The sequence below is a fragment of the Telopea speciosissima genome, chromosome 2 (assembly GCF_018873765.1).
Source record: "Telopea speciosissima isolate NSW1024214 ecotype Mountain lineage chromosome 2, Tspe_v1, whole genome shotgun sequence".
NCBI lineage: Eukaryota > Viridiplantae > Streptophyta > Magnoliopsida > Proteales > Proteaceae > Telopea > Telopea speciosissima.
The window spans coordinates 8,910,667-8,982,755 of NC_057917.1; the positions used below are offsets into that span (position 1 = coordinate 8,910,667).

A 72,089-nucleotide genomic window follows, 5' to 3' on the forward strand; every position below is an offset into this window, starting at 1 on the left:
CCTCACTCGAACTCGTCTTGTAGGTTAATTTGTTGATCGGGCTAAGTAACAAAGGAGAAAGTTCATCGATCTGCCGCTATAGTGATCTAAGATCACCAGAACAAGCAAGAAATAAAAGAAGCTTTATTTGAGAAAAGTGGTCAATCGGAGAACACTCTCTCTTTCTCTCTCCCTCTCCCTCTTCCATCCATCCGAAAGTCATGGTCAAGGGATTTACCTTCACCGTGGCTTAAATGAATTTTCAAATTTATAAGGGAAATTTACAAAACACCCCCTAAAAATGGATCAAAACTTAGATCACCCCCTGAAATTTGAAAATACTCAGATCACCCCCTAGAATAAAGCCCAATACTCAAATTCCACCCTACCGTTAGTGCTCCACCGTTAAACGATGAAGTCAGCCACTTAAATAATTTTTAAAACCCTAAACTACCCTTGTGCAACATAAAGTTACAATATTACCCTTGCAGAGAAAAACCCCCCAAATTCTAATGTTTTCTTCTTCGTTCTTCATTCTCTTCCTAAATGACCTGCAACTCCAAAACTGAAGTTCACCAGACTGAAGAAAGACAACGAATTTCCTCTTCTTCCTATTTGCTTTTCTTCTTCTTCTTCTGCCAGCACCACCATCATCGCCACCACTGCAGCCGTCGATCCTCTTCCACCGCCATGGCGGCCACCAATCAAACCCTCTTCACAGCAGCAACATAAGAGCTTTTTTTGATTTGCCATCCAACCCCTCACCCCAGCTACTGTACATCACCACAGTCCCACCATCATCCACCTCAATCACCCACCACCAAACATCTCACCGCTGTACACCACCGCAACAAGCCCAGCTTTATCCCGTCCCTGTGCATCCCATGTACATTGTAAATCTGTGGCGAAGCAAAAATGAAATCCCTCAAACCCATCTGAAATTGAAACCTAATTACCACTAGTTTCTCTGATAAATGTAAAAATAACCCACAAAACCATTTTCAAAATTGGTGGAAACCATACGATGAGATGCATACAGAGTTTGCAATAGGAACAAGAGCCATGAATTTAATCGCTTGTCAAAGAATCCAAAAGTGAAAAAACAATTGAACCAACAAAACACATTCCAGATTACTAATAATATGGAATCTTGAAGAACAAAAACGAAAGTAGAAAAATCAGGCTTTATTGTTCATCTTTCCAAGCACAAGTGCATGTTGGTGTTTGATTTGTTCAATAAAAAAGAACGAAGAAATGAACTCCAAAATCAAACGGGTTCTGCCAAAATTCCAGGGACGATGCAGGTTGAAGGGCTTGATGATTGTGATGATGCAGCGAAGGAGGCCACTGTGCTTGCACTTGCAGACCAACGTTAGGGCTCATCCCAGGTTCTTAGTGACGTCGGAGAAGATGCAGTGGACAGGGCGCTCGTACAAGGAAGAGGTGGGTCATGGGTGAGTGCTTATTTGTCTCTCTCCCTCCTCTGCTCTCTCTGTCACCCAAATTCCTGACAAAATCTAACCAAGCGACTTGGGGTGGAGATGAACAGTGACTCTCCTACCCTGTTCCTTTCCTGTCTTTTAGACCTAGAAGAAGAAGAAACGTAGAGAGGAAGAAGAGGACATCTGTGTTGAAAGAAAAAAAAAATTACAACAGCAGAAGAAGAAGAAAAAGTATGAGGTTAGCCAATTAAAACCCTAAGTCACGGGGTTATTGAAACCCTAAGTAAAGAGAAGCAGCGGCAGCGCGGAGGCGGCGGTGCTGCCAGCGGAGTTGCAGGGAAGGGGTGGGGTATCTTAGGTTGAAGATGAAGGAAAGTGCAGTATTGTAAATTTAATTCTAATGATTTAGTACAAGGGTAAAATAGTCTTTTTACACCAATAACTAATAGCAGACTAACACCGTTAGTGTAGAGGAGGTGATCTGAGTATTTTCAAATTTCAGGGGGTGATCTGAGTTTCGACCCATTTTCAGGGGGTGTTTCGTAAATTTCCCAATTTATAAAAAAAAAGTTTTAAAATACCTCTTTTGAATTTTTTTGATTTTGTCTCTCACAAAGTTTGAACCATTGATCTCCCCCATGTTGTTTGTCGTAAAGCAAAGTAGTGAGAAATGTTTAGTCCCACAAGGCCCTCTATGCTCTCTCGTATCCGGGGGTTACGGGTTTGTTTTCACATGAGCCAAACCGGGTTATGGCGAGACGAGGTCTTCGTGTGTGTGAAGTTTCTTTTTTTGCTTCAGACCGGACTTGTATCTGGTTTTTCTTATTTAACGTTGATGGTTTGTTGTTGGATGGCGGCCAAGATGTGTTTAAAGTCAGGGTTTATCAAGAACCGAACCGATATATGTACGCCACATTATGTTAGACGTTGAATGCGGTATTTCCAGTATCGGATTATTGTCGTCCGATGCATTGTTGGCGTCGGTGATCTTTCATTGCGTGCCATCCGAAATGCTTTGAACACCAGTGACGACTAATTTTCTTTGTCTTCTCTTTTAGAGATACATCATTTGGTAATCTTTGGACAGGTATTTTCAAGGGGCAACTCTCCTTTATAAATAGAGGACATCTCTCTCTCTTCTCTCTCTGTGTTTTTTTTTCCCACAATTTTGAGAATTCTCCTTGCTCTATTCCATTGGCAATTGAGAACAACCAAAGAGTGTTTTTACTTGGCCCTAAACGAGTACAACAACTCTTGAATGGCCTAAGAGGTTGTTTCATCTTGGGAATTGATTCATAAGAACCCTCTTGCACCATTGAGTATGAGTACAATCTTAAGGATAGTAACCGACGGCATGATTCCGCCCCACCATCACTTTGATATCATTTGGAGCGTATCGCATTGTGAAGTTGTTATCCAAGTTCGAGTGCATTACAAAAGGAGCCTTCTCTACTTTCATCTCCTTGGTGAGTGTTCTAACTATTTAAGATTAGTCCTTGATTGATCTACTCTCTCAAACCATCTTTTTCTTGGTATACATTACTGCATGATCCGACATGATTATATAAATTACTAAAATTTCTTACCATATTTAGTACTAATATTTTTAAAATGTAATTTTATTTAAAGTAAAATTTAAATATAGAATGATTTGAAGTTAGTGATATAATCACATGAGGATAATGATTATAAAAGTTTCTTTTATAGATTTGAAAACTTTTCACTTCGTTTGCAAACAAATGTGGCCAAACATTTGAGGCTTCTTAGTTTTATATTACTAAAGTGGTGGAGCATAAAGATCTAGAACTGACTTCAACTCCATCCACATTTTATGATCCATGAAAATTTCCCACCCACAGGTTCATTTGTTGATGGGGCTAAGTAGCAAAGAAGAAAAGTGACGTATGATCACCAAAGCAAGCAAGCAGTAGAGGAAGCTCTATTTTAGTCAGCTGATCGAAGAGCACTCTCTCTTGATGGTCGAGCTGATGACACTAACCGTTCCCTTGGTTGCAAGGGACTTAACCGTCATCTAACATGATTGTATCACTAATTCAAATCATTCTAAAATTGGTTTTTTAAAATTTTACTCTGCTTTGCATCCAAATCCTTTGAATTTATAAAGTAAATAAAAATTACTTAAGAAAAATTGAATTACTAAATATGATAAAAAAATTTAAATAGATTATATAATCTTAGTAGGTTATGATAACAAAATTATCCTTTGAAATGACACATTGTTTGTTATATATCCCAAATCCAAATGTAAAGTATCATAAACAGTTGATATCTCCTCTAAAATTTGTGAAATTTCAACTCTAATCGAACAGATCACAAGTTCTATATGGTGGTTCGAAGCCAAACTGTTTGGTAAGAAAAATTAATTTATTAAGCATTTTCCATTTTCCTTTTTAACATATAAAGTTAAGAGTCATTAAGTACTATACATCTCAACTGAAAAAACATACCAAACTTCAAAAAAAAAAATATCTTTCTAAGAATTAATTTGGTCTAAAGCCATTTTAGTATGAACAATGTATTTTCTAACTTTAATTATTAACATGTTGACCCCTGAATTGACTTACAAGTAGTCACTAAAAGTAGTCAATTGTACAATGACCAACTAAGAATTTTAATGTAGTTTGGCAACATACAAATCCTTCTCAACCAAGCCAAAGCCAAAGATATCAAAATATAAGGAACAATTAAGAAAAAAAATATTCAGAAATTAAGCTTATTGATAATCTATTTCCTATTAAAAATAATTGTTTTGATGTCTACCCAGAAATTAAATATGGTCAGAAGCTTCTAATTTCACAAGTCTTTGTTTAAAGGGAGAAGAACGTTGCTTGGTCCCGTGACTACTGTGCTCAAGCAGGGCCATCGATCAGGGGGAATTTTTCATTTTGTAGAGGGCAAGACAATCATTTCAGGGAGTTATGTCTGAGCACAGCTTGCATGCGATCAAACACAAAAGCACGTGAAATTAATGCCCCACCCCAATGAAATAAAAAAATCTCATCCATGTTAATGCCCTTATACGCGGTGCAGGGGCCACACGACCATACAACAATCTCCTGCCCAAGAAATAAATATTGTTGAAGAATCGAACTCTCAATACTCTTGACCTTTGTTTTCATACAGAGTAAATGTTTTCAATAAAATTAAGGGTAAATTACTTTTTCAAACCTCACAAGGTATTAATTCTGTCATGTGGACAAATGACTGTCCATTTTTCTGGATATTAGATAGAAAATAATGTCCAGATTAGCCACATTCCTTAGCAAAAGTGGAAAAATGTGTGCTACCATGTGTGCCGATACTCCCCTCCCCTTTCTTTCCTAATTAAATATGTGGATTTCCCATCTCTTAGATATATCATTATTTTGTATATATCCCACAATTGTGAAGAGTAAATCTGATCAATACAATCAAGTTTGACATGTACGCATCTTTACCCCTGCTATCACAGAGCGTAGACCTTGCGGCCAGACACACAGAGGCACAAAAAAACCAACCCACCTCTCCTGAAAGTCAGAAATCCCACCCCTATTGATTCTTTTGTACATGTTCTCATTGGCCCCATTGGTCCCCCGCTGGCATAGGGCCACACTGCCTCACAGGAACCCTCCCCCATACATTTTTTTATTTTATGAAAACATATTAAAGATCTGTAATGTATGACAGGTGTCTAATGCTGCTGTTAATTAAGGAAATACTTAGAATTTTTAAGAAAATTAATGAAGCATTTTTTGGAAGCTCAGTACTTATGTTTTCATCATTTGGCCAGAACAAGAATATAGAGTCAAGACCAGAGCAAGTGCTAGATTGGCTAGGCCCATGTGCTAACTCTTCTTATTTGAGCCATGCCCAACTATTAGCCAATACAAAACGAGAGGTATTTGATTATGACCAGAATGGACACATCATTTGTGCATAAGGCACGTTTGGAACACATACACTTGTGACAATAATAATTCACCTTTTTTGTGTTATAAAACAAAATAATCTGTTCCATTATGGGTTTAATTGTCATTTCTAAACCATTTAAAAACAACAAATCATTAAACCGAATATGATCAGAATAAAATCACGTACACCCGATTAAATTGATTAAGCTGAATAAACCAATTTGGAACTAACAAAAATCAACAAACCAAATCCGTAATAAACTGTATAATTGGATACGATACAAATCAATTAGTCATTGGTTTCGATTTAGGAATTTGAAACCGATTGCTGTCGATTATAGTAGAAACCAAATCGAATCAAACCAATTTAAACCGGAAACAAATGGATTAACAACCTTACTGAGACACCAATGGATGTCAGCAAACATTGAGGTACTCTATCAAATCACCCACTAGAGGTAGACCATAGTTTGATTTGTAATCTAACCTATGAGGTTTTATCACCAATGACAGACGAAGTCCACATGTACTTATCAAATCACCCAACAGAGGTAGACCATAGTTTGATTTGTAATCTAAGCTATGAGGTTCTATCACCAATGACAGATGAAGTCCACATGTACCACCTGTTGTGAACGAATTATCATCAGCAAGGCATCACCAATCCATACTCTTGTTTCAATGTGCAGAAGGCACTCTTCCATTCTCACCCGATGTACAACATTCTACTGTGAGGAATAAAGGCCCACAGGCAAGTAGTTTAAAGTCTGTCACTTGAAGCTTCTTTTCTAAAGTTCACCCTCCCTATCAACAATGCTTTAATTTACTCTGAGGCACAAAGAACTGCGGCCGGAAAATTGATAAAAACACAACAGGTGATGAAAACCATCCAGAGATCATGACATCTTCCCCTCTCTCAATCATCAGATGGTCATATTTACAGAAACTGGTCAAGTTTTATATTTAGCCATGTGGAGTTATCAATGCCCCAAAGTTGTGGGTAAATGGAAATGGGGCTCATTGCTGGAAACCAACCATTCCATGCATCTCCTGCAAAATTGCTTTCTAAGTCCCTGCACTTTGTATTTAAATCACATATTCATACTTTGACTTTCAATGTTCTTCTTCTTGCATTTACAAGGAGAACTAGCAGCACAAGGAGTAAGAGAACTAATGATAAAACCTTCCAAAAATGGATCGCATATGAACTGCTTAGAGTGATCAATTGCCTCTCCTGCAATATTGTTATTTCATACGAATTAAATTACAATGTAGGAAGTATGGCAGATGTAGGATATACTACCTGGAGAAGAATATAGTCTATGAGCAACTGTGTTTGAAGTGAGGATAATAATCCCATCCTAATTATTTAAAATATATATATACATATATAGATACACACATGTAACTCTATTAATGCATGCCAACTTGTAGGTAGAAATTATTCAAAACATGGATGAGATGATAAGCAAATGGGCACTGATACCCCTCACCTATGAGATAATCAAGAGGAACAATCGCCAAAAATAATGCAATAAATACCAACTGACTAACGGGATAACTAATCAGGATCCTGTTAGAACTGGCAGTGCATTCTGAGAATGATATGAAGGCCTAGACTACATCCGGACAGCAAATAGAACTTTATTGTTTGGGAATTTGTACACAATCTTTGTATTTGAGGAACTTCTACTTGCTTTGCTTCAATAATGGAGGAGTTCAGAAGACACATTTAAGATGAAGTTCCATGGAGTATGTTTTTGCTGATGATTTAACTCATGGTTCGAGAACTCGGTTTCAGTACTGGTTTCACCCAGCCAAAAGACCAAGTTGGACCGAGATCTCGGCAAGTTGGTGCATTTTTTCTTTTTTAACTCGGTTGATGGTTTCGGTGGGTTTTTGACCTAGCTTGGTCATGAAAATTGGTATATAGCCTATTTTGGGCCATTTAAACACAACGACACTATCAGAGCTTGAAAAATCAAAGTTCAAATATGAGTTTGACTTAGTGGGAAACTAGGACAGACACTTATTTATGCCAGAAACCAGGGCAGACACTTATTTATGCCTAATATCATTTAAGTTAAGATATTATTCATTAATAAGCAAATATCCCCTATTTGAATCCAATAAAAATAATTAAAAAATCGAATTCCAAAAGGATAAACAGTCAACCCCCCCAGGTCAAGAACAAAAATTGAATTTTCGCGGTAGGTGCAATTTTCAACTTTTAAATGCTGGGTTTTTCTTAAATCTATAAATTCCATAAATCTTAATATGTTAAAGCATTGCTAAAAACCAAAAGTGCGGTAAGATATTCATTTGTTTTGATTTCTAAAAAAATATTTTCATTTAGGACGATTTTGACAGCATTCGTGTACACCAAATAAGGTTTGACCAAAACATAACTCCTTCAATTTAAATCAGATTTAAGCAATGATTTATTGAAACTAAGCTTTCAAACAAATTCAAGATTGGTGGCATAAATAAGTGTATATTTTGCCATAAATAAGTGTTTGTATACCAAGGTTTGCATAAATAAGTGTCTATATACCAAGGTTTCCCACCGAGATCTCACCCGAGACAATGTATTTCTCCATTTCGCCTTCAATCTCGTCTGGTTTTTTGAAAAAACCAAGATATTACCAAGATCTCGGCGAGATCTCGACGAGTTCTTGATCTATGATTTAACTTTGGTTGCCAAAACAAAAGAAAGAACAAATGCCAAGTTAGAATCATGGAGAAACGCTTTGAAAACAAAAGGTTTTAAGATAAGTTGGAGTAAAATGGAAGTTATGGACTGTAACTTCAGTAAAAATAGGAGTCAAAATTGACATGTGAGCATTGATAACAAGGAGATAACAAAAGGAGGAGAAATTAAAGAAGTTGTACAACAAATTAGATAAGGGTGGATGAAGTGTAGAGGTAGCTTTAGATTGTTGTGTGATCGATAGATTAGGATGTTGAGATGAATGAATGAGAAAATCAGAAAAGAAAAAATAAGAACTGAACACATTCAACATAATTTAGGAGTGATTCTGATAGGTGACAAGTCGGTGGAAAGTTGTTTGAGGTGGTTTGGGCATGTAAACAAAGACCATTAAGTATAACAGTAAAGATAAAAGACATGATACAGATTAAAGGAGCCATGAACAAGGGGTAGACCCAAAATGGCTTGGGGAGTAGTAAGAAAAGATACATATGGCTTTGGGTTAACAAACAACATGACTTTAAATAAAGCTGAGTGGGGAAACTAGATCTGCACAGCCAATCCTGTTTAGCTGGGATAAAGTTCAGTTGAATAGATTCACTGGCTGCTACAATAACAAAAGGTATTTCAAAAGGATAAGGAGAGGTCCCTTCTTTCTAAAACTAAGTTCACATCTTACAAGAACAATGCTCTTCCTTGGGAACCTTTACCATAACTAAAACTACAAATCATAGAACTAAATAATACAAGAAAGAAGATGGGAGGCCAAGTAACAACTTCGATAAAATATATTCCTAGAATATAAAATGTGGACTAACCGCTTCTACCAACTTCGACATCAGACGCTTCCTTTGTTGTGCAAATATTCCTTGCGCATAATTGTATAGCTCCACATCAAGATTGTTAAGTGACATTATCTGCTGGAGGACCACTTCAGGAACCTGAAGGCGTGCCTATGAGTTTCAAAAAGGGTAAATGCATCAATAAGTCCTGTTCTGCAGAGAGTTCCCAAAATTTGAACAAAAGTGCATCACATGTCAATCAAGATGCATTTGCAATGCAAAAGGATAATTTATGCAGATAAATCAGAGAAAATGAATTTATTTTAGTAGAAATAAGCCTTAGTTTGTGCTAAAATATGGGTAGGAGGTAGGAATACGAGATTTACTAGTTAGTTGAATTATGGGGTTTGTTTAGGGTTCTATTTCCATTATTACAATTCTAATTGTGGGGCTGATTTGGTTATTATAAATCCAGTCTATTTCAGACTCTTCTCTTTATTATTTTACAGAATCCTCTAATCAGTTAAGATCACCACCAAAGCAAGCTACTGGCCGGAGGAGTTTTAGGCTTTGTTTGAGTTCTATTTTGAAATTTTATTTGAATATATGTAAGAGCTATGCCCTACCAACGAAATTCAGATATAGAAGAAGCTTTTTTTTTTTAGTCAGTGGATTCACGCTTGCATCTGTGGGATTCAGGTGTGTTGACTCTTGTTGATTCGAGAGTGTTTACATGCTGAGAGGTTCAATAGTGAACCATGGTGGGCGTCCAGGTTGGGGTACTGGTGGGATTCTGCCCCCTACAGATCATGTGGGTTCCTGATGATATTTTCCTTTCTCTTTCTGCTTTTCTTCTCCATCAGTTATACAGGTCAGATCTCCCCTGTGCATGCTTATTTCTTTAAATTCTCTAAATTCGGTTTGCTATCATTAAATACTATTCTGATAGCTGTTATACTGCCCTATGCTTCTTCAGTTTCTGAATTATAGTCCTAGGTTCTGGCTTCAAGTTCTGTTTTCAAAATTCCTTCTAGTCGAATTTCAGCTTTCCTACTTGAAGTAAACGTCTTCAAAAACTCTGTTTTATGATCTAGTTTCTCAAATCTGAGTTCAGAATACTGTTCTGGTTCTATTACTGAATAGTTGTTTTTATTTCTGTTTTGAATCATTAAGTTCCAGCCGTCGATTTAAGAAATCCTACTTTAAGTCTGATTTCTAAAAATCTCAGTTTCTGAATCTGATTTGCTATTTTGTTTTCTGATATTGGTTTATTCAACCTTTTAAGCTCTTAACTGAATTCTGATTACAACCCTAATTCATCCTGCAATTCTGCAGCACTTGAGTCTTACTAGGATTCTCTCATAACATGAGATCTGTCTATTGGATCTAGATCATATTTTACAGATCTGTTCTCCCTATTAAACTAAGCTTTCAACCTGAGTTTCAGATCTACCTGAATAGTTGTATTCGACTTTTTTGAATTTCTTCTAATCTGGTGGTGTTCCTTTTCTTGCAATCTTGTCGCAAGCTAATCTCGCACTGGATTTCCTTGGTTCAGGATTAGCACAGCATTAGTTTTCCATTTCTCCAGGAAGGGGGTTGAAGTGGGTTGGTTGGGGGGGGGGGGGGGGGGCGGGAAGGCAAATGGATGATTGTGAATAGAGCAGATAAACAAAACCCGCTGTTTATTAATCAGTATTCGGCAAGGTAGTTTCTTTTGGACAGTTGACCAGTGCATTTCATTGTTCATCATAATTTGAGAGCTGAGACAATTGTTTGACAGGGAACAAGTCAGATTTTGGTCAAGGCATTAGTATGATTTTTGATGAATCTGATAACAGATGGGTGTTCATATGAGCTACTAAAGAATTCTTCCTCTAATCTGAGAATAGAAGTCAGTCGAGATATCCTTGTTCCCCTCTTTTTGGATAAATACTTGACTGAGATGCTTTAGTAGTGGACGCTACAGAATTAGTGAATATAATCTGGGTGCAGATGCACCATGAGAATTTTAATAACAACAATTTTTGTCTTTGATTAGTCTTCCTGAGTTGCACTTGCACTCTGCTTCCGTTTCCAATGATTCAAGAGAATGGTTTCAAATTTTAGAAAGAAAAGAGTTTCATCTATTTCTTAAGGTAGTTTGGGAATATAAAGGCCTCTTCTAAAGTTCCTAAGATGTTGGGATTCCAAAATTGGAGGTGGACTCATTATCAAATAGTTGGATAAGCTGGACTAAAACAGACTAGATGGTGTCAAGTTTTATTACAAAAAGAATTAGAATGAGGGAGTATTTAAAATGGATGACCAAGATAAGCCCAAAGCACTGATTTTGTTATACTGGTCAACCATAAAGATGGAGAAAATGAAGAGATGTTGATGTAGATTATTCACCTAAAGGACTTTTTTTTATTTGAAATAAGCATTGGGTTGGGTTATATACATGTTGGGCCTTCGATTCCATGGGTTTTCTATGTAATAGGCCATTTTTATGGGCCTAAAATATGAGTAATTAGGTTGCATACGGGATTGGTTGTTTTAGTTCCATAGTTTGTTTTATTTTGGTGTTTTTGTTCATAAATTGAACCGGTACAACCAGTGGTTCAATTTAAGTGATTTTAGTAGTTTTTCTTTTGAGTGTTTAGTTGGGCTGGATAAAGACTCTGTTTTGAGTCTATTTCAATTTCCTAATCAGTTTAGGTTACCTAATAGGTTAAGGATTGGGTTAGGCCTTTCCTTTTTAGTGTAGGAGTCTATTTTGGAGTCTTATATATAAGGTTATAAGGGGGGGCAAAGCATTGGACACGAAGTTTAATATTAATGAAAAGCTTTTGCTGTTCTTCTTCTTCATTAAAGATTTTTGTTTTGTGTTTGATCAAGGCTGGTGGGATCGGTGTTTGATCCGATCGTCACCTTGCGGTGGGAAGCCCGGGTGGTTTGTTGGTGGGATTGGTGTTTGATCCAATCGACACCTTGCAGTGGAAAGCCCAGATGGTTCTTCGAAGATCTACTCCATGATCTGTTTCAAGACTTAATTTTTAATCAAGTTTCAACTTCAAAAAAGCTGCTGCCAAGGAAATTCTGCAACAGTGAATTGATTCATCCCTACCCTAACCTTTCTTCTTCTAATCCTCTAAACCATCATAAACCCAAAAAATCCTTTTTTCCCCCTCTATTTAAAAACCCAAAACCCTAACCTGCACCTTGCTGCCGCTTTATTCCAGCACACTTCCCTCCATTAAAACTTAACGTAACCTTCATTGGAAGACTTCCCTACATCAACTTAGAATAACCCTACCATCAAACCCTAGGTCCCATCAAACCATGACCCTAATTTGACCAAAATCACCTATTTGACCTAGCCGAATTAGGATCTGTTCATAGCAGATCCTGGTTATTGGCTTCTAGTTGGTCTCCTACCAATCTAGCAGCATTAAAGTGGAGAGGATGAAGTGCAGCAGTGCTTCATTTGTCCTGTGTACCATGCCCATACCATTAAAAAATTGAAAGAAAAATTTCATTAAGATGGAAATAATATCATCCCTGCTTTACAATGTAGAGTGTTGAGCAACAAAGAAGTGACACAGAATTCAATTGATGAGGGAAAATCATCTAAGACGATTCAGCAATGTTCAACAGAGAACAATAACTGCACCAATGAGGAGAGAAATGGTGCAATTTTATTGCGTTAAAAAGGGAAAGGGAAGCCGGGGAAAGGAGGGGGGGTGCTTGTAGGCATCCCACAGAGATCGTCATTGTCTCATTATTTTCTTATCCAAGTCACTAGAAGGAAAACAAAAAAAAGAGTAAAAAAGAAACACTATAAGAATAATCTAGGTCTTAGACACATGCCAAGAGGCATTATCCTCAATGGATGTGTCCCACCTGGGATTGATTTCTTCCGACTCTCTTGTTCATCAGGCTAATCTATACTCTTACCCGAAAAGGATGTGATAGATTAGTTGGAGGCTAGAATATCATTTCATGGGTCACACACTGTGCATGTTTCCACTATTTAACATACAGCATGTAGGTGTGGTTAAATTATCATTCAAGTTGGGCTGGATTAGGACTCTATAAGTCTAGCCATGTTTTGAATCTATTTTCTTTGTTATTTCAGTTTCCTAATCAGTTTAAGTTGCCTAATAGGTTAAGGATTGGATTAGGCCTTTCCTTTCAGTGTAGGAGTCTATTTTTGAGTCTTTTATATAAGGTTGTAAGGTGGGCAAGTATTGAACATAATTTTGATATTCATGAAAAGCTTTAGCTGCTTTTCTTCTCCAGTGAAGATTTTTGTCTTGTGTTTGATCAAAGCTGGTGGGATTGGTGTTTGATCCAATCAACAACACCTTGCGATATGAAGCTCAGGTGGTTCGTTGGTGGGATTGGTGTTTGATCCAATCGACACCTTGCGGTGTGAAACCCGGGTGGTTCTTTTGAAGCTCTCCTTCGAGTTCTTTGAATATCTCCTTCAAGTTGTAGATAAAGATTCAATTTTTATTCAAGTTTCTCAATCAAACAAGCTACTGCCAAGGAAATTCTGCAATAACAGTGAGTTTGATTCATCCCAACCCTAATCTTTCTTCTTCTAATCCTCTAAACCGCCAAACCCTAACATTCCCCCCTTTTTGTTTTCACTTTTCCCAATACCTAAATTCTGCCCAGACCAAATCAGCCAGCAAAATCCCTCCTTTTTTGGATCGAACTCTCCTCTCACTATTAGGAAAACTCGATCCAAGTTGCTCCCTCATCTGACCATCATAAACCCTAAAAATGTATCTTTTTTCCTCTTTTCAAAAACCCGAAACCCTAACCCTAACCTTGCTGCCCATTCAAGTTTACATACCTAACTCCATCAAAACATCTCAGGACCTTCACTGATAGACTCCCCTACCTCAACTTGACATAACCCACACATCAAACCCTAACCCTAATTTCACCAAAATCCTATTTTTGACCTAGCTGATTCACCTGTTCATAACAAATCCTGGTTGATTGGCTCCTGGTTACTCTCCTACCAATCTAGGACTACATTATGCCACAAGCCACTTTCTTTCTATCCTGAAAACTTCAACAATTTTTTCATGGTAGGTTTCACATTGGGGTTCAATGATTCCCCCATTTAGGTTTATATTTCATTGTTTCGGTTTAGTTTTCACGAGTTAAGATTTTTAGTTCATGGTTTAATAATTTATGAGTTTGTGGTGTTTCCTGATTAGGTTGTTTGGCAATTCTGTCAGAGAAGGAGAAGATGGTATTTTCAAATCTGCAAAACGGATGGATTAGATGAGAATAGTCCTGGAAATGGACAGCCCAAATCCACTTGTGATAACCTTGAGAGAAAAATGGTTTTGGCACTAATAAGGACTGAAAATAAATATTCATCCTGTAACTTGTGGCGATGGGTTGTGAATCCTTGGTATCCCAACCAATGTATGCACTGAAATGGACACACAGGTCCAAAAGTGTGGAATGATTAAAACAACAGGTATTATAAGAAACTAGCAGATAACTACATTAGAAGACAAGATATATCTTCAACAACTACCTCTTAGAAAAGCTTTTATTTGATGCGAATCTCACCTCCTTTGTGAAGTTTGCTGGGTAAATGTTTTTCAAAGAAAAGGTCCGTCGATGAGATTGGGCCTTCCGTAAAGTAGAAATGCACTTTTCATAAGCTTCCATCAGTTTTCCCACCGCCATCTGATATTGCCAATGGTGGTCCCACAACAGCCACAGAATAATTAGAGGAAAAAAAAACATGTTTCTCCAACTAAGAAGAGACAGGATAAGTCTCAGTTTGTGAAAGATAAGAATTAATTTTTCAATATATTGGAAGTGATCTTACATTTTCATTTGATGTTCCCACATTTTCAGTCACAGAAATGTCCGTTGCCTTCTGGTCATTGGTGCTATTCTAACATTCAGAAAAAATCTAATGGTAATGATGGTACCATAATTCAACATTTCAAGCATTTAATTTTGAATTTTCGAACATTTCATCATCTTCTCTTGAAACAATCATCACTCACCAGAAGGTAGTTACTGTCAGGCTGGTAATTTTGAAATGATGAGTTCATGTCTGCAGCAAAAGTAGCAAGATTTATGAGTACTCATAGGTTTCTCACTACCGAAACCATCCATCTACTAAGGCGGCAAACATGACCACTACCTCTCCAGTTGATCCATCATTTGTAAGCATCTGTTGTTTCTAATGAAGAATTCACTGAAGCTTATAAAAGTCTATTCAAAAGTGCAACTAAAAATTGTCCGAAATCATCATTATTGCCTTCCCCACTACAACCATAACCTTTACCGAACAAGTTAGGCAATTTATCTAGCTTTACCGTTTCTTACATTTTCCTTGCCCCTTGTCCCCTTTTGCCAAAACACACCCTTCCCAAAATGAGATTTCCTCTGCACTTTGTTCTTTTTCTTTTTTTTTTTTAATTTGTGAGAGATAGAGATAAGATAATTAGCAAATGTTAAGGATTAATATTAGAATTAAGACCTTGAGACTAGTACAATGACTTGCATCTTAACCATTTTACTTTAAAATCAATGTTTAGGCTCCATTTGTTCGTATGTAGAAGTTTGTCGGTATAATCAGTGTTGTACTGCACCCTAATAGTCCTTATCACTTCAATGATAGGATCTGAAAAACAGACATATTATATAAGTCTACCATTACAGACTAATCCCGTAGTTTTAGAAAAGTGAAATAATCCATCCAGTTGTCACTAACAAAATAGACCAATTATTGGTTGATGAATGTTTACCCTGCCTGTTTCTAGTGCGGGTAGATATTAAATGCTTTTGATTGCTGCACACTTGGATTTTAAAAACTTACTGAGTCAGTTATCCTTGAAAAAAGACAAAAAGAAGTGTTTTGGAATTGCAAAAATGAAATGGATATTGAAAAGAAGAAATCCCTTAATCATAAGCTAGTGAGACCCGTGATGGAAATGGAAACCAGTTAAAAAGCACAAAAACCTGATACTTATTTTTAAAAAAATGGTTCATGAACAACTCTGCGGCACAGTAAAAATTCGCAGACAGGCTGGAGTATACTTCAAAGGCAAACACAACAATTGCAAGAGTGAGACTGATATAATCAAGGGCCCTTCAGTTAGTTCATTATGAATGCCTGTTTAACATTGGATTTCAGTTTCCAAAAGCAAGATTAAGTTCTTCCTCTCCATGCTGCTTTGATTAATCAGAACTATTTGCACAATCAAGTAATCAACAATTGCAAGAGTGAGATTAATATAATCTACTGCTTTCTTTTGATCTCAAAACCCCAAGTTTGGAAGCTATGGGTAGAACAACTTGCTGGCTTGATGTACGAAACGGAAACCAGGGTTCTGAATGAGACCAAGAATGTTTTCTCATTAATGAAAGAAATAGATGCTACAGTTGCTAGGGTAGTGAGCTTTCGCATTACTGGAAGATATGAGCTACTGTGATTCAAGGATGATGGTTAAAATAAGTTCAAGAGGTTCTCCAAATGAGAACAGATTTAAGGCAATTGTGAAGGCAATTTCATGGTCTTGCTCTTTGGTTGAGCTTGAGAACAGCTTGCTGGCTTGGCGTATGAAACAGAACCAGAGTTCCGAATGTTCTGAATGAGACCAAAAACAATGAATGAAACTGATACCTGTCTTGTCAGGGTACTGGATTTTGCTAATCTTCACATTACTGGAAATATGATCAACTGTGATTCAAAGATGATGGGTTAAAATAAGTTCTAACGGAACAGATTTAAGGCCATTGAGAGGGCAACTTAGGGTAGTGGGTTTTACTTCTCTTCACAATACTGAAATACGACTTACTGTAGCTGAAAGATGATGGGTTAAAATAAGTTTGAGCAGTTCTCCGAGTGAGAACAGATTTAAGGCCATTGGGAAGGCAATTTCCTAGACTTGCTCTTTCGTTGAGCAAGCTCAATCAGACTATCAAGGAAATGGAAAGCATTGATGAATTCAGTACTGCATAAGCATTATCAGAACATGACCTGAGCCAGAGACGATGATGACTCCCTCAAATAGCAGTTACCACTTACCACTAGCTTCTCTAATCTGATTTGTTTGCTCCCTCAAATAGCAGTTACCACTATGCTTGGAATAAATTGTTAAAGCAGTCACACTTTGCAAGTGGTGCACATGTCAAGAAATTGATGGTTTGCAAACTCTAACCCTTTTATAGGCATATAGAGCTAGCAATCCTCTTTTCAGTGTTTCTCTTACAACAGTCTGCACCTGTCCATTTGACTATTCTTTGAACTTAGTGCAGAAGGGACAGTTTGAGTGATGGTGGTGATGGTGATGACATGAGAAATGACAATGAAAGCGGGACCAGCAGCATTACCTGATGTGTTCTTATCTGCTTGCTCCATACTAGAGCTCAATGCTTGCAATTGGGAAATCACCTGAAGCCCAACCACATTTGCAAACATTGTGGCAGATTCTCTGTGATCCTCGGTAAGTCCAACATACAACATATTATCCAACCTCTTCTGCAATATTTACGAGAGCTTACCATTATTCTCTTTCCAAAGCAGAAATTTTCAGAAGAACCAACTCATGGCACAATATTATGTATTGTTTAAACTCCCATTCGACAATACCTTAGCAACTTCAAGCACATATTCGCCAAGAGCCTGATACTTCCTTACACAGTGCCGCACTTCATGTGATTCCGAAAAATAAGAATTATTTGTAAGTCCTGCAACCTGTTAACAATTTTGATTTGGCCAATAAAAAATCTGACACAGCCTCAAACTACCAACAGAATCTGAAGAAGAAGAAAAGAGAGAGAGAACAATAGAAGAGAATCCAACCTGCCACAATAGGATTCAGTATGACCTATGGTGGCTTAGCCTACTAAGATTCCAACATCTAATTACAATATGAAAATAAACAATAAACAACTAAGATTAATCGCTAACAAGCTAACAACTAATCTCAGATCACAATAGGGACGCTCCCCCTATCATAATCAACACATAACACATAACTAAGACTGAGAAATTCTCCCACGGTACACATCTTAACACTCCCCCTAAAGCTAGAGTATATAGATCAAAGGCTCCAGCTTGGAACATCAAGAATAAGTATTAAAAGCAGCACCAGTCTTGAACATAAATCATAGTTGTAAATGCCAGTGAGAACAAAAAACATCACTCTAGTAGCAAATCAACTCAAGCACATCAATCATCGGCAACAATAGTAGAAAAAAAAATCATATCGAACAAATCCAGCCAGCAACGAACATAATATGGTAGAGAACATCAATCCATAATCCAAAATATCATATCAGCAACAGCAACATCATAAGCCCTTCTCAAGGAAGGCAGGTAGTAAGTAGTAATTTCAATAAAGAAGACAGATAAAAGTGCAAATAACAATGCACTTATGAGCCAAATGGAGGTCACAGAGAAAATTGCAGCATAGTCACTGCAAACACTAGTAGAAGTGCAGTATAGGTTACTGTGGACCAAGTAGCAACATCAGGTTGCTGAGAACTAGGCAACATAAGGTTGTTGTTAACCAGACAGCATAAGGTTAATGTGGATTACTGATAAATTGCATTGTTGCTGAATACCACAAATAACTATCTTCATAGATAAAATTATTAAGAAGAAACGAGCAAATGAAACGAACAAAATAATAATAATCTTCATCTGATGAGTTGAGTAGATAATAATAATCTTCAATCTCTCCTCACATGTAGCATTATGCATGGACAAATAATGCAGCGGACACAATAAAGAATATTCTACCATCATATGACAGTAATAACCAGCATCACAAAGGATGAGCATCACATAAACCCCATACTCAAAAGCAGCCGCAAATAAGATCCTAATAAAATAATCTCCAATCTCCCCCTCACGGTAGCAAATAGGCACAAAATAAGGTACAAAACAAGTATACGGGTAATAAGGAGGGGCAATAATGGAAAACCAACTTAAAAATAGATAAAGAGCACGATTTAAGGAAAACAATCCACAATTTAGGTTGTCTTCTACCTTGCAAACGATAGCCAGTGATGGTAACAAGAATCCAGAACAAGGACGTCAACAGCAGAGGCGAGAGGAAGGAGGTGATGGGCTCGAATCAATTGCCGATCCCTTCTTTTAGCACCCCAAGAGAATGGAAAGGGACAACCCCATCTCTCTTGGGCAATCAGCTGTGGGAGTTGAAGCAGGATATCAGCGACCTCAAACTCGTCATGAATGATTTTGAGAGGAAGATAAACATTCCACTTTGTGGGAGGAGTTTGCGGAGCTTGAGTTCGAACTTCAATCCAAAATATCTTGCTAGCGGAAAGGAACACGGGTGTAGTTGCAGGGTTTAATCTCACCACAGGGAAGTTTTGGGTTTGCTGTTCCAGGGATTGAATCGCTCTAGGGTGATGATCCTAAGCCCAATATCGACAGTCCAGAGTCAAGGGTTCTTTGACCAGCAGAAACAAGGGTTTTCTCCCTTCGATTACAGTCCAGCGCCAAGGGTTCTTCGACCAAAGGGAACAGCAACAAACGATAGCAGGTAACATCGCCAGCACATACCACAGTACCACAGAACATAGCACTTCAAACTCCCCCATCGATAGGGGTTCAACTCGTAGAGTTCAGAAAGAGATCAAGGGCACAAACGATACCACAATATAACAGCAACAAACGATAGCAGGTAAGCATCGGAACACACGGGCAAACCCTAATTATTTTTTTTAAATATAGCTAGGGTTCATAACCTTTTTTCTTCTTCTTCTTCATGGCTCTGATACCATGTGACAGAACCTCAAACCACCAACAGAATCTGAAGAAGAGAACCAAGAGAAAGAACAATAGAAGAGCAACCAACCTGCCACGATAGGATTCAGTATGACCTATTGTGGCTTCCTCCTTTATTTATAAATCAGGCAAAGTAGAGTCTTAGTAGGCAACCTACAAAGACTCCAACACCTAATTACAATAGGAAAATAAACAATACACAACTAAGAATAATCGCTAACAACTAAACTCAGATCACGATAGGGACCCCCCCCCCCCCCATCATGATCAACACATAACACAACTATGACTGAGAAATTCTCCCATAGTACACATCTTAACAAATAGCATTGACAATTCAACCCACTATTGGGTATATACATTAGAATGTCATTCAAGTTTTCCCCCCTTTTATGCTAGATCAATCAAGTTTGGTTTTTTTAATTTTTTTTTTCTTTTTCTAAACACAATATCAAGAAATAAGTGCTAGAGGCTAGACACAGGCAACAAAATGGATATTAAATAAATTCTCAACCTGTTTTCATGAACCACCGCATTTATGTACAATTAAGAGTCACACATCAAAGACCAACTACAAATAACTGCCTTGTGAACAACGTGGAATAGGAAGAGTGATTCAACCTGGGGTTCCAAAACCCTAATTAGGTCGTGTAGAACCCAAAATAATAATATTTCCAAACACACAGAAGAGGAGAAAATCTGTAATTTCAGAATTATAAAACAAACTCTGGGCCAAGAGCTAATCCGCGTTGAATAGGACTTTTCTGGATAGAACTTGAACAAGAGGAAGCTATTTAAAAATTCAAAAAATATAAAACCATAAGTTTATCAGAAAATTTTCAAAAAATATAATAAGTTTATCAGAAGATGCACAATAGGTGTACTTCGTGGGAAATATTTCTGGAATCGCAGAAACAAAACCCTGCGTCAAACAAATTGATTGAACTCTCTTCAAGCAGCCAAATCTGTAATAACCTGGATTTTTGGGGGTATTTTTCGGAAGGGAAGAAAAATATTATTTTATTTACCTTGAGTTTTTTTTTTTTTTTGGGTTGCACTGATTAAGATGTCATTTAATTTCAAAAGCCTCAAATAACGCATAAGTTCCATATTTGTTTTAATGTGATAATTAAAAATTAAGATGTTTATATTATTTATCTTACTAATGGTACTGTGGTTGTAACAATTACCTATTATATAAATAGATATGTATAGATAACTCTTGGACCAGCCCTGAACCGACTAGATCAGACCGCCAGTACAGGTCTGGGTTGGCTTATATTATTTTTAATAGAGGGGAACCATGGATTTCGTTGGGAATAGGATAAGTTTTATATAGGATTCGGTTTAACAGCTCGCGCATGCTTAAAAGCCGTTAGCTGAAGTGGCATTTTGTGATAGTGGAGCAGGGAATGGGAATCAAAATACAGTGAACGTGAAAGTTGTTAGAAGATATTTTGGTTTAAGCATGAGAGGAAAGGTTGCTGGTTTAAGGGATTGGTTACAAAAGGCAGTGAGAGGCAGAAGGTTGGCCTTTACCCCATTAGGAATAGAGTTGAGAGGGGGAGCCGAGGGTCATAGAGAGGTAGTTCTGGTGGGCAGAGAGATAGAGAGAATGGGAGCTGCAGGTTGACACACTCGCCGCTGCTGCTACTTCCTCGCTGTAGAAGAAGGCATCGAACCTGAGCTCCACTGCTAGTCCCTGCAAGAAAGAAGTAAGAAGATATTATTTTCAACGGGAGGAGAAGGAAGGAGAGCTGCTCTCAGTTGCAGCCATCACACCTGGTCGCGTATCATCATCGATGCAACTCTCCGGAACTGAGGAAGAGGCTGCTGCAACTATCGATCTCCAGGATCGAGCAAAGGAGTTAATACTCTTCTCAAACAAAAGAGAAAGAGTAGTTGTCGCGGTGTCGCCTAGCACAGCTGCTGCAATGAAAGTCTCTACAGTCCGGATCACCTTCGCCGGAGAAGACGAACGATTGGTTAACATTTAGTCACCATGCCACCGCATGATAACCCAACCTAAGCCGTTTGCCACCTACACAGGCCGAACCAACCCAATCTGACCTTATCCTCTTTGACCAATTGAAAACCATAGTTCATGAGTCATCATAACTGACTTACAGCCCTCATATGTACTATCTAATATTATTATTGAAGTTATTATATATTTAATTAGATTTATATCATAAAGGGTAAAATGGTAATTTTCTTTTTAGCACTTGTTAGGATTTTACCCAGATCTACCGAATAGACATATTAGGGTATTCTAGAGCGTATTAGGACATAATAGGAGTTGTTAATCACCGTTAGAATCATACTAAACACTGTACACATACCTGTATTGTGGTGCCTTGTTATGCATGATAGATGTCGCACATGATGTTGGTATGAAATTCTTATTTTACGAATCCTGTAGTATCTATTTCTCGATTACATTCATGTCTTTGAATGAACATATGTATGACCAGTAAGTTATTTTAATTTTCCTGCAACTGCCTTTCTTCTTCTCATCTTCCAACCTAAGCCTACATTCTCACATTCGATACCCATAACCCTAACTCCATCTAAACCCTGTCCAGTCCAGTTCCCTCCATCAATCACCACTAAACTTCACCCACAGCAGCCTTACCATCTCCTTGACACTCGACAGCAACCACTCCTCCATCCCTCCATTAAACCCTAGAATCCCCCAACATATACTAAACCCAAAACCCTAGAATTTCCAGATCTAAGACTTCTACCCATCCATTCAACCCCAAATTCTGATCGAGTGTCCTTCCCCATCATTGGGAAACTTAACCAGAACCCTAGCCCTAAACTCCCATTAAAAACCCTAAAGCCACCTCACTTCCCTTATCCAAAAACCCAAACCTGAAACCCTAATTTCATAAAATTCAAATCTCCATCCAGATCTTACAAAACCTATACCTATAAACTCCTACAGCCCTGCCTACCTTTACCAAATAAAATTCCATTCACTTTACCTAAGCCCAACCTAATTCTGTCCAGAATTTCCAACCCTGCCCCAATCGGCCAGCAGGCTTTGAAGATTCTGATTCATCTGGCTCCTAGTAGACCTTTGTCTATCTAGGACTACATTAAATTGGTATCAGAGCCATGGATCATCATGGCAATCCAACACTACCACCCCCACCCGATCCCATGACTGCTATAATGGAACTGCTGCAGAAGCTATCTGCAGACCAGCAAGCTATGCAAGCTAAACAGGACCTCATTACTGATAAAATGACACGGTTAGAAGAACAGAGGAATACTCCTCCTTGGGACCATAGTACTAAATCTCGCGAAATCTCGGTCGAGATCTCAAATATTTCAAGTATCTCGACCTGACCGAAACGAAACAGCAGCTCGAATAAAAAAAATGCAAAAATTCGGTCGACCATCTCGCGATATCTCGAGGCAAAATCAAAATCTCGCGAGATATCGAGATTCTTTTTTCAAAAGTAGCTTTATAAATACAAAAACTCGTTAGTCTCGGTCGAAATTTCGACCGAGACTTAACAAGCTCTGGTTTTTTGGGTTTTTTTCTCCTTGTTCTTCATCCTATCGCTCCTCCTTGTTCTTCATCCTTTCACTTCTCCCATACTATGACGTGGCATTCATTTGTCCTACAGTCGGAGAACAATGCACGTCAGCTCCATCGGACTATGAGTGGGGGTCGATCCTAGACGTCGGAGCAATTATTATTAGAATATTTGTAAACATTTGAGTCACTAGATGACTACTTGACTTGTATTGGACTATTGGGATATTGTCATATTGATATCATCTTCTTAACTTGTTATTTACTCATTGTACTTAATATTATGACTTAAGTTATGACTTATGAGTCATTCACTTTATGTTTCCAACTTCCAAGTCAATTTACTTGTTTAAATTGCTCATTAATCATCAATTTATTATGTCCTCTAGTACTTAAAGTCTTAAACAATGTGTATGTGTAATTAACTAAGTTATACATTAGGATTCGACCATACATTGCCAATCAATGGTGCAAATCCAAAACACCACTTTGGGTGACTACTTTTGCAATTTGAACATTTAAATGTGTTTATATAGCCTAAAATCTAAAATAGGGTTTCCATGAAGTTTCAAGCCTTAACTTGGTCTAAAACCCACTGAAATGACCTACCGAAACATAACAGAAAAATGCAAAATTTCGACCGAAATATCTGAAATTTTGTATATCTCGGATATTTCGGTCAGCCCGAAACACCGAAACGAAACGAGTTTTCGAACTATGCTTAGGACAGCAATGATCCCCTTACCGAAGCACATGGAACACTGGGAAGAGACAGGAATCACAGAGATGGATCCAGAGATTATAGGGATCGATCCAGAGAATCAGAGATCACAGCGAGAGACACAGAGATCATAGGGATAGACGCAGGTATCACAGGAATGACAGAGTTGAGCATAGAGAAGACAGGTACAGAATTAGAGAAGAGCGTAGGAGGCCTAATTTTGAAGAGTACATGAGATCCTATTTTACTGTAGATGAAGCTCCTAATCGAAGATATGACTCCCAGAAAGTGAAACTCGAGTTGAAAGAGTTCGATGGGAATCATGATCCTCAGGTATTCTATGACTAGCTTGCTGCTCTTGATGATTATTTTGATTGGTATGATTTGCCTGAAGATAGAAAGATGAGATTGGCACGTACCAAGCTGGTTGGTCCTACCCAAGAATGGTGGAGAACTGCAAAAAGGGACATGGAACTTGATGGCCATGCACCCACTACATGGGAAGATATGAGATATGATTTAAGGGAGAAATACTTGCCCAAGCATTACAGAGCACAGATACAGGATCAATTCAACTCCCTACGCCAAGGGACTATGACTGTGTCTGAGTACATGCAGAAGTTTGATGCCCTTTCTTCTTGTACTGGCACTAGAGAGGGTACCACTCAGATGCTATCTCGGTTTCGACTGGGATTGAGGGCTGATATTAATCATAGCTATTGGAGTAGCTGATGTTAGAGATGTCAGGGATTGTTTTGAGAAGGCACTAAAGGCTGAAGAGTTATTGACTAGAAATAGGAGGTTTCGTTCCCCAGCTGTCGACACCAAAAAATCTTTTCCAGCTTCCAAACCTACTACCCCTGGCTACACACGACTAGCAACTCTATTGCTGGTCCTACACGATCAGGCTTCTCTACTAGCAGTACTTCTCAGCCTACAGCTCCTCCACGTGTAGACAACAAGGGCAAAGTTCCTATGGTCAGTAATGACTCCTGCAGGTGTTATCATTGCAATGAGTTAGGCCACCATGCCAAGGATTGTCCACAAAAGCATAAGCATAGGCAGGTTACTGTGGCTGAAAGAGAAAACGAAAACCTTGATGATGATGCTGAACAGGGTTTATTTGCTCTACCCCCAGATGACTGTGATGATGGGGCTGGATATTATAAAGACCTAGGTCATGATTATGAAGATACCCGAGGTGTTCATGTTGTGGCACGCATATTGATGGCTGAAACTAAAGGTGAAGATTGGCGACGTAATCGCATCTTCTATACTCGTATGCGAGCTGGAGAACACACTGTCCAAATTATTGTTGATAGTGGCAGCTATGTTAATGTGGTTTCTGAAGGTTAAGTGAAATGGGCAAATCTGAAATTTGAGAAGCACCCACTACCCTACAAGGTCGCTCTGCTGAATGGTAACAAGTTAGAGGTAAACAAGAGATGTTATGTTCCTTAATAACTCCAGCACTATTCAGAAGAGGTTTGGTGCGATATCATCCCAATGAAGATGACTGATGTTTTATTAGGAAGGCCCTGGCTATACGACAATGATGTTGCAATTTATGGAAGAAAAAATCAATGTGTGTTCCAACACAAGGGACAGCAGATTATACTTCAACCTCTTAATCTACCCTTCGAGATGTGCGAACGCCAGACCATGCGCACAACAAATCAGAAGGGGACAAATTGTGAGAGTAAAGTATTAGCTGTTCCACAAAAGGAATTTGAGCAGACCAGCCATGATACGGGTCTGATCCTAGCCGTGGTGACACAAGAAGTTGCTGCCCAGCCGGAAGTCAAGTTAGCTCCACCCATTAAGGAGTTATTGAGTGATTTTGCTGATGTAGTGCCAGAGGAGCTGCCTAATGAATTACCCCCATTGAGGGACATTCAGCATGCCATTGATTTGGTGCCAGGTTCAATTCTGCCCAATCTGCCAGCCTACTAAATGAGCCCCCTACTGAGCATGATGAGCTCAAGAAGCAAGTTGGAGAGCTGCTCTAAAAAGGGTTCATCCAAGAGAGCCTAAGTCCTTGTGCTGTTCCAGCTTTATTGACTCCAAAGAAGGATGGTTCGTGGCGAATGTGTGTGGACAGCAGTGCTATGAATAAAATCACCATCAAGTCTAGGTTCCCTATTCCCAGACTTGATGATATGTTGGACATGCTGTCCGGCTCTATGATATTCTCCAAAATTGATCTTCGAAGTGGCTATCATCAGATTCGTATCCGCCCTGGTGACGAATGGAAGACAGCTTTCAAGACCAAGGATGGTTTGTTCGAGTGGAAGGTTATGCCCTTTGGTTTAACAAATTTTCATGAGAGTCACGGCACAGGTACTTCGTCCTTTCATTGGCAAATTTCTGGTTGTTTACTTTGACGATATTTTGGTGTAAAGTAAGCATCCAGGGGAACATATTGACCACTTGAATCAAGAACTAAGGGTACTTAGACAGGAGAAACTCTACATCAACCTGAAGAAGTGTTCTTTTATGCTGCCCAAGGTTATCTTCCTTGGATTTATTGCGTCTTCAAAGGGTGTCAAAGCAGATCCGGAGAAGATCAGAAGCATTGTTGAATGGCCTATTTAGAAGACTTTCACAGAAGTCAGAAGTTTTCCTGGGCTGGAATCATTCTACAGGAGGTTTGTTTGCAATTTCAGTGCCATTATGGCACCTATTACTACGTGCACCAAGCAAGGCAAAGGAAAGTTTGAATGGACACCAGCCGTCGACAAAGCTTTCCAAGTAATCAAGAAGAAGATGACTGAAGCTTGAATGCTACGCCTACCAAATTTTGACCACATATTTGAAGTTGTTACAGATGCTTCTCATATTAGTCTAGGAGGAGTTTTGATGCAAGGTAGGCACCCTATTGCTTTCTACAATAAAAAGCTCAATGATGCCAAACGAATGTACTCCACTTATGACATTGAACTTTATGCTGTTGTTCAAGTGTTGCGCCGTTGGAGACATTATCTCATTGGGAAGGAGTTTGTTCTATTCACTAATCATGAGGTACTAATGCAGTCCTAGAATAGGAAATAATCCTACTAGGAGCCAAGTAAAAGCAAGGTCTGGTCAAGCCTGTTGTTTGGGGCTGATTAGGGCAAAATTATGGTTTAGAATGGGAATTTGGGAATGGGGTTTATATGATTTTATTCTGCAGGTTTAGGGGGTCATTATGATATAAAAATATCTGGATTTGAAATAGTTTTGAATTCCTGCAGAAATTAGGGTTAGGGTTTCGGGTTTTAGAATTAGGAAAAACAACAAAAACTAGGGTTTAAAGTAGGATTCAGGGGCTGGGGTTGAGGCCGAGTGTTAGAGGGATTAAGGGGAAGGTTCGGCTGCAATATGGGGAATTTCTGATGGCTGAATATGCCTAAACAGAAATTAAGGTTTCTTAGGTTTATGGTGATTAATGGGGAATTAGGGTTTAGGGTGATGGGAAGGGGCAGCAGCTTAGATCGAGTATAGGCAGGGGTGTGAGGGGGCTGTGGACTGAATCTGGTTGGATTCTGATGAGGGATGAGTATCTAAAATAACCTAGATGATCTAGGGTTTCAGAAATTCAACTAGAAAACAAGAGGGATCAAATGGGCGGAAAGAGGAATGGAACAGAAATTTAAATTTAGACTTACAGCAGATATCCACGGCAGCAAATCTAACACTGAAGGATAGAACCACCTTCACAAGGAAAGCCTCCCAGCCGTCACGGCGTAAAGAGTCGCAGGATTCCACCCACCCTTCCACCTTGATGTACCCACAAGGATGCAAACACTCTTGAAGAGCAAGGAGCAGCAGCAGCAATCGGCCAGCAGCAGAAAACAGTGTTTTAATTCAAATATCAATAAGTGGGGTAGCCTCCCACGATCCCTTTACTTATAACAAAGGCCTAAGGCCAAATCCTATTACAACTTAAAGGCCTCTCCTTCACAAAATCGTGGAAGGGAGAGGTTTAAATCTAATTGGACTAATTTAAAACTTAAAATGTCCTAACTACCCCTAGTAACTTAAAATAAAAGAATATAACTTAAAAACAACTAATTTAAAGAAGATTCCATAGCAGCCAATAGACTATAAGAACCTATTAACCAATAGGAACACTTCACTTAAATTAGACCCATTGAACCAATTGGATGCAACCAATTCTAACCCGGTTCAATCGAAAAACAAGAAAATAAACTAAGTATGGAAAATATAAATCCTAACCTATGGCTCCCTAGTCAAACCCTAGGTTCAGGGTTTCTTCTTCTTCTTCTTCTTCCTTCTTGGAGCTGGATCAGGTACTCAAGCACCTCCACTCTCAGAAGTCCATTAGCACCAAGCATGCGAAGTGGGTTGCTTATCTGCAGGAGTTCAACTTTGCCTTAAAATACAAGTCAGGAAAGGAGAACACAGTGGCTGATGCACTGAGCAAAAAAGTACTGACTTTGAACACTTTCTCAGCCCATGCACTTAGCATCAAGCAGATACGTGATGAGTATGCTAATGACAAGGACTTCAGTGTCCTATATGCTGATCTGAAGCAGGGTAGACAGCACCTTAAGTATGTTATACACAATGGTTACCTATTCCTTGGTACACAGCTGTGTATACCAGATTCTTCCCTACTCCATCACATCATACAGGAGTTACATGGAGGAGGCTTAGGAGGACATTTTGGGAAAGACAAAACCATCCTACAGGTGACTAATCGGTACTATTGGCCTCACTTGGCCAAGGATGTGGAACATGTACTCAGGAGATGCCGAGTTTGCCAGTTAGCTAAGGGTAACAAGCAGAACACGGGTCTCTATTCACCATTGCCGATTCCTCATCAGCCCTGGGTTGATCTTAGCATGGATTTCGTACTTGGGTTGCCCCCTACTCATGAGAGATATGACTCCATCATGGTCGTTGTTGACAGGTTCACCAAGATGGCTCACTTTATTCCTTGTAGAAAAACACTTGATGCTTCTCAGATTGCCAACTTGTTTTTCAAGGAAGTAGTTCACATCCATGGGCTGCCTAGCACGATAGTTTCTAACAGGGATGTGAAGTTCATGAGTTACTTCTGGAAGACCTTATGGATGAAGACAAACACCAAGCTATTGTTCTCTACTGCCTTCCATCCATAGACAGACAGGCAAACAGAGGTGGTAAACAGAAGCCTAGGTAATCTATTGAGGTATTTGGTCAGAGATTATGAGAAGACATGGCCCTCCATACTTGACATTGCTGAATTTGCCTACAACAGCTCTGTGAATAGGACCACAAGGCGTACCCCTTTTGAGATCTTGCTTGGGATTCAACCCAAATGACCCATTGATCTTGTCCCTCTACCCCCTTAAGCTAGGGTAAGCATTGAAGCAGATGAGTCTAAGCCATATCACTGAGATGCATGCAGATATTAGAAGAAAAATAGCACTCAGCACTGATCACTACAAAGCTACAGCTGATAAGCACCAAAGATTTGTTGAGTTCAAGACTAGAGACATGGTCATGGTCAGAGTTAACCCAGAGACACCAGCCAGGTGTCAACAGAAAACTCCACCCGAAGAAGATGGGTCCATACAAGGTGCTGAAACGTATTGGACCCAATGCTTATGTTCTCAAGTTGTCTGCTAATATGGGCATAAGCAATGTGTTTAATGTGGCTGATCTTTACTGTACATGGGACATCACTCAGATAATGGTGATTTGGAACATATGCTGAGGCTGCCCCAACTCAAGCCACCTACTGAAGATGTGATCGAGGAGGTTCTCGATGACATGCACAAGACCACTCAACATGGCACTAGTTACCATTCCTTCCTTATCAAATGGAAAGGTGGCCCACGCCAGGAAAGTACTTGGATCCATGTAGATGACTTCAAGAAGCTTGACCCCGAGTTATATGAACGTTGCATGGCCTTCACCCATTCATCGGAGATGAATGTTTCCAAGCCGGGGAGAGCTGATGCAGGTCCAAGTACCCGCAAGAAGAAGAAGCAGCAGCCCTAGAAATAGGGCTGAATATTAATTTGTTGGAGCCTTAGTTTAATTTACAGTTTTCAAGTTTCTATACTTAGTTTTTTTCTGAGTACTTAAATTGAACCATTGGTCTGACCGGTTGAATTTAAGTGACTCTTTCCTATTGGCTAGATTTCTTTTATTTCTATACTTAGTTTTTTTTCTGAGTACTTAAATTGAACCATTGGTCTAGCCGATTCAATTTAAGTGACTCTTTCCTATTGGCTAGATTTCTTTTATTTCTATTGGTCCTTAGAGGATCTTTTATTTAATTATTTTTCTTAGCTAATTAGTCCCCTCCACGATTTCTAAAGAGGGCTGACTTAGAGTTGTAATAGAAATTCAGGCTCTAGGACTTCTATTCCTGAGCTGATTAAGTGCAAGGCCTTTGGCCATGAATAATAAATAGTACAATCATGGGAGGCTCCCCCACAGTTTAATTTTGCAAATCCGATTTCCAGTCTTAGCTGCCATTGCTGCTGCTGCTCTGCTCCTCTGTGAGTTGCCTTGTGGATCTCAAGGTGAAGGGATTGGTGGACTCCAATCGACTCCTTGCATCTGTTCAGAACGGGAGGTTGTTCTCTGCTACAAGTTGTTTCAAGCTGCTGCTACCAGATTCCTACAACACCAGTATTTAATTTTCCTGCAACTACCTTTCTTCTTCTCATCCTCCAACCTAAGCCTACAATCTCACATTTGATCCCCATAACCCTAACTCCATCTAAACCCTGTCCGGTCCAGTTCCCTCCATCAATCACCACCAAATTTCACCCACAGCAGCCTTACCATCTCCTTGACACTCGACAGCAACCACTCCCCCATCCCTCCATTAAACCCTAGAATCCCCCAACATATACTAAACCCATAACCCTAGAATTTCCAGATCTAAGACTTCTACCCATCCATTCAACCCCAAATTCTGTTCGAGTGTCCTTCCCCATCATTGGGAAACTCGACCAGAACCCTAGCCCTAAACTCCCATTAAAAACCCTAAAACCACCTCACTTCCCTTACCCAAAAACCCAAACCTGAAACCCTAATTTCATAAAATTCAAATTTCCATCCAGATCCTACAAAACCTATACCTATAAACTCCTACAGCCCTGCCTACCTTTACCAAATAAAATTCCATTCACTTTACCTAAGCCCAATCCTAATTCTGTCCAGAATTTCCAACCCTGCCCCAATCGGCCAGCAGGCTTTGAAGATTCTGATTCATCTGGCTCCTAGTAGACCTTTGTCTATCTAGGACTACATTACAGGGGGTAAGGCTGCGGACATTTGCGCTCTTTTTTTCTTTCATAGTTGTCAAGGCGTCGCCAGGCGACGAGGCGTCCAGGCGTCTTGGTCAACTTGGGCGCCTAGGTGGATGGCTTGGCCGCCTTGTTGGTGCCGCCATGTTTTGGGACCCTCTCCATCACCTTAGGTCACCTAGACGCCGTGACAACTATGTTTGCCCCTCCCAGACCCTGCAGTAGTGGGAGCCTTGTGCTCTGGGTTGCTCTTTTTTGATAAATAGACTTGACAAAATTAAAGAAAAAAGAAACATTCCTAAAGCTGTTAATCGCTTAACCAAGTAACTGTATTGCGTAAAACTAAACACATGACCTGACTTCCTAACCAACAGTACCATAAGACCCAAATTAAATAAAACCCGATTGAGATAAATTATCCTAAATCCCCCAAGCGGTCTATCACAAAGATGCAAGTGCAACCCCAAATTCAAAACAAATGTATAATCAAAGCAAATCAAAGAGAGGCTCCAGGATATCTAATAGAAAATAGAAGGTTAATAGGAAGGATCATAGATTTTGGAAGTGAAATCGTACTGTCGGTTGAAGTTGCCTTATATTCACATTTATCTGGACTTCCGACTTCCATGCTAGGATCGATGAATCAGAATCAGGGATCGGATTTATATTTACTGACCCCAATGCAGACAAATAGTAGACGCAATGATCTTGTTTGATCCATCTGACCTTTGCCAGAGTTAACTGGGATTTGCCCAAACCCAATCCGGATCAACAATCAAGACAAGGGTCAACCAATCCTTAAAATCTTGCTTCCATGGGGATAGCAGAAATTAAAATTCACTCAAATCATAACATTAATGATAAGGAAAATATCTCAAGAATTCAAAAGAGGGTTCACACAACTCAATACTTATGGTACTTTGGCCCACTAAACATGAGATCAAAACTCTTAATACATGGGGTCGCAATCTTCTCACTTATCTTCGGACCAGTGTCATTAGAGGTCATAAAAAAATCTAAGTAGATAGGTATGGAAGAAGCTCAGGAATATTTTGTTTAGACAGGAGTAGAGCAAACCACAGCTAAATTTTAAGATAGGTATGAATCCATGTCAAGAATTCTTTTTTCTTTCTCTTTTTTTTTTGGGCGGGTGGGGGAGGGATAATAATCCTTCATCCTCCATTTTAGATTAAGTTTATAGATGAGGAAGAATATATTTGGGCAGTTCTATTGAGTCTTAATTTCTATATTCAACTTCAATTAGAAACATGATGGACACTCCCAAAACTATCCACGTGTTTTGTACACTACTGTGAAATTTTTGTTTAAGTATTTACATGGTGGGGTGTAATTCCCCAGACTGCAATTCTGTTTTAAGCTACATGAAGGTATGACTCCAACTAGATCAAATTGTGGTACAACATACAATCATAGTTGTCACAACGTCTAGGCAACCCAAAGCGTTGGAAGGGCTTGGACACAAGGCCAAACCAAAAAGGCTCCCAGGCGACCAAGGTGCCTGGACACCTAAGTGACGCCTTGACAACTATACAAACAATTGCATTGGTTTCTTTCAGAAGGCTGCATGACTCAACTGACCCTATTCCTAATAATTCCTTCACAATCGATCTGAAAACTGGACGGTAATTGTCCGCTACGATTTAGAAAGCTGATCCCCATACTCAGTCTTGTTTCATTGTTTCTTTCTTCCTTTATACAGACCAAATAGCTTCCTCATACCAAATTGTTGGGACATGTTCGCTTTCGCCAAGGTATGTGAACCTTGTAGACTTCAGGAGTTGCCATGTGGCTAGAAATGGTGGACATCGGTGGGGCCATGTTATAGAGGATCCTGTATCCATAACAACAAGAGTACCCAGTGCACCAGGCACCCGCCACTGCGGGGTCTGGAGGATCATAATGTATGCAGCCTTACCCCTGTTTTCGCAAAGAGACTGTTTCCAGACTCAAACCCGTGACTACTTGGTCACAATGGAGCAACCTTTACAGGATCCATCTCATTAGTAAATTTTCATCTCAATAGAAGTATGTAATTTGGGTTAAATGATGCTTCAAAGTTATGAAAATTTACAAAAATGCCATAAAAAAGAAGCTGTAACAATGGAGGTTAGTGGCATGTTTGTACTTAGTAATTTTCTTTTTCTACAAGTTTGGAGACACTTTTAACCCATATAGCATGATCATTTTCTGATTGAAATTTGACCGTTGAGATGGATGAAATGTCGATCAATAGCTTGCCAAGTGACAAGTTGCCAACCCTTGTTAACGTTATCAACTCCCTTTTGATGTTCAAACAATATCATAAACCATTACACACCCATAAATCCCTAAAAAATGGTTTGAGTTCACCAATTAAAACCTAAAATTTCTAGCAAGGATTTTAATACCTAAAAATCTTTATGTTAAGACACCAGAACATACATTCAACATTTATAAATCGACCTTAAGTAGAATAATGACTATATAGGGGTCATCCATAAAAGGATATAAAATTCAATCACTGACTAGGAATCTCACGCCCATACCAGATAAGAATAATAATAAAATAATTATATCACTCTATGGCATCCATTGTCGAGGTTGGCCTTTCTAGGTATCCAACCCCTGTAGCAGGGGCATGAAGGCAGTAACAAAAATAAAAGGGCCATTTTCTCAATGCCACCCCCATGATAACTGATCTAAACTCTTGATTTCATATCCCTTTTACTAGGAAGAATGTGTCGTCATGCATTCAATTTTACATGGGCATACTCCTGCATCTTTCAGTGTCTAAACTGAAGGTCAGAACAAATTTCTTACAATAAGAAATGAGTAGAAAGGAAATAAAGGAAACATCTGCAATAAAATCAGTACTATGTGCATAATCATTCCATTAGAGGGCCATTAGCAATAAGCAACTTAACCTCTATCATGGCCGTGAGATACTAGCACAAAATAAGAAAATTTGAGGCACCATCACGAATGACTGAAAATCAAAAGAAAAACTCATGCTAATGTAATGTGGTTTCATAGTTGTCATGAGTGTAGAAGCTAAGAATACCTGCAAAGTGGCTCCATTGTGAATGATGTCGCGAGCTACAGGATCATTGATGAATTCACGTAGAGGCATAACAACATCTTCCATGTCATATGAATCATTGCTTTCTCTAATAGAATTAAAATCACCACGTTTTCGAGCATCTCTCTGTCCATTGGATGAAATGATAAATACTATAAGAGGCATCATTTGTCAGGGGAATTCCTCATTAAAGCGCAAATTTAAGACAAAAATTAGTACAGAGCAATCTATTAGAAAGATAGGATGTACTTACTAATCAGCCCGGAGAAAAGAATAGTACACAACCCCCACCCTGTGTCCCCCACAAAGAAAAGGAACGCAAAGCTATCCCCCAGGAATTGGGATTGCAAGTTAAGTCAAGGACGCCCCAACTATCTTTGTAACATCATTTTTTAAATTTTACTCATTATCCAGAAATACAAAATTATACTTGACATCTCTCCATCCCCTAAATATCAGAAATAATAACTACAATTGAGATGTGAAGAAACTGCACAAGGGAAAACCCTTCCTGTTTGGAAGTTAACTACCCCATAGAGCTGTTACCAAGGTTTTAGAACTCGGTTTCGACCCTGGTTTCGCCTGCCACGAAACCGAGTTCTGCCGAGATCTCAGTGAGATGGTGCATTTTTTCCCGTTTCAACTCGGTGGTGGGTTTCAGTGGTCATATGGCCAAGATAGGTCCTGAAACTTGGCATCCACTCTATTTTAGACCTTCTAAACACAATGGAAACATTAGTTTTTACAATTTCAAACCCAAAATGGTACTTTGACTTTGGACCCTAGGTTGGTAGTCTATGGCGTACGTGAGGTCTACCCTAGGCTATTCCACACAATATTTAGAACTCATATAATTAAAGTAGAGGCCTAGTACTAAAACTCGTTTCGTATCGGTCGAGATTTCGAGAATTTCAAGTATCTCGGTTGAGTCGAAACGAAATGCAACATCGAATTGAAAAATGCAATATTTTGAATATTTCGGAAATTTCGGTCATCTCGTTTCAGAAATTTCGGAAATCTCGGTAATTTCGGTCATTTCGTTTCAGAAATTTCGGAAATCTCAATAATTTCGGTCATCTTGTTTCGGAAATTTCAGAAATCTCGGTCATTTATTGCATTTTACACCCACAGAAAAATACCATATTTCGACGGTATCTCTGAAATTTCGGTCAGACCGAAACACCAAAACGAAACGAGATTTAGTACCATGAGTAGAGGTGTAAAACAACTTAAATAAGCATGAGGAGCTAAAATACATCAAACCATAAACCATTTAAGTATTGGGCATCATATTCATATTTTATAATCATACATTGTGACAATTCAACGGTTTGTTAATAATTGTTAGAAACTTGGAAAGAGATAGATTAAACAAATACAAGTGTAACCGTGTAACAAGTCTTACCATTTGAGAGTAGCTAGTACTGAAACAAGTGTCGGATCGGATCAACATAACGACCAAGTTGGACATTGTATCACATATAATAAGTACATAATCAACAAACAAGTAGTGATCATGTTTCTATGAAAAAATTTGTTTTTGAGATGAATAGTTACCTAATAGTGTTCTTGAGAAGCAAACCAACTCCCTCGCTTGATGTTGAAGCTTGAATGTTGAATCTTCCGGCTTTAATCTTCACTTAGAGGTGACATTTGCCAAAAAAAAATCCACCAAAGTTGGGTTTTCCTTCACAATAGACCGAAACTGGCGAGAGGAGGCGAGATTTCGACTTTGGGGTCGAAATATCGCCGAGAGGGGGAATTTTATAACACTTAAGTTGGTCTGGTTGGACTCATAGGTCGAGATCTCGGCGAGATACTGAGATATAGGTTGAGATCTCGGCGAGATACCGAGATCTCAGCCGAGATATTTTATATTTTTTATATAGACTATGGTCTCATCTCGAGAGCTGCCGAAACTGAGAAAATAGCGAGATCTCGGCAAGATCTTGTACCATGGTTGTTACATGGTTTTTAGATCAGGAGCCACAGTGATCCCAAATGATACAAATCAGATTGAGACTATCTGGAATCAGGACTGTATCACCCAATCCATTTATAGATCACAAAAATACTGTGGATTGGTCCAATCTAGCCGAACGATCATATATGTCACTGTATATATTATTTTAGATCAGACCAGTCGAGCGTGAGTTTCTGGCAAGGATTGCAATTGTCTGATCCTTGAAATGAATAGTGGCTGACCGATTGAATACAAATTCCATCGATCAACACCATCCTTTTTAGCAACATGCAATCAATTGAAAAACTCAAAATCCATGCGTAGTATACAGATGTATCTCCATCAGTCATCGAATCATCCCAGATGCAACCAAAGACAAGCAGGGTGGATGTACAAATTCTGACTCAAGGGTATCTTGTCTTTCTCTTATGCTTGCCTTACCCAACATGGCCTCCATGTGGTGTGATAGTCAAAGGCTATGTCACCTTCTCTAATCTCTACACAACGATATGTTTGGGAAAACACCAGATATCTCCACTTACAATGGCAGTTCTAATATTGCTTACTCAATTTTCTTAGGGGGTTAATTAACCGACTTATTTGATAGAAAAGAGGGGAATGAAGAAGGAAACGAGCCAAGCACACCCAAAACAAGAAAAAGAAACATAAAAATTTATAAATGGCATCTTTACAGAGGCAAACTTTCATCAGTACATAATCTAGGACAAGCAACTCCTTGTTTTGCAAAATCATCATTAATATAATTTGCTGTCTCAGCTTCCACTGGAATTGATATTCACTAGGGAGTGAATGTTGCTTAGTTTGTTACTTCATCTGGGAAATCAAAGACTACTTAGTTTGAACATCTGGGAAATCCTCCGCAGCCCTCTGTTGCCCCTCTCCACCCCTTTCGTGTCTACAGCTGGCTTGACCTAAGCTCCCCTCCTTATCCCAAGAAACGGGCCCTCCAGGGCTATTCTTTGCCCATTGTCAAGAAGCTTTTGCCTCTAAGAATATTCGCAATCATGACCAACTAGCTATGATTACATGGGATGTCCCGCTTTTTCAGGGATTCTTTATTTCTTGGCTCCTGCATTTACTTTGAAGATGGACCTGCTTGACGCGTTGTCATTGGCTTTTGTTTGCTTTGGTCAGGAGAGATTGCTCTAGCCTCCTCCATTTTTGTTTGTTTGTTGTGGTTTCTTGGGGTTCTCCCCCCTTTTCTTCTTCAGGCCCTTGCTTGTGGTTCGTCTGTTCTCTCCCCCCCCCCTTTTCTTTTCCTTTGTTAATGAATTTTTTATTCATTAAAAAAAAACATTATAGATTCTCTTTATCCCAATCATTTCCCTGTGTTTTCCGTTGAGAGTAGTGTTTATAAACTTACAAACCTTCTTTCTCTTTCATTTCTGTTCCCTAGACATAAACCTTTTACAGTGCGACTCCATCTCCATCCCCAAGGCCTGCACCCACTTCTTCATCTGGAATGACCTTCAAACTGCATTTCCTAGGCAGTTAATCAAAGCAAACCCCCTGAATAGTACCTTCATAAATTGCAAATCAAGTTTCATTCATTGATTGTCAATGCTTAAGCAGCTAAAAGTAGGACACCCTAGCTCTGTGAGACATCAGTTTAGTATTGGAGCAAAAAATACACACAAAGCCAAAGATTGGGTGTATTATGGAAAGTCAAATGAACTTTGGTATTGGCAAATGGCAATAGCAATGGAACATAAAAGTAAGTCCTCCCACGGCACATAACAATCAAAGTGATCTAACGATGACCAATATCCAAAACTAACTGGAAGAATTCAATTCTAAGTAAGCTGCATACTCAATTCAAGAAGCATAAGATTGGATATATTTACTTCACCCTAAACAGACCGAGAACTATTAAACCCTTAAAACTTCCCCTTAAAAATGAAAATCTTGTTAACAGATCAGAATTAGAGTTTGAATGTTTGGATAGTCTAAGACAGACCCCAAGCTATGTATTTATAATAAAGAGTCAAAAATACATGGACAGTAGTGCCCCTAACATAGCCGAGATGGCTGTACACAAAATAGAAATAGTAAAAAGTCCAGAATACTCCCACAGTATTCTGGCCCATACAATCCAACACTCCCCCTCAAGTTGATGCATATATGTTATGCATGCCCAACTTGACTAAAATAGGATGAAACACTTTGCCACTTAGCCCCTTAGTGAACACATCGGCTAACTGATCAGCAGACTTCACAAAGGGAACACAGATGAGTCCGGCTTCAAGCTTCTCCTTAATGAAATGTAGATCAACCTCCACATGCTTAGTACGATCATGCTGGACAGGGTTATGAGCAATGCTAATGGCCGCTTTATTATCACAATATAGTATCATGGGAAGATGGACACCAACATCAATATCCAGCAACAATCCTCCAAGCCATAAAAGTTCACAGATTCCTTGTGCCATCGCACAGAACTCTGCTTCAGCACTGGATCTTGCCACAACATTCTGCTTCTTGCTACGCCGTGTGACAAGGTTTCCACCCACAAAAGAACAATATCCAGAAATGGATTTTCTGTCAGTAGAGCCAGCCCAATCGGCATCAATATAAGCTTCAACTTTTAGATGACGATTGGGAGATAAAAGTATTCCTTTTCCTTGAGTAGACTTCAAATATCGCAAGATGTGAAGAACTACCTCCATAAGAGAGGAATAAGGATCATGCATAAACTGGCTTACCAAACTCACGGTAATGGCTATATCTGATCATGTATGAGAGAGATAGATCAGTTTGCCCACCAATCGCTGATAACAACCTTTGTCAACAGGTTCACCCTCTTTCTCCTCAAGTCTTGTAGTAGCCTCCATAGGAGTATCTAAAGGATGACACCCTAACAGCCCAGTCTCAGACAATAGATCTAGGATATATTTCCTTTGCGAAAGAAAGATGCCCTTTGAAGATCGAGCAACCTCTATCCCTAGAAAATATTTTAGAGTTCCCAGATCCTTTATTTCAAACTTACAGCCAAGGAAGAGCTTCAATTTATTGATCTCATCACCATCATTTCCGGTCACTATAATATCATCAACATAGACTATGAGGATAGTTACCTTATCACCAACTCGTTTATGAACAAGGTATAATCAGCATTACTTTGCTTGTATCTCACAGAAACCATAGCCTTATGAAATCTACCGAACCAAGCTATAGGTGACTGCTTCAACCCATAGAGAACACGCTTCAATTTACAAACCTTGCCCCTGGTATTGCCATCAGAGAAACCCAGTGGAATGTCCATATACACCTCTTCCTCTAGCTCTCCATGGAGAAAGGCATTCTTCACATCCAACTGCTGAAGATCCTATCCAAGATTCACTACATAAGATAACAATACTTTTACAGTGTTGAGTTTTGCAACTGGTGTGAAGGTCTCCTGATAGTCAACTCCATATGTCTGAGTAAAGCCCTTTGCAACCAGACGTGCCTTGTATTGATCCACTGTTCATCTGCCTTCTATTTGACCACAAATACCCATTTACATCTCAGTGGCTTTTTCCCTGGAGGAAGAGCCACAAGTTCCCACGTATTATTTTTTTTCAATGCTCTCATTTCTTCCAAAATTACTGTCTTCCACTTTCCATCTGTAGATGCTTCCTACCAATTTTTAGGAATGGAAACAGAAGAAAGAGAGTATACAAATGCACAACAGGAAGGAGAAAGAGAACTATAAGAAACAAACAGTGATATGGGATGTTGAGTACAAATCCTAATACCTTTGCGATGAGCAATAGGTAGGTCAGAAGAAGAGGTCTTACCAGGACAAGAAGGATCTGGATCTTAAGTCGACAACTGGATGGGTATTGATGCTACAGTGGATTGAAGCTGCCCTTTTTTAGAACATCCCTTTCTATAGGTGATAATGTTGGAATTGTCTATTCTCTTCTAGAATTCACCAATGGTTCTCTGGACTGGAGTCAGCTCCCCCCGAATAGGAACATCACCACTACTATTTTCCATGGACTCCCCCTGTAAAGGATTCCCCTCGGATGAAGGAGCAGCAGTCAAAGGGGGCTGGGCAGCAGTCAAAGGAGGCTGGGCAACAGCCACAGGAAGTTGGGCAGCAGCCACAGGGGATAAGAGAGGAGGAACCTCAAAGGTCAACACTTCTGCGCTAGAACTCTTCCCCTGAAGAGGTGGTGAAAAATAATAGGAAAGGCTTTCATGAAAAATAACATCCATACTGACCAAAGTACATCGGGAAGGGGGATGGTAAAACTTATAACATAACACACACAGCCAAACACTTTAGGGGAAACCACAAAGGAGGAATCCCCCAGTCGGACTATGGGAGCCAAGAACTCGAGAAGGCAACCTATTAATAAGATAGGTTACAGTGAGAACAACATTCCCCCAATATTGGGAGGGAACATGCCGAGCAACCATCAAGGCTCTGGCCACTTCTAATAAGTGACGGTTTTTTCTTTCAACCACACCATTCTGGGCTGGGGTATCTACACAACTAGTCTGGTGAATAATGCCATGATCAGCCAAGAATTTTTTAAATTAAGATTCTTTATACTCGGTTCTATTATCACTTCTCAAAATTTTGAGAGTAACTCGGAACTGAGTTTGAACCAGTTTATGAAAATGCTTAAAACATGAAAAAACCTGATCTTTTGTGTGTATAAGATATACTCATGTGTTCCTAGAGTGACAGTCAATAAAAGAAACAAACCAACGATGGTCAGAAAAAGAAATTTTACAACTAGGGCCCTAAACATTAGAATGCACCAAAACATTAGAATGCACCAAATGAAAATAAGAAGAAACTCCTTTTATTTGAAATAAAATAAGTTGAATGTGTCAGTTTGGCCAGAACACAAGCCTCACAAAAGAAATCAGGTTTATCACAACCTTTGACTAAAGCAGGAAATAAATAAGATAACGTGCTTAATGGGGGGTGACCTAATCTAAAGTGCCATTGGTAAAGTTCCGAACAGACGAAGGAGTTCTGGTGGAGTGGAGGAGGTGTTATTAGTGGAGAAAGACGACCATCATCAAGCAGGTACAATCCACCTTGCAATTTACCACATCCAATCGTCTTCCCTGTCACCAGATCCTGAAAAACACAATGGGAAGGAAAAAAAGTTACTTTGCAATTAAGTTCACGAGTAAGGCTACTAATAGAAAGGAGGTTAGTAGCAAAATTAGGAATGTGCAGAACAGAAGACAAAGTAAGAGAGGAAGTGCAGTTGATGATTCCTTTGCCAGAGATGGAACAAAGGGAACCATCAGCTACCTTGACTTTGTCTTTCCCAGAAGTGGGAGAATAGAGATGGAAAATACTAGAGGAACTAGTCATGTGATCAATAGCTCCAGAATCTATGATCCAAGGATGGGAAGCTACTGAAGCACAATGACCACCAAATGAAATACTTAACCGGGCAAAGTTTGAACCTGAAGGAGCAGGAGAATTGGCAGTAATGGATGTAGTAGAGGCAGTAGCAGCGGAAGACTTTAGCACAAGTAGGAATGCCTATAGATCATCCTGGGAAAGCCCAATGGTAGTAACCGGGGCTGTAGTAACAGTCTCAGAGTGATTTGCCTTGTTTTTTGTTTTCTTCTTGGCAGTAGCCTAAAGTCAGTTGGTTTCCCATTAAGTTTCCAACATTTCTCTTTGGTGTGGTAAGGTTTGTGACAATACTCACAAGTAACAGTGCCTGTAGTAGAATCACCAATATAGAGATTTCCAGTAGGTGCAGTAGTAGCCAAACCAGCAGTCTGTAGGGCTGATCTGTCGATAATAGGAGGGTGTAATATAGCAGCCCTACGGTTTTCTTCAGAGGAGACCAAGGCATAGGACTATTCAAGTGTGGGAAAAGGAGAATGGCCCAACACTTGAACACGAATCTGGTCATACTCCACATTCAACCCTGCTAAGAAATCATAAACCCTGATCTTGTCCATATGTTTCTTACAGGCAGCAATGTCAACAGCTGTAGTAGGGTGGAAATCAGAAAAGTGGTCCAATTGTTGCCAGAGGCTGCGTAGAGTAGCATAGGATTTAGAGATTGATAACTCTCCCTGAGTAGTGTGAAGGACCTTCTTCCAGAGTTCATAAACTTGAGCATCATTGCCAAGTTGCCCGTATGTTTCCTTGCAAGCAGACCAAATTTGAGAAGCTGTATCAAAGAGAAGAAACCCATGTGTAAGGTCTGAAGTCATAAAACCAATCAGGTATGACATGAGAACTCCATTTTTGGCAAGCCACCTACTTTGAAGAGTACCAGGTTCAATTCATTTAACACCGGTGCCATCAATATGGCCAGTAAGGCCACGGCCAGCAATGGCAAAGGATGTAGATCAAGATCATAGCAGGTAGTTGGAGCCATCCAATTTGATGGGATTAGGAGGAAAGGTGTGATATTCTGTTTTGCCTTGGCCATAGTGATCAGAAGTAGCAGTAGAAGTGATTGAGTCACCCATAATCGCAACAGAGAAGAACCCAAGTCACAGAAGGGCTAGTTGAAGGAGAAATCCAATAAAACCTCCAAGCGAAGCTCTAAAAATTGAAGGGAGGAACTCCTGGAATGATGATAAATAGGTCTCCAAAAATCAGCAACAATAGACAGGGCAACACCCCAAATCGATTTTGTCAAGGTTTTGAAAAAAACCCTAATTTTGGTGAGATCGATATAGGGGAAAAGGCTTGGGATAGATTGACCAGCAACCAGTCCAGGGGGAGAAAAGTTTGAAGAGCTATTCTCAGGGAACATCTTTTCCTTCTCAAGGACCTTTGTACAAAGAGAACACCACCACTGATCCTACTCAATCAGCACCTACTCTGAGTCATCCCACTCACTCTCCTGGTAAGCTTCCTTCTAATCCTAGTCTGGATTTACCTATTGCTATTCGGAAACCAAAGCAAAGTTGTACACAACACCCAATTTCCAATTGTGTCCTACAACTTGCTAACTCCTTCTTTCCATGCCTTTGTGTCTTCATTATCCTCTGTTACTATTCCTAACAATTGGCAGGAAGCAGTAGCAGAACCAAAATGTAAAGATGCGATGAATGAAGAAATGCGTGCCCCTAGAGAAAAATCAGACCTAGGATTTGGTGATTCCTCCTCCAAGGAAGAAACCCGTTGACTGCAAATGGGTCTTTGTTGTAAAGCACAAGTCCAACAGCTCAGTAGAAAGGTATAAAGCAAGGTTGGTTGCCAAAGGGTTCACTCAAATCCAAGGAATCGACTATCAAGAGACCTTTGCTCCTGTGGCAAAGATGAATACAGTGAGTCATCATTTCTTGTGCTGTGAATCAAGGTTGGGATCTTCAACAACTTAATGTGAAGAATGCCTTCCTACATGGAGAGTTGGAAGAAGATGTCTATATAGAGATACCTCCTGGATGTGCCTCACCAGACACCCAGGGAAAGGTGTGTAAGTTGAAGAAGGCATTATACGGCTTAAAGCAGTCTCCCCGGGCCTGGTTTAGTCGCTTCCATAAGGCCATGGTTGCCAATAGATATAAGCAGAGCAATGCTGACCATACACTGTTTGTTAAAAGAGTGGGACAGCATATCACTATTTTGATTGTCTATGTAGATGATATAGTGATTACCGGAAGTGATACACAAGAAATTCAGAAGTTGAAGACCTACTTGGGTACTGAGTTTGAGGTCAAAGACTTGGGCAGATTGCGGTATTTCTTGGGAATAGAAGTTGCCTATTCAGCAAAAGGTATATCTCTTTCCCAAAGAAAGTATACTCTTAATTTATTGAGTGACACTAGGATGCTTGGGTGTAAACCTACCGATACACCTCTGGAACCCAACACACACTTGAAGAGTAAGGGAGGTGACCCTGTGGATAAGGGAAGTTATCAGAGATTGGTTGGGAGATTGATATATTTATCCCATACCCGACCAGATATTGCATTTGCAGTAAGTGTAGTCAGCCAGTTTATGCATGATCCTCACTCTTCTCACTTAGAAGCAGCATACCAGATCCTAAGGTACCTGAAGTCCTCTCCTAGTAAAGAAGCCCTATATTCCTCACATAGTCATCTCCGAGTAGAAGCTTATATTGATGCAGATTGGGCAGGCAGCCCTGATGATAGAAGGTCTACTTCTGGATATTGCACCCATGTTGGAGGTAACTTAACTACTTGGAGAAGCCAGAAGCAGGCAGTGGTAGCTCAGTCAAGTGCAGAAGCTAAGTTTAGAGCCATGGCACAAGGCATCTGCGAACTTCTCTGGCTCAAGGGGCTTCTTCAAGATCTTGGAATGTCAGTTGATCTTCCCATGAGACTCTATTGTGACAGCAAATCTGCAATCAGTATTGCCCATAATCCAGTCCAACATGACCGCACCAAACATATTGAGATTGATCGGCACTTTATCAAGGAGAAACTGGAGCAAGGAGTCATTTGTATTCCGTTTGTTCAGTCTAGTGATCAAGTGGTTGATATTCTCACTAAGGGAATTTGTAGTAAATTATTTTGTTCTATTGTTAGCAAGTTGGGCATGTTTGACATGTATGCACCAACTTGTGGGGGAGTGTTGTAATATGGGTTCAAGGGTAAAATGGTCATAGGGGTAATATTGTCCTTGTACCTATTCCAGAACATTCTTTCTCTTATTATAAATAAAGGACGGCTGTAGTCACTTTGATTCAAGCCATTATTCAAGGATTTTAACAGGAAAAAAGGTGGAGGAAAGGGAGAAGTAGAGATCGAGAATGGAGGGATGGAGAGCCCTAATTCGAAGCCTGCTCTGATACCATGTTAACAGATTAGAATTAGAGTTTGAATGCTTGGATAGTCTAAGACAGACCCCAAGCTATGTATTTATAACAAAGAGTCAAAAATACAAGGACAGTATTGCCCCTAACATAGCCGCGATGGCTGTACACAAAATAGAATAGTAAAAAGTCCAGAATATTCCTACGGTATTCTGGCCCATACAATCCAACAAATCTAGAAGATTAAAATAATCAGTTTGAAAATGACCTAAAGCAGAGATATCATAGGGAGGAATCACAGGGGACTTCTCTAGCCCATACTATGGACCTCGCAGCCAGACCCTTTGGTAAAATGAAATAGGTATCCTACCTTCAAGGTGGAAAGGAATATACCATTCCTTCACAATTCCTGCCCCTATGCCAGTCATTTACTATCATACGGTTAAATTATGATAGAATCTGACAAAAAAAAGTTCAAAATCAGTTGCTTTCAGCACCTGCAGTGAAGGATCTCCCTTTCCAACAAAATGTAAACCAATAAGAATGAGGAAACTTTCAAGATTTAATTGTTGAATCCATCAAGAAAGAAAATGGCCACGTTTGCAGAGTTGGCAGAAGTGAAAGACGGTATAGTAGCTGACCAGGACATTGTTGAAGAATATATACAGCTATGAGAAGAGGACACTGATTTGCATGGACGCAATCCAACCCTGATAGATTAGAAAATAAGGTATTTCTGACCTCACAAAATGATGGTGAGGCCACCTCACAAGCCTATCTGACATGCCATATGGGATCCCAGACATCAGAAACCCTATAGAACAGGGAAACAAAAATAATTAACATTGTACCTGACATGTGATTGGACTGTTATGCCACAAAAAAAAAAAGCAGAAAGGTTTCAATTTTCAGGGAAAAAAACATGGACTTGGGACCTGTCAAAGAATTAAATTTGAGGATCAACCTAAGATGTCTAATGAACTACACGGTTATATGTAGAGAAGGGCATAACCACAAATAAATGTACATGATTCCACCTAAAAGCTTCTAAGCCTTGTATAGCAGAAGATGGAATTTATAGGGCATCCTACATGTTCATTTATGCCCAAGGGAGGACTAGAAAGAGAGGAAATCTGTGATGCCAAAGAATCTGTGGTGTCAGAATCTAACACTTGTCCATTTTCATCCATTAGAATAGTCCATGTAAGTGATGTAACACTAGCAATAATCATTGGCTATTCATGCTATGAGTCATATCATACTGACAATTGTGAATCCTTACAGATTAATAACACAAGAAAATGCAACAGTGAGTAGGTCAATCACCCTGAGAAGCACATAACGTGAGCCCCAGGTGCTTAGTGTCACACCATCATGTGCGCACGATTCGACCGGAAGTTTCACTGGCCTCCAACCACCATAAAGGAAAAGGGTATCAAGACAACCGGTCCCCAAAACTTGTTGGGTTTGTGGTGCCCAACAATTTATCTCTAGAAGATTAAAACCGATTAGTAAGGGGGTGAGAAAGGTAACTAGTCATAAATTTCTTCGAGTAATGAAAGTTTGATTCCAAGGACCATTGTGGATCATTATGAGACAAAGGAAGTGGCCTGATGAGCTTTAAGAAATAAAACGACACTTATACATCAGCACAGACTAGATTATCAGATATTCAGATGGAACATACCCGGGAAAAAAGGTCCTCCCTCATCCAAGGAACCAAATACTTCCATGGCCATATATCCAACGTGCTTACTTCCTTGTTCTTTGAGCGTATACGTTTCGTCATTTGTGTTGCAGAAGTTAAGTTAGGATGCACCAAAAATCTAGCTGCAACCTCCACTGAAAATTCATATGTGCTAAAGACACGATCAACTGGGTTTCTTAGTATTGTAACCACAGAAGTTCTCTCCTGTGGAAGCTTGGAAACCATGCTATAGTCATCATGAGTAACCATCAATCTGCAATTTGGTTGGCTGCATAAAAAGCCAAAGAAACCTTTCACAACACCTTACAGAAACCAAATTAAAGATTTTACAGTAGCTGATTATTGGAACTGAAAGACTTGAGTTAGCATAAGAAACTGATATCTACCACAGTAGTCATCAAACTGCTGATTTTAACCTTTTTCCTGACAATACCAACTTGATATTTTTGCACAGCAAAATAGGAAAATTGTGTAGTTATGTAGGCAACATATTTCAGCAATACCTCCAATTTTGGGTTCTCTTTTTGAGAGAACATTATATTTAGCTAAATCCATGCAATATGAAATACTTAAAATATATTAAATGAAAACCTAATGACTGAGTCCTCACTGCAACCCCCCCCCCCCCAAAAAAAATGTAACTTGCTTTATTTCGCACTTTTTAGACGTCATTTCTCTCTTTATTTTAGGTAATAAGATCTTCGTCTTTGACACATTACTGAATATGAATAAACCATTATATTTAGAATAATCTGTGTTATATCTTCATTATCTTCTTTACCAAAAATTTCACTTTTTATCAAAATCGTGTGATTCACATAATTAAGAAAGGTATGCCCCAATTTAATGCAGTGGAAAGAAACCTACAAGAATTACCACCGAGTTATTCTTGTCAAAAGACTCAGAAGCATAAGCACCCTTTCAATTATCAGTTTGTTATTGAAGTCCAGAGTCCAGACTAGCTTAACACATTTATATACATCCATAAATATAGAAACAGCTTCTAGTACAGACCGAAGAGATGAATGGAGAGAAAGTTACCTTGGATCAAACCGAAGCTTATCATAAGATCGGGGACATTCCAGATAACTAGTGTACATTTTTTTCAAAAAGCTGTAAGACAGAAAGATGGCCATAAGTGGGGAACACAAATATCTTGGAATCAAGGTCTCAATTCTGAGAAAACTGTTTTCTTAAAAGTAAAATGTATGACTACTTGCCAATGAAAATACGTGCGCCCGCCTGTTCTGGGGATATGGAGAAAGAACAGAAGATCTCGCAATGTATGTCTGTCTTCTTTTACCTCTGCATCAAGAGAAGAAGCCGCCCACTTCTTGACAGTACTTTCACAGTGCACAAAATCTTTCTCAGTAGAATAAGCATTTATTGGTGCATTGACTGGAAAGACAACAGAAAATCCAGCATTTACTTTACCAAAAAGGCCTATGACATCCCAAAAGAGAGAAGGAAAAGAAATAATTTGCAAGATATTTAACCGATGACAAAGATAGAATAAGCATAGAAGTTTTGCAGGAATAACTTGTCAGCTTACACACAAAATTTTCAGGCTCAAGTTACAAATGTGCTGGTAAACCACAGAATAAAAGAAACTTGGTGACTAACTAGGAAGAAAGGAAAAAAAAAACAGAAATTGTTTTCCAATTGAAAAAGTAGATCAAAAGGAAAAAATATATTGAATTTTTTTATTTTTTTTTGGGTGGGTTGGGGGGTTTAAGGCAGTAAACAGCAAATATGAATAGGGGAAACATCAAATACATCCACAACCAATGCAACAAATATTGCCAAACAGAGGGAAAAAAATTGGTGAAGCAGGGAAGTATAAAGTTACCTTTCAATATAGACAAAAAAACAAACGGGGAAACACAAATACATACCCAAGGTAAAAACCATCACCAGCATGACGAATTTTTTAGCAGGAGCCATATCCACCTCTTCTCCTATCCAATTAAATTCAACCAGAAACAAGAACGGAACTGTATTATGAGAGGAAGAAGAACTGAGGGGAAGAAACGTGTATCCCAGTTGGCACAATGAAGAGCCAAAAATGGGAAAAGGCATAAAATTCACAACTAAATATCAAACAACAATCAAAATCATCCCGGTGTGCAGTCGGCAAATTGCGGAATATTTAGAGAAGAAAACAGCAAATAAAAAGATCAAAAGTATGTAATACAAAAAATATATTAAAATAAAAAGAGCAAGACAAAACTTCTAAATTATGACAATAGCAGAATTCAATCCATAGGGAGGAAGGAACAAAACCCAATTTTTGTAGTGTAGAGAACAAAGAAAATGAAAACGTTAGGATTCAATATCAGAAGCACCAACCAGTCTCCAAACGAAACAACGAAGGCAAAGTGAAGCGAAGGGATTAAAATTATTGCTCCCGGACAGAAAACATTGTCCCAATTATATTAGTAAAGCTCATTGTCCAGAGATAGAAAATAACAAAACTTACCAAAATAGTTTTCTAGTTTCAAAAACATCAACATTCGAGCGTCAGAAAAGAAAGAATGAGTATTTTATCAAAAAAAGAAACCAATAAACGGAGAAAAAACCCACCGGAACCAGAAGAACCCTAAACAAAACCCAAGACGCAACAGCAGCGGCAAAAATTCAAACATTTGAACATTGAGGAATAGACAAAGCATTTAAGCCTGGAAAACAACGAAATTCAATGAGGGTTAACCCTACCTGTCTCGGATTCCGGGATCTCGTGCTCATAAATCCAGAAGTTATGTTGGAATTCTAGCAGACAAACTCACGATCAAAGAATGGGTCCCCGCAGTGACAGAACTTAGAACCTTCCAGTTACAGGAGCTGCTGAAGTTCTCTCAATTCCCTTTTATTTACCAAAAAATCCAAATTATTTACACACAACAAGAAGAAGAAGGAGAAGAAGAACACAGTAATGCAAACAAAGTTCAATTTTTTCCCATTTTCCTCTCCCCTTCTGATCCTGTACAGTGTTTACTGTACTTTATTTCTTGAATCTCTCTCGGTGTCCGAAGACACCAAACTCCAAACGTTACAGGAAATCCAAATGACCAAATTCAACGATTAATCCAATAATCCTTCTCTTTATTCCACAAAAATAAAAATTAAAAAAAAAAAAAAGTTGAGAGAATAGAGAGGTAGAAAGAAAGACATGTGAGTCTCTCTACAGGGCAAAACGGTAAATGAACGTATAGAAAGGCACTTTTTAGTTAACGTGCACCACCGGAGGAGCTCCGTTTATACAAAGCTCGAGATTCCATGAACTTCATTTTCCAACAACACGGTTACCGCTATTGACCACATAGAAAGCAACTTTATGGGGGACTTTGAATGACGAAAATATCCTTTACATGGTCGAAGGTTTGACTTATTTTTGTTTTTTTCTTTCTTTTTTTTTTTTTGTTTCGAGGAGATGTTCGTTTGTACCCCTGAGCCTCTGACGACTGACATGGTGAACATGCCTTATAAATTACTAAAAATAACATTTTTTTATCTTTTATTAGTGGTAAGGGCCCACCAAATACTGCACCAGTTTTTTTAGGGTGAAAGTAAAACTGCACCAATCGATGAGTGGCTCCGGTTCCTACGCAAGTAGAAGAATGGCGAATAATTTAAAAAATTAATAAATAAATAAGGACGAATTATATAAATTGAGAACTAGGAGTGGCAAAATTTTGTGAAGATTCTATTTAAGGTTTAAGTTTCCCTCTACCCATAGAGGACTATTCACCCACCATCTTAGGGTTCACAAACCCCTCTCAGGATTTTTGTATGTTTTAAAATATCTTTTCTCGTCCTCTCCCGCTCATAGTTAGTAAGTTCGCATATTAATTGTCATACTCGATCGTATAATTCAAATTCTTGACTTTTATCACATTCTGTGGGATAGCTTAGTTCCGTACGTGATTTTTAAAAGCATCTGTATTATATGTCTTATTAAGTATCATATTAATTGTATTAATACATATTTATGTATTTTAATTTAATTAAACAAAATAAAAAACAAACACTTAAACCTAAATGTCATATTAATTAATGTATTAACTATCGTATTAATTGATTGTCTACTTATTATTTTTGTTGACTGATACATGTTATTATTTGCTATGGTAGATTGTGGTTGATGGATTACCGATCAACATTTGTTTTGATAGACATGGTTAAACTTAATTAATATTAAATGTAAATATCCAAAAGAATGGAAAATGATTTCAAATTAGAAAGTCATATTGGTTTTAAGTGTTCATGAATGCATGAGAAGATTAAAATTTAGTTGCAAAAAAATCAATTTTCTCCTTGATTGGAGAAGTGGTAAGAAAGGATATGCATGTGGTAGGGCTCTGTTGCGTCAAGAAATCGTCGAGCGGTCCTGCGAGTGCCGTCACCTATAAGTGGACCAAGGGATCAACAGAGAGAACCGGTGTGGTTCCGGCCTAGGGCTCTCCGATGCCAAAGTTAGATCTCCTGGCGCAAACAGATGAATAGTGATTATTCAGTATGAGTTTAGATGTCCCTGATGGGGTTGTGTACCTTGCCTTTTATAGTAGCGTATGGCGGTGTGGAGAGTCCCAGTTTGATGGCGATTGTTCCGTTGAGTGGATAGAGGCCCTGGGTAACGGGGCTCTATCCTGATTGATCATCTCCCCGCGGGAGGGAGTGTCCTAGTGGTATCAAGATCCTTGGTGGATAGATACCCGCGTGTGGTGATAACGTCCTTGGTGCTTGAATCCGTCTGGGTGACGTGACCTCTAAGCGGCGGTCTAGAGTCCTAGTGGTGACATGAGTCTTAGCGATACGATCGGGTCATAGGTGGGTAGCACCCTCTTCACGTGCCCACAATGTTGTGCCTGGGTGCAGGCCACGCCTGGGTGAGGCCGCGCCTGGATGTGTGGCCGCGCCTAGGTGAGGCCGCGCCCGAGGGGTGGCCGCGCCTAGGTGAGGCCGCGCCCTGATGTGTGGTCGCGCCTAGGTGAGGCCGCGCCCTAGTGGTGGCCGCGCCTGGGCCCGGGTGCTGGGACCCCAGTTCGTTCCCCTTGGCTATGGAGCGGGTCATCTGTGACACCTGGCGATCGTTGATTGGCCCGGTGAATATTGGATGTATCTTTTGCCCCCCACTCTCTTGGGATAGGATGTCCAAGAGAGTAGATGCTTTTACATAGTGAGGGGTCCGCTGCAAATAGACTTTCCTTGTGGGGTTTGCCTGTAAATCCACTAATGAGGTAGGAGAGGTTGGGGGTTCAAACCTTTCCTCCTACACTTTTTCTTCTTTTGTTTTTTGTAGGTAAATGTTCCTTCCTCTCACTTTCTCTTCTTTCACTTCTCATTTCTCTTTCTTACTTTTTGTCTCCCCTTTTGCTCTCCTTTAATTCCCCCTTTGCATTCCCCTTTTTGTCTTTTGTCCTCTCTTTGGTGCCCACCATGTGCTTGTTTTTAGGTCACCTCCACTAGTATCCACTTTGCTTGATTTTGGGTCCTTGTATTTGGTTTGTGTTCTCTTGGTGCCTTAGTTTGCTTGGAAGGCTTGGGTGGTGCTTGGCTTGAGTGCCTTGCCTCTTGTGATCTCTATCACTTGATCGTGCCTCGTGGTGTGGCCACGTCATCGCCGTGTGCCTGTCTTTCTACGCGGTCACCTTTTTTCTGAGGTAAATCGATCCCCTTTCTTTCTTTTTCTCTCTTTTTTTTTTTTTTTTTTTTTTTTCTTTGTAGGGCGGCGCCTCAGTGAGGCTGCGCCTGCGGGTGTGGCCGCGCCTCGGTGAGGCCGCGCCTATGGGTGTGGCCGCGCAGGGGTGGCCGCACCTGGGGTGGCCTCGCTGGGGAGGTCGCGCTTGGGGTGGCCACGCCTGGGTGTGGCCGCGCCTTGCGGGTGTGGCCGCGCCTTGCCGGTGATGCCGCGCCTATGGTGGCCGCGGCGTGGGTGTGATGGACCCTCGCTCTTCTTCCCTGTTCTTCCTCTTGTATGTGATGGATCTGCTGTTTATATTTTGCAGGTGGCATTCCTTTCATTTTTCTTGCCAGCTTCGGGGAGATTGCTTTCTCGAGTAAGTAGTTCATTCCCCACTTGTCCTTCATGTCGTTCCCGGGTGACCTTGGTCCTGCTTCAGTGGAGCGTTCCCCCGGATCGCCTTCTTCTGTGGGTACTCGTTCCTCTATACCCTCCCCTAGTGATACTGATGGAGGAGTGGGACCTTCTAGTGTCTCCGGTCCCAGTAGGGATAGTCAGCCCTCTGGGGCGGCATCCTCAGCCGCCGGTCCTGCTGATAGGTTAGGCCCTGTTGCTAGCATCTTGTCACCTTCTGACTTGGTCTCCCTCCGTGAGGAGTTCCATATTCCAGCCGAGGTCATGTTGCGTGCTCCTGGGCCTGGCGAGTATGCCTTCTCTCACCGTGCGGGTGAGATCTGTCTCTACCGTTCATTTTTTCTCTAGGGCCTTCGCCTTCTTATCCCTCGCTTTGTCGAGTTAGTGTTAGAGCATTGGCACCTCACCCCTGGGCAGGTGTTGCCCAACTCTTGGAGGGTGATCTTGGGTTTCTATGTCTTCTTCGCCCGCCTGGGGTGTGTCACCACTGTTCCCCTTTTCTCCCACTTTTATCTGTTGAAGAAGGGGAACCATGGATGCTATCACTTTGCTCGCCGCATGCTCAAGGGGCCCTATGCCTCTGTGGAGCTTCTCACGGGGATCACTAGTCACGTGAAGTATTGGAGGGATCGCTTCTTTTTTGCCACGGTCCCCCGATGCCCATTACGGACTGTTAGGGAAGTTATTAACCTCAAGAGGGTCAATCAGGGGCTTGAGCTGAGTGATTTTGAGGGTGACTCCCTCAAGCTGTGCCTGGGTCGCGATCCATTCCACGTCCAGGAGTTGGACTCGGAGGCCTTCCTGTCTCTCTGAAAGCTGAGTCTTGGTAAGAACATTGTCTTTTGTACTTGATTGGCATGTTGGTATTTGAATGTATTTGTCATCTGATTGGTTGGGCGGTCTATGCAGTGGATATGCGTTCGGACTTCAGTTTGCTCCGTGGCAATCTGCGGAGGAAGGCCGCTTCTCAGGGTGGTCCATCCGCTGGAGGGACCGATGTTAGTGGCGCTTCTGCGCCTGTGGTTATTGGAGCAAAGCGGAAGGGTGGACCAGGACATGCCCGCGTGACAAGCTCTGGTGTGCGTGTCCTCCTTCCCCGTACTTCTCCTGATGATGATGGCGTTTCTGGCTCTATGCCTCTGCCTCCCTCTGTCGCTCCTTCCGGATCTTCTGTATTGCCCCTTTTCAAGGGGAAAGGTGTGAGTTCCTCTGGCAGTACTGCCATTGATCTTCCCACGCTGGGTGAGTCCCTGGTGATCACCTTGGGCGTGCCGGAGGGCTCGACCTTGGTCGAAGCCGGCGTGTCACGGGAGTGGGTGGATAGGGGCAGGCTCCCTACCGCGAGGATGGCCTTGCAGAGGCTTAGCGATGCTTGTCTGGCTCAGACCCTCTACCATGATATGGCCTCGGTGAGTTATCCCTTTTTTGTCTTGTCATGTTCATTGCTCCCTTTATTTTTAGATTGTTTTACCGCCTGCCATGCTGATTGTAGGTCCATCAGTGTATTGCTAAGGCGGTGCTTCGATTGGAGGGTCATGCTTCTCGTGAGGTGCAGATATAGCGCACCCTGCGTGACGTGGAGAGGGAGCTCCGGGGACAGATTGATGCCCGTGAGAGAGCCAAGGCCGACGCACAGAGGGTGTCGGGGGAGCTTGCGGTGGCGTCCGGGAAGCTCCTGGAGGTGTCTGAGGAGCTGCGTACGACCTCTGCTAGTACGGCCGAGAGCTCGGCTAGGGTTCTTGCCTTGGAGGAGGAGCTTCATTCATTGAGGGGAAGGCATGAGGTGGAGCTGGCATCTGCAGGTGAGCGAGCTGTGGCTGAGTTCCAGGCATCCCCTGCGTTCTCGACGCCAGATCAAAGCGCAGCTTCAGCCCGCCTATGAGGGAGGGGTCCGGAACTTAGCCGCTTGTGTCCTGGAGGTGACCCCCGATTATGACTTCTCTGTTTTGGGGTTCTCTGAGTTTGCTGCGGCGCTTCCGGGTGTAGCTGTGGTGGAGAGCATTTCGGTGTCAGAGGTGGAGGTTGTCCTGCCTGAGGGGGGTGCTGCTGCGCGTCCTCTTGAGGTGGACATGATGTCTCCTATCGGGTCGAAGGTGACCCACCACTCTGTGATCCCTTGACCCTACGGCCGTACCGATCCTGTAGACGTCTCAACCTTTTTCCTTTTTTGAACTTGAGTTTGTAACTACTATGACTTTTCTATGTGATCGCTTTTGCTTTTCTTTGACTGCATTGTCTCCTGGTGATTGTTTGCGCGTTGATACTCTCTGACCCTTGATAGTCATGGGATTTTGATAATGGCGTCGTGCCTTGGTGATCCTCGGACCTTGGTTGGTTACCTCCTTAGGCGTAGAGCCTCAGTGTTGGCACATCGCCTTAGGCATGAAGCCTCGATGTTGGTATATTACCTTAGGCATAAAGCCTCGATGTTGGCATGTTGCCTTAGGCACAAAGCCTCAGTGTTGGCATATCGCCTTAGGCATAAAGCCTCGATGTTGGCATGTTGCCTTAGGCATAAAGCATCGATGTTGGCATGTTGCCTTAGGCATAAAACCTCAGTGTTGGCATATCGCCTTAGGCATGAAGCCTCGATGTTGGCATGTCGCCTTAGGCATAAAGCCTCGATGTTGGCATGTTGCGTTAGGCATAAAGCCCCAGTGTTGCCATATCGCCTTAGGCATGAAGCCTCGATGTTGGCATATCGCCTTAGGCATAAAGCCTCAGTGTTGGCATGTCGTCTTAGGCATGAAGCCTCGATGTTGGCATGTGGCCTTAGGCATAAAGCCTTAGTGTTGGCATGTCGCCTTAGGCATGAAGCCTCGATGTTGGCATGTTGCCTTAGGCATAAAGCCTCAGTGTTGGCATGTCGCCTTAGGCATAAAGCCTCAGTGTTGGCATGTTGCCTTAGGCATGAAGCCTCAGTGTTGGCATGTCGCCTTAATGTAGTGGCAGTGATTCGATTGAGTAGTAGAAGAAGACAAGTATTCTTACAACATCTCTTTATTTTGAATGAAATTCACATTGACCTTGAAACAGTTGATGTCGTCTTCATCGCTACTCCTATCAGCATCGTCTTGTCACTACCACTACGCTATGCTTCTACTAGTAGTACTTCTTCAGATGTTCTGAGTTCCAGGTATGGTCTACCTTCTTGCCCCCTGAAGTCTTCAAGCGGTAAGTCCCTGGGCGTATCTGCTTGGAGACTATGTAGGGTCCTTTCCAGTTGGGTGACAGCTTCCCTGCCTTCTATGGCTGTGATGCACTTGCCCTCCGTAGTACTAAATCTCCCTAGTGGAATAGCCTTTCCTTGATCCTGGCATTATAGTACCTGGCAGTACGTTGCTGGTAGGCGACGTTCCTTAGTAATGCTCTCTCGCGGACCTCATCTATAAAGTCTAGGTTCGTCCGCAGTCCGTCGACATAGGTACGTTCATTGAAGTGCAGAACCCTATGGGACATGGCGCAGCCCTCTACTGGCACCAATGCTTCAGTGCCATATGCTAGGCGGAATGGGCTCTCTCCTGTGGGCGTCCGTACTGTAGTTTGGTATGCCCACAAGACGCTTGGTAGCTCTTCTACCCACTTGCCTTTGGCTCCTTCTAGCCTTTTCTTGACTCCTTCCAGTAGCGTTCTGTTGGTGACCTCCACTTGACCATTGGCCTGTGGGTATGCTACAGACACAGGCCGATAGTCGATGTTGTAGCTATGACAGAATGCTTGGAATTTGGGGTTGTTGAATTATTTTCCATTGTCTGAGACGAGGATCCATGGTACCCCGAACCTGTAGATGACGTCGTCGCGGACGAACTTCTCCATCTCTGTCTCTGTTATCTTGGCCAAGGGTTTAGCTTCCACCCACTTGGTGAAGTAGTCGATCGCGACGATCAGGTACTTTCTGTTTCCCGGTGCTACGGTGAAGTTGCCTAAGATGGCCTCCTCTTGCATTCGTGGCCAGTATAGTCCCTGGAGGAGGATTTTGTAGGCTAGGGCTCGTCCCCCCATGTGGCTTCCACATATCCCCTCATGGATTTCGGCTAGGGCGTACTCTGCCCCCTTGGGTCCTAGGCACTGGAGTAGTGGTGCTGTTGCCCCCCACTTAAACAGTACCCCGTCTAGGACGGTGTACTTTGCAGCTCTCATCCTGATCTTCCTTGCCTCTGCCTTGTCTTCGGGTAAGACATCGTTCTGGAGGTAGTTGAGTAGAGGGTCCATCCAGCTTGGTCCCTCCTCGACCTCGTTAACCTATTTTTCCTTATACGTTGGCTCATGCAGGACCTCAACATAGACTGCGCTAGCCAAATTTCGGAGTTCCTCATTGGCTAGCCTGGATAGGGCGTCAGCGACGGCGTTCTCATCCCTGGGAACTCGAACCATCTCAAACTTCACGAAACCCTCGATCAATGCTTGAGCACGTGCTAGGTATGATGCCATCCTCTCATCTTTCTCCTCATACTCTCCATTCACCTGATTCACCACGGGCTGGGAGTCGCTCCGGGTGGATAGGTGTGTGACTTGGATGGCTTTGGCCACCCAGAGTCCAGCTAGTAATGCCTCGTACTCTGCTTCATTATTGGATGCTTGGAAGGTAAATCGGAGAGCATATTGGATACGAAATCCCTCGGGGCTGGTTAATATGAGACCCGCGCCGCTTCCTGCCGCATTGCTCGACCCGTCCACGAACATGTCCCACGATCCGTGATCCTTCTCTTCGGGCTCCCCTGTTTTTGACTCGATCTCAGACAGGGTACACTCTGCAATGAAATCTGCAAGAGCCTGGCCTTTGATGGCTGTCCTTGGTTGGAACCTGATGTCATGCTCACTTAACTCCACCGCCCATGCTATCAATCGCCCGGAGACGTCCGGCTTGTGCAGTATCTTCTTCAGGGGTAAGTCTGTGAGGACTATGATGGTATGGGCTTGGAAGTATGGTCGTAGCTTCCTGGCTGCTGTTACCAATGCATAGGCTACCTTCTCGATCCTAGTGTACCTGGTCTCTGCATCGATCAGGACATGGCTGACGTAATAGATGGGCGTCTGGACTTTGTCTTCTTCCTTCAGCAGTACTGCGCTGACCGCGACAGGGGTGGCGGCCAGGTAGAGCTGCAACTCTTCGTTAGGTTCTGGTCGCCCAAGCAGTGGTGGGCTCTCTAGGTACTCCTTCAATTCTCCGAACGCCTTCTGGTACTCTTCCGTCCATGTGAAATCTTTAGGGCTTCAAAGGTTCTTCAATGTTTTGAAGAATGGTAAGCACTTATCACCTGATCGTGACATGAACCTGGAAAGGGCGGCGACCCTTCCATTCAACCTCTGCACTTCCCTGACCGTTTGAGGAGGTGCCATTTCTTGGATGGCCTTGATCTTGGATGGGTTGGCTTCTATTCGACGGACAGAAACCATGAACCCCAGGAATTTTCCTGACGTTACGCCGAAGGCGCACTTTGCAGGGTTTAGCTTCATCTGGTTCCTCCTCAGTACTGCAAATGCCTCCTCTAGGTCGGTCAGGTGTTGGTTGGCGTGGATGCTTTTTACGAGCATGTCATCCACATATACCTCTATGTTGCGCCCGATCTGCTCCTCGAACATCTTGTTGGCCATCCTCTGATAGGTGGCCCCTGCATTCTTTAACCCGAACGGCATGACGTGGTAGCAGTAGTTCTCTTTGTCCGTCCGGAATGCGGTGTAAGACTCATCATCCTCATACATGAGGATCTGGTTGTATCCGGAGTAGGCATCCATAAAACTCAGCATCTCATGGCCGGCGGTTGCGTCGATCAGTAGGTCGATCCTGGGCAGTGGGTACTCATCTTTTGGGCATACCTTGTTCAAGTCGGTATAGTCGACACACATCCTCCACTTCCCATTTGGCTTTGGTACCATGACCACGTTGGTGAGCCAGGTTGGGAACTTCTCCTTTCTGATGAACCCTGATCGGCTTAACTTCTCGACCTCCTCCTTAATTGCTGCTTGTCGGTCGAGGGCGAAGTTACGCCGCTTCTGTTGAATGGGCTTCCTGGTTGGGTCGACATGTAGTCGGTGTTCTGCTATGGAACGTGGTATTCCCGGCATGTCGGAGGTCGACCATGCGAAGACATCCATGTTCGCTTGGAGGAGGTGTCCAAGCCCTTCTTTCTGTTCCTTGTTTAGCAGCGAGCCAACCTGAATGACCTTGGAGGGGTCGTCCTGGCTGAGGGGCCAGGGGATGAGGTCTTCCACTGGCCTTCCCCTTCTCTCTGTCAGTTCATCTCTCTGGTCACTGACCATGTTCTCTAGGCAGAGTGTCATTCCACGGGTATTGCCATTGTTCTTTTTCATGAAGGTGGCACAGCACTCCCTTGCTTTCTTCTGATCTCCTCGGACTTCGCCTACCCCATTCTCAGTGGGGAACTTCATCTTTAGGTGAAGTGGCGATATGACTCCTCTAAGGGCTGTCAGTGGTCGCCCTAAGAGGCCGTTGAAGGACACCACGGACCTGACTACCATGAAATTCACCATGATGGTTACTTGTTGAGGGTGTACCCCGAAGGTGACGGGTAGTTCTATGGTACCTCTGATGGAGGCGGTGGCACCTGAGAATCCATGGAGATAAGTGGGCTCTGGTTTGAGTTGGTCATCCCCGAACCTGAACTGTCGATAGGCGTCCAAGGAGAGTACGTCAACAAACACCCCTGGGTCTATCAGTACCCTGTGTACAGGTCGATTGGCTACCTCTATCTGTACTACCAGGGCATCTTCATGCGGGAAGTTTAGTCCTTCTAGGTCTTCATCCGAGAAGGAGATTACCGCCTCGGTCCTGGCTATCTTGCTGGGCTTCTCTGCCACTCCCACGAACCTGGCATGAGCTTTAGCTTTTCTGGTGGACTCTTGCCCCGGTCCTCCAAGTATGGTGAGGATAGGAGGTCCCTTGGTGCCATTAGGTTCTGTTGCATCTCTCCGCTCTTCTGGGCGGTCTCTCTCTCGATCTGTTCTTCTTTCTTCTCGTCTCGGTTCCACTCTGTCTCCATCGCGACCTCTATCTCCTTGGCCTAAGTGGTTGTCACGTCTCCCCTTCACATACTTGTTCAAGCTTCCTGCTCTTACCAGTTGTTCTATCTCTCTCTTCAATTGATAGCACTCCTCTGTGTCGTGCCCATTCTCTTTGTGGAAGAGGCAGTATTTGTTAGGGTTCCGCTTCTCTGGTCCTGCTAGCATGGGTCGTGGCCAATGGAGTAGGTCATGGTCCTGGATCTGCATGAGTATCTAGGACCTGGTGGTGTTCAGTGGTGTGAACTCGGGGGTGCTTGCCCTCTCACTCCTCTCTGGGCGACGGTCTGTCCTCCTAGATGGGCGGTCGCTCTTCTCTTGTTGACGCTCTATCCTCGACCTCTTACCCTCTTTGCGGTCATCAGGTGCTGACCTCTTTTTGTCTTGTGGCTTGGCCTCGATTATTTTTGTTCTAGCTTGTAGTACCTCGACCATATTTGCAAACTCGTTGCACTGCTCCAAGATCTCTTTCATAGTCCTGGTCTCATGACGTGCCAGGTCCTTGATCAGGTCCAGGTCCCTAATACCTCCTGCTAGGGCTGCATGTTGTGTTTGGTCATCCAAGTCTCGAACCTCCAGGGACTCTTTGGTGAACCTGGTAACGTATTCCCTAAGAGATTCCCCAGGATTCTGTACCACGTTCAGTAGATTGACGATGGTCTTCTTCTGCTTGACGCTGCTTTGGAAGCGGGTGACGAACTGTTCGCATAGCTCTGCGAACGAGCCTATAGATCTCGGTCGTAGCCTGGAGAACCATGATGTGGCTGCTCCCCTGAGGGATGCTGGGAATGCCCGACAGGAGACCACGTCCGACCCCCCATACAACGTCATCATGCCATTAAAGTAGTTGATGTGGTCATTGGGGTCAGTGGTACCACTGTAGAGTTCAAAGGTGGGTAGCCGAAACCTGGAAGGTAGTGTGGCTGACATGATCTCTGCTGAGAAGGGGTGTTGTCCAGGTATGGAATGCGTCTCTCCTTTGGTCTGCTTCTTCAACCCTTCCAGCTTCTCATCCAGGTCGCGGAGTCTTTGATCGAGCTCCTCGTCCCATGTCTGCCCCCCACGCCTTGCCGGACGTTCACTGCGACCCCATTCACGCTCTCTCCTAGATGTCCCCTCCCGCCTTGAGTGTTGGCGAGATGGGGAATGGTCACGCCGTGATGAACCCTGTCGTGAAGGCGAGGGGCTTTCTTCTTTATAGGTTCGGCTTCGTCGTGGTATGTGACCTTCTTCCAGTCGTCCGTCGAACACAGACCTCCGGACCGATCTCTGCGGGCTAGACACCCTCGCCCTGGGTGTTGGCGTCCTCCCACGTTCTGACCGTGGCGAGAGGTCTCTTGTTCTCCTGGGATCCTGGGAAGGGTCCCCCCGCTGCGGAGTGGGGGTTGCCTGTCGCGCAAGTCTCTCTGACCTCACACCCCTGGGAGATGATCTCCTAGGGTTCGGCTCTTGTCGAGGTACGGACTCCACCCTTGCTGATGGTGAAGTCCTTCGATGATGAGACGCCGCACGCTGCATCAAGTATTCTCGAAAGAGTCGTTGTTCATCGAGGATCTATCATTGCAGGTCGTTGATCTGACCCACAATGGCTGGAGCATTGGGGTCAGGTGTCACCTCTACCCCCGCATCGTCGGCCTCGTCATTGTTGGGCTCGTCGACCACGAACTGGTCATTAAGGGGGATCTCTTCCTCCAGAGGGACATAGTCCGGGTCGTTGGCTCTGCGAGAGCACTCTGGGGGTGGTGATCCATTCCTTGCTCCGTTGTTGGTGGTGGTAGTCTTCCTTCGTGCCATTGAATGAATATGGAAGCGAGCTAGTAGCTGTAATGGCTAGCGTCGTTCCCACAGACGGTGCCAATCTGTTGCTTCAAAAAATCATCGAGTGGTCCTGCGAGTGTCGTCACCTATAAGTGGACCAAGGGGTCAACAGAGAAAACCGGTGTGGTTCCGGCCTAGGGCTCTCCGATGCCAAAGTTAGATCTTCTGGCGCAAATAGATGAATAGTGATTATTCAGTATGAGTTTAGATGTCCCTGATGGGGTTGTGTACCTTGCCTTTTATAGTAGCGTATGGCGGTGTGGAGAGTCCCAGTTTGATGGCGATTGTTCCGTTGAGTGGATAGAGGCCCTGGGTAACGGGGCTCTATCCTGATTGATCATCTCCCCGCGGGAGGGAGTGTCCTAGTGGTATCAAGATCCTTGGTGGATAGATACCCGCGTGTAGTGATAACGTCCTTGGTGCTTGAATCCATCTGGGTGACGTGACCTCTAAGCGGCGGTCTAGAGTCCTGGTGGTGACATGAGTCTTAGCGATACGATCGGGTCATAGGTGGGTAGCCCCCTCCTCACGTGCCCACGATGCTGTGCCTGGGTGCAAGCCGCGCCTGGGTGAGGCCGCGCCTGGATGTGTGGCCGCGCCTAGGTGAGGCCGCGCCTGGGTGAGGCCGCGCCCCGGATGTGTGGCCGCGCCCTGATGTGTGGCCTCGCCTAGGTGAGGCCACGCCCGAGTGGCGGCCGTGCCTGGGTGAGGCTGCGCCTGGGCCCGGGTGTTGGGACCTCGGTTCGTTCCCCTTGGCTATGGAGCAGGGGATCTGTGACACGTGGCGATCGTTGATTGGCCCAGTGAATATTGGATGTATCAGGCTCGACCCTAGTATGACCGCAGATAAAGTTGTTTGGAAGACAAAGACCCGTGTAGCCGACCCCTTGTAGGGGAATGTTCATTGGGATGCTGCTTTGACTACTGCTTTGACTTTTTCCTTTCCTATTTTCCATTCTTCTTCCTTTTACTTTTTTACTTCCTTCTACTTTCTTTTACTTCTCTTATCTCTTCTACTATCTTAACCTCTATAGGATCCATGTAGCCGACCCCATTTAGTTGGGATAAGGTTATGGTTGTTGTTGTTGTATTTTACTAGGATAAACTCGTATTTTTGCTCCCGTACTATTTCAGAGCAACTGTATTAAAATATGTATTAAACACGTACCAATTAATTTCGTACACGTTTTATTGTGCCGGATTTTTTAAAAACAAACTATTGCCGTGTGGGTCGATTAGTTGACGTACGTATCCGTTCCCGTATTATTGTTGTACTCGAACTTACTAACTATGCTCCCGCCCCATGGTGAATGGGATCCCATTCACTTCACTGTGGGTGGAGGGAAACTCAGTACTTCTATTAAAATTGGGTTCAGAATTTTTATCTAAAATTGGTCTATGAGACTATGACTCTATTGCTATTTATATGGTGTCAATCAATCGGTTCAGTTTGGCTTTTGTATAATATGAAAATAGTAAAATTGAACCGTAATCGAATATTATTCATAACTGTAAAATCGATTTCATATAGTTTCTACCCATACTTTGATCGTGAGTTTGTCTGCTAGAATTCCTAGATTTATGGTAGGTAGGTGATGTCACATAATTCAACAAAAACACATAAGTGATACAGAATGTTGAACAGTTAAGAAGCATCATATAGATAAACTTAGTGTAACTGAGACGAGGATGTTTTGAGATGGATATATGACAAAATTAAGAAGGATAAAGTAATGAATGGTCAAATTAGAATGGGTTTTGGAATAGCTTCCATATATGAATTAGTATGAAAAAATTGTTTGAAGTGGCATGACTATGTTCAACAAAGGCCTTTAGATGTTATAGTACAAAAGAGTGATTTGGTTCAGATTGAAGGAGCTAAAAGAGCCAAGGGTATATCTAAAATGGCCCTGAGATAGTGGTGAGGAAATATATACATAGATTAGGCCGTGTATCAACTATGACCTCAAATAGGACTTATTAGAGGATAAGTATTAGCTGTATTGGCTAGATTAGTGGAAGAATCCCACCATCAGCTCCAACGACAACATGCCTTCCACATTTGTTTCATCTATATTTATAAAGTCTTATCCATTGATTCCCTTATATCTTTGATTCCCTCAATCAAGGGGATTGCCTTGTTTTATATATTTGCACCATTGTATGGATCATAAAATCACTGAAGATATTCCATCTATTCTCTAAACTTTACATGGTATCAGTTTGTTAACATTATTTTCTGATTTCTCAATGGCAACGGGTCCAACACCTCTTCCGCAAGTGCTCCACCCATTGTCAATGACGCCTCCTCTGTGAGTGCTCCTTCCATGGCAATTGATGCTTCCTCCCCATATTATCTCCACCCATCCGACAACCCTGGCACCGTCTTAGTCTCCATTCCTTTCATGCACTTATTTCTAAGTTGGGCGTTCGAAATCTTCACGCCCCAACTTGAGGGGGAGTATTTGTTGTATTGGCTGGATTAGTGGAAGAATCCCACCATCAGCTCCAACGACAACATGCCTTCCACATTTGTTTCATCTATATTTGTAAAGTTTTATCCCTTGATTCCTTCATATCCTTGATTCCCTCAATCTTGGGGATTGTCTTGTTCTATATATTTGCACTATTGTATGGATAATAAAATCACTAAGGATTTTCCATCTATTCTCTAAAATTTACAATAAGAATCCATATACCTGACTTTTGCTGGTTGGATTTGTCCTCCCACCCAAAAAGGTATCCTAACTGCCAATGATGCAGTTGCCCACCTAGTTAGAGATCATTATCTCCGGTCCTCCGGATAGAGATCAGCACTAATATCCTGTTGTATGGAAAGCCCTCTAGAAACTGAAACTACACTCTAAGCTTAAAATTTTCTTTTCACAACTTTTAATTAGTGGACTTTGGATGACCCAATGTGTGTCTTTTGATCATTTTGAAGTAGAATACAATTGGTGCTTGTTACTTGTTATTTCTTATGGTATGCAATCCTCCCCTAAACACATTTTGTATTATGAAGAATATCTCTATATGGGTTTGAGATTTGAATATTTACAATTGTGTCAACCGTCTACATGAGCACAAAGAGCATGAGGCTAGATCAAGTTCTCGTACAAGAACCACTCGAGAAGCAAAATGTATCATGATTAATAATGGATTTTTCTTGGCATATATGGATTTTGAATTCATTGGATGTGCCTAGAAGCAAAAGAAAGGCAATTGTAGCTACAACTACAAGATACAATGTTGATGGGGTACGTGCTACAACATCAAGGTCTAGACTGATTGGATGATTTGGTAATGGGATATTTTTTATCTTTTGTTTGCTCTTAATGTTACTTTAAAAACTTTTGGGTCTGTATCTATTTTAAAACAGATATCAATGGCCCATAAACTTGCTACTAAGGCTAGAACTAGTAATTAACTAGAAGAGAATTCTCTACATACCCCAACTGTGTGTGTGTGTGTGTGTTTGTAAGACATACAAAATTAGGACTCGTCTGGTTAGAAGTAAAAAGGAAGGGAAGGAAAATGAAAATGAAATTGTTTTTTAAACAAATTATAATCATGGTTTTTGCATGTAGGTAGGTTCTATTCCATCATATTCTAGGGGGAGGAGAAATGTGAACCAAGAGGCTTAAACCCAAGACCTCCAAGTACTAATGGGTTTCCACACACAACATACTGCCAAGTGCGCCAGTTGTAACCTACTTCTTACCATAATTATACTTTGGGAATAAGAAGTGCATTTTCCTCTCTCCCTGCTCCACCCGTTAGGATGTTATTGGCTTGGTGTGTAAGATGCCAATATAAGCGGGCAGTGTGTAGATCCCTCTCCCTTATAATTTTTTGGGAGAGTTTCTCTAGTCAACTGTGGAGAGAAATTAATGATAGGGGAGATCTATATTAGGCATGATCCTAATAACTCTTCTCATCCTTCATCTGTCTCTGAGTTGATCTTATGAAGAAATTGGAATCTCGCTCTCGCTGTTTTAAAATTTCATTTCCTATCCATATCTCTAATGCTATTTCACATATTCCTTTGCCTATCTTTGACCATGAATGGTTTTCTCACCTGCCCTTTTGCAAAAAATGATATTTTAACTACAAAACCTACTACTTGATTTTTTATTTCTCAACCCTAGAACCTAGAGATAGAAGTTTGAAGAACAAATCAAAATCAATACAATGTTTGGAATCTTGTATGGCACTCAAAGGTTCATCCAAAGTTTCGACTATTTTTGTGGAAACTTTTCCATGAAGGTCTATCAACCAAAGATAAATTGTGTCCATTTTTTAAAATTGATGACTACTGTGTATCATGTAAGGAGAACTATGAATATGTTTTAACATATTTTTATTTCTTACCATTTTTCAAAACGGATTTGGGTAGCTGGTCCTTTAGGTTTACGCACGAGTTCATGACAAAAAACACAAACTCCTAGAGTAATCTGTGTTATATCTTCATTATCTGTTATTTCTCCTAGAGAATTTCCTTCAAAATTTTGGGTGGTCTTTAAGGGAGAAGGGTAATTTACTTGTTTTTTCCATTACCTGTTATTTTATTTGGAATCCCATAAATCAATATGTACTCTTTTCCATTAAGCTAAATTTAGAAATAATCCTTCAAAACATTGATAGAGGGATCATTGAGTTACAATTATGGGGTTTTCAATGAACCCCTATTGACACATCTATCTCATGTTCGCCAAGCTTATTATTTTTTTCTTTTTCTGCTTTCTTTTCTTCTCTAAATTAAAATACTCTTTCGCTTATCTGTGATGGGAGTTTTGCGGAAAGCTCTAAGGAAGCTAGTTGGGCAGCCATTTGTGTTTTCAAAAGTGATTTTGATAGTGCTATTTTGGATTCTGGTTTTATATGGAGCTACACATGAGTTTAAGGAACGAGCCATCTTCGATGGATTTCAACGAGCAAGAGAGCTAGAGGCTACAAATTAAGTTTGGACTGACTGAAATACATAACGGGTCGGTTATAGGGGGAAATTGAGAATTGACTTTCAAAACTTGTTACTCTCTTATGGAATAATAGGAACCTCTCTATCTATTTTTATAAAGCAAGGCACGGACAGGATTTTGTTAGCTCATAGAGCAAGAACTGAAAAACTTAGACTTACTATTTTTAGATAGTGTTTGTAAATTGTGTTCCTCTTAGTGTTTAAGAAATTTTGTATCTCATAAAAAATATGCTAGGGGAGAAGAGTGGAGGGTGTTTCAAATAATACGCCCAATAGGGGGCGAGTATTTGACATTTGATTGCTTTCGACCAAATTTGGTTATAAGTAAAATTTAATAATCAGGATTTGGAATGTTTTGACCATGTGATTGAACTCTGTGAAAGGTGGGGATGAGCTTCTAGCTCAGTGGTAGGCAGGTAGATAGTTGGGCCTACCATAAGTCTAGGGAAGGTCAGAGTTTAACCCTCCTATCCCCTACCCTTCTTGAAATAGTAATAAATGTGGCCTAGTGGGGGCCCTTGTTGGCCCCTGTGTGGGCTACCCCTACCCTTCTTGAAATAATAGCAATAATAGTAGTATATATAGTAGTGTAGTAATAAGTGTGGTCCAATGGGCCTCCTTGTTGGCCCCTTATGGGTCATTGTCTGCGCTGGTAGGTCCTTGTTTGGCCCCGACGTGGGGTCTACCATAAAAAAAGAACATTATGAAAATGAATGCCAGCAATAACCAAATAATGTTGTCAGACTGCGTAGCGTATGCTATACAACCAGAGAAGGAGTTCAATATCTTTTATTTTATCGCTCAAATTACAGAGGGACTAACATGTATATTAGGACACGCTCAAGGTCCCACACAACCGATGAGGGAATACATAACTCCCAACAACCACCGAATTGAATAATGACACTTCTATGACTCTTTTATTATTATTGTTCCTAGTTTTTGTGGGGCTATATAATTAGAATATGGGAGAGGATTCTCTGAGCAAGCATGGTACTCTCCATCCTCTCACATAAAACATTGTTTATCCATTTATTGAAGGAGAAATAAAAAATAATAAAAAAATATAATGTGAGGAGGTGCAGTGTACGTCTTAGGCTCAAAGAACCTTTTTCCTTAGAACATATCCAAATAATGAAGTGGACAAATTCGACTATATGATTTTATATTCATTGTTATCTTAGCCTATACGTTAGATAATATAATTAGAGAATACCCAAATAAAGAAGTGGACCACAATTTCGATTCTCCAAAATCTGAACCAACCATTCTGCTTTAGTGTATTATCTCATTCTCTCTCTAATAACAGATAAAGATTGATTGTGGGTGATTGCATCAAGGTAGTTGACACACCTCATTGGTACCATGTTGAAGGTGATGTGGAAATTTCAATTGAAAAGTTTGAATTAGCCACTTATCTGATAAGGATGCACCTCAATACTAAGCTTCACCATCATGTGTTTTCAGCTCAGCTCACTATATTATTGTTATTTTTATTTTAGGTGTCAGTAATTCTGTTTTATATTACACTTTAAAATGTATATATAAACATATCTTTCATTAATAAAGAGTGTGATTCATCATTCCTTACATGGTATCAGAGCAACCCTTAATTGCTCCATCTATGGTGGCTTCTTTACGGATGGTGACAAGCACCATCTCTGATGTTCCTCCATCTGTCTCCATTATTACTCTGAATGTTTCCTCTCATCTTCCTTTGAAACTAACATCCTCCAATCATCTCCTCTGGCGTGCACAGTTTCTTCCCCTCCTTAAAGGCTACTATCTTCTTGGATTACATCGGCGGTGCCTTTCCTCATCTAATGATCGCTGCCTCTGCAACTCCCGATGAATTAGTTGTTGCTTCTATAATTGTCGCTCTTTGGGATTGCGAAGATCAACTCATTATGAGATGGATTATTTCCTCCCTCTCTGAGAATGCTCTTTTATATATTATTAGTGTTGCAACCTCAAAAGCAGCCTGGGAGATTCTCGCTCGAGTTTTTGCTCCTTGTTCTCGAACTTGTGTAATGGATCTCAAAGATCATCTTTCTTGAGTTAAAAAAGGTTTTGATTCAGTTGTCGATTATCTTATCAGTATCCGATCTACTGCCGACATTCTAGCCGCCATTGATTATCCTGCCAGTGATGAGGATCTTGTTCTCACTGCTCTCCGAGGCCTTAGACAGGGTTTTTGTGACTTTATGATTTTTGTTCGCCTTTATATCAAGCCAATTTCTTTTGTTGAATTCATAGATCTCCCATGAAATTTTTCTCTAATCGCTCTATGATGATGTTTCTTCTTTGATTTCGACAAAAAATATGGCTTTGGCAAACATGCCTTTTGATCAACGGTTAATTTCTCTAAGAAATTTTTTATTCAACTTGTCGTGATCCTCTCGTTTTTATGGTGGTCGCCACCACGGTATCAAGATCAAAATCAATCTCAAGGCTATCACCACCGCCTTACTTCTGGTTCCACTCCAGGCAAGTCCTATGGCTCTCAACCATCACAAGGAGATTCCTTTCCCACTAGCCCACAATCTTCTTGCCAGATTTGCAGTCATGATGGTCATGTGACCTCTCACTACCCACAATGCTTTAATCATGTGTTTCTTAGTAATTATGGACTCATTCTCTTCTTGCTTGCTAATTCCACCTGGTTATTTGATTTCGGATCTAATCACCATCTTATTGCAGATATGAGCAATCTTACTCTTAGCACCCCATTTTCTGGCTCTAAGCAAAATATAGTGGACAATGGTCAAGGTTTGTGCGTACTAGAACTGGTTCCCCCACTTTTGCATCACCCACTTACAAGTTTTATTTGTTGGACATTTTATGTGTTCTTGAAATACATAGAAACTTGATTTATGTTCAAAAATTCTATCAAGGTAATCATGCTTATTTGAATTCCATCTAACTTTCTTTCTAGTTAAGGATAAAATATAGGCTAGATCCTCTATGCTGCCTAAGTAACAATGGTCTATACAAACTTCATTTGGCTTGCAATCAATCTTGTTTGTCTCACTCTGTTGTATGTGGTCCCATCGCTGATTGGAATCATTGCCTTAGACACCCGTCCTTTAGAATTGTACGCTAGATTGTAGATAGCTTTTTCTCTTCCTATATCGAAGATTAAAACTTCCCATTGTGATGCCTACCAATGCTCCACAAGTCACTGACTACCTTTCAGCTCGTCTTCCTCTATTAGTACTGCTCCACTAGAACTACTTCACTATGATCTCTGGGGACTTGTGCTTGTCATATCCCTTCATCAATACTACTATTATGTGATTTTTCTTGATGATTATAGCAAGTGTTGTTGGTTGTTTCCAATAAAGAATAAATCTGATGTTCTTCTTGTCTTCATTTGTTTTAAATCCCTGGTTGAAAACTACTTCTTGCGGATAATTAATTGTTTGCAATCTGATAGGGGGATTTTAGAAGCTTGACTCCTTTTTGGGCACTCATGAGATTTTTTGGAAGAATTTCGTGTCCCCACACACGAGTAGAATAATGTTGCCAAAAGGAAGCATCAACATATCATTGAGAGAGGTCATGATCTTCTATTACATTCACATTTACCATCTGACTATTGGTCTTATGCCTTTCTTACCGCTGTATATCTCATGAACATAATGTCTTCTCCTCTCCTTGCTAATATTAGTCCCTTTCAACGCCTTTTTAATTTCTCTCCTAATTATCAATTCTTATGAACATTTATGTGTCTTTGTTATCCTTAGTTACAACCTTATAGCCGTACTAAGCTAGAACCACGATCTACACCATGCCTCTTTTTAGAGAATTCCTTAACTTAGAGAATACAAGAGACTTGATATATCTTCCAATAAGTTATACATTTCACGATGTCTCTTTTGTTGAATTGGCGTTTCCATTTACTCAACTACCATCTCCCTGGAAGAATTCATTTTCCACCACTATTGATTCATAGTGTACACAATCCCCACCAGTTCTCCTTCCATGTCCTATACTCCACACACTCCCCTGCTGCTAGGGGTGTCACTTTTGGACCGGACCAGAGCCGTCCCTCTAGGAACCCATCCACCCAATAGCTTATTGGTTCGAATCTGGTCTGGTCCCAGGAACCGTTAAGAAACCGTTAGAACCGGAAGAAATGACCAGGACTAGATTATCATCTCATGCGAATAGATATGGCAGCCGGAGGATTATTGTTATAATAGTTGCTTAGTAAAAAAAAAAATTTCCTCTCTCTCTATGTTTTTGGTATTATCTCCACTCATATCTAACAACAACAATGTATAGATTATTGTTTCAATAAAATCTTTATTCACAAACCACCAAATTGGTAATGATAGATGGCAAATTATTATAATAGTTTGCTATTTCTAAACTCTCTCTCTCTCTTTTTCTGCATAAACAAAGTCTAAATATGAGGAATTATGTGAAAGTAATAAACATTAAAATTAGTTCAAATCTAACATATTTGTTCGCATGAGATGATAATATATACATTTACACATTAGAACATGATCTGGTCTACTGTTTTTCTAGAGCAACTCCTATTGTCCTTGTCTTGGGCTCTACATTATAATAATGTTTGGACCCGATTAGAAACCGGAACCGGACCACCCATTACTTAATGGTCCTGGATCTCAAATTTGGAACTAGTGAGCTTATTGGTCCGGATTTGGTCTTGACATCTTAAAACCGGAACCGCTAGAGAACCGGACCGATAGCCTAGAACTGGACCAATTGACACCCCTACCTGCTACTTCCAGACCCATAGTTACCTCTTCATCTCACCGTAGTGGATATTTTGACACCAGGACCTTCTCAACCTACTATGCATGGACCTTCTCTCTCTAGCCCACCTCAACCTACTTCTTTGGGCTCAGGTTCTTCCCTGCATCTTGGGTGATCTATTAGTTTTCGACCCTCCTTTTTTTGCCAAGTCCAATATCTAACATTGTTCTAGCGCCTTCGTCACATCATCCAAGGATAACTCGTTCCCACACTGGTATATTTAGGCCTCCACAAGGCTCAATTTGACTGCTACCAAGTATCCACTTGTACTCCCTATGGAACTGAGCGATTATACCCCAGCTTTGAAATCACCACAATGGCGTGCTGCCATGAATGATGGATTTTAAATGCTCTTCACCCATCTCCTGCTCAAAATGTTATAGGATGCAAGTGAGTTTTTCGAATCAAGCACCATTCGAATGGCACTATTGAAGGCTACAAAGCGTGACTTGTGGCAAAGGGAGCCTAGGATTGATTACACGAAAACACTTAGTGCTGTGATCAAGCCTTTAACCATTTGACCGGTATTATCTATTGCTTTTACAAATCACCAGACTGTGAAACAATTGGATATAAATAATGCTTTTCTACATGGGGATTCAATGAGGTTGTCTATATGGATCAGCCACCATGATCCATTGACTCCACACATCCTAACTATGTGTGTCGTTTGCACAAGTCTTTGTATGGGCTCAAACAAGCCCCGCGTGCATGGTGTACTTGCTTGAGTAAGTTTTTACTATTTCGTGGCATCCAAGATTGATACATC

At 41.1% G+C, this 72,089-nt stretch overlaps 1 protein-coding gene across 5 annotated transcripts; it reads right to left on the bottom strand.

Moving 5' to 3' along the window:
* Positions 1–5,894: 5,894 nt before the first annotated feature.
* Positions 5,895–49,522, bottom strand: LOC122652822 (protein-tyrosine sulfotransferase-like). 5 transcript variants are annotated; one of them, XM_043846689.1, is made up of 13 exons: positions 49,338–49,521; positions 48,518–48,616; positions 47,843–48,020; positions 47,664–47,735; positions 46,602–46,890; positions 34,205–34,348; positions 17,451–17,555; positions 17,192–17,339; positions 14,857–14,906; positions 14,673–14,720; positions 14,408–14,527; positions 8,861–8,995; positions 5,895–6,566 (listed from the first exon to the last, which is right to left on the bottom strand). In XM_043846689.1, the coding sequence occupies exons 2-13, from the start codon at positions 48,564–48,566 to the stop codon at positions 6,432–6,434; spliced, it is 1,473 nt and encodes a 490-aa protein (XP_043702624.1). In that variant the 5' UTR covers positions 48,567–48,616; positions 49,338–49,521; the 3' UTR covers positions 5,895–6,431. The 5 variants fall into 5 exon arrangements, with proteins under 5 accessions (XP_043702624.1, XP_043702623.1, XP_043702622.1 ...); XM_043846688.1 differs by having other exon boundaries at positions 14,673–14,741; positions 48,518–48,580; positions 49,338–49,520; XM_043846687.1 differs by having other exon boundaries at positions 14,673–14,741; positions 49,338–49,520.
* Between the last annotated feature and the right edge of the window lie 22,567 nt (positions 49,523–72,089).

What these genes read in the sequence shown, in the direction of transcription:
- LOC122652822 (XM_043846688.1), bottom strand. Translation starts at nt 48,566, where the DNA reads ATGGCTCCTGCTAAAAAATTCGTCATGCTGGTGATGGTTTTTACCTTG. An exon ending in AAGCTTCGGTTTGATCCAAG is followed by an intron (nt 46,891 to 47,663) that starts GTAACTTTCTCT and finishes CTTTTTATGCAG; the next exon opens with CCAACCAAATTGCAGATTGA. An exon ending in AGCAGATAAGAACACATCAG is followed by an intron (nt 14,907 to 17,191) that starts GTAATGCTGCTG and finishes CTTTTGCTGCAG; the next exon opens with ACATGAACTCATCATTTCAA.